General features: G+C 40.3%; 1 protein-coding gene, 1 long non-coding RNA gene and 1 pseudogene across 33 annotated transcripts; all 3 read left to right on the forward strand.

The window, feature by feature from the left end:
* Positions 1–8,971: 8,971 nt before the first annotated feature.
* Positions 8,972–17,731, forward strand: LOC133708665 (phragmoplastin DRP1A-like). 32 transcript variants are annotated; one of them, XR_009845960.1, is made up of 12 exons: positions 8,973–9,877; positions 10,044–10,070; positions 10,293–10,365; positions 10,611–10,820; positions 10,926–11,049; positions 11,735–11,785; positions 11,900–14,087; positions 14,181–14,292; positions 14,704–14,799; positions 15,404–15,529; positions 15,682–15,792; positions 15,908–16,774. XR_009845960.1 is itself a non-coding variant. In XM_062134140.1 (7 exons), exons 2-6 carry the CDS (start codon positions 10,045–10,047, stop codon positions 12,029–12,031), a joined length of 318 nt encoding a protein of 105 aa, XP_061990124.1. In that variant the 5' UTR covers positions 8,973–9,877; position 10,044; the 3' UTR covers positions 12,032–12,130; positions 17,629–17,731. The 32 variants fall into 32 exon arrangements, 2 of the variants coding, with proteins under 2 accessions (XP_061990124.1, XP_061990123.1); XR_009845962.1 differs by having other exon boundaries at positions 16,066–16,774; XR_009845965.1 differs by having other exon boundaries at positions 16,457–16,774.
* A 7,276-nt stretch (positions 17,732–25,007) lies between these two features.
* LOC133709550 (tropinone reductase homolog At2g29290-like) lies at positions 25,008–26,761 on the forward strand (annotated as a pseudogene).
* Positions 26,762–42,773: 16,012 nt separating this feature from the next.
* On the forward strand, positions 42,774–44,086 carry LOC133707775 (uncharacterized). The gene is made up of 3 exons (XR_009845273.1): positions 42,774–43,016; positions 43,098–43,199; positions 43,874–44,086. It is a non-coding gene; the product is annotated as an uncharacterized LOC133707775 (long non-coding RNA).
* Positions 44,087–60,948: the final 16,862 nt, after the last annotated feature.

Here is a 60,948-nt window from a genome sequence, read left to right on the forward strand (position 1 = left end):
AGCATGAGCGTGGCTCATTGTAGCTAATTATGCTTGCAAATGCTTATGTAAGTACAAGTCCCCCAAGTCCCCAGTCAAGGAGGGCAATCTTGGTTGGGGAGTTGCCTAGCGGTTAGAAGTGTTACTTCCGCCAGACTTGCAAAAGCATAATTAGAGTCAGTGCGTTGTCAACCATGGACTTACTGAACAAACGCTTTATACCCTTTTGAGTGGGCCCTTGCTAGGCCCCCCCAGGGAGTCCCCCCCTCCCCAGCTAAGATAGACCTCCGTTTGATCGGTGTATTGTTTGTTGAGGGGAGCTGCGCTGAGCAGAGGGTGTTGGGTAGTGAACCCAATCTTTGATACCCAAGCGGCGGGGGTCGACATGCCTGATCAGGGCTGTCGAAGACTGTGTTGATGCGTCCCCTTACCTATCCCGGAGGATCATGTTTTGACTACAACGCCACGTGGCGGTCATTGTCAGAGTGAGGCATTACCTCAGGAATCGCCGTTGGCCGAAGTCCCTCCGCTGATAGTAAGTGGCCAGCAGTGTCGCGGGGACTTACCTGGTGGTAGCCCGGTAAATGGCGTTGTGGTCAACGGTGACGGCCTTACTTGCAAGGTGAAGAGGGAGAAGTTCCGCTAGCGGTGTTGCGCTTAGCGGAGACTATCTCACTTGCAAGATGAAAAAGGAGAAGTTCTACTAGTGATGTTGCGCTTAGTGGAGACTATCTCGCTTGCAAGATGAAAAGGGAGAAGTTCCGCTAGCGGTGTTGTGCTAAGCGGAGACTATCTCGCTTGCAAGATGAAAAGGGAGAAGTTTCGCTAGCGGTGTTGCGCTTAGCGGAGACTCCCGACTATTGGTGATCTTTCTTTTCGATGGTTACCTTGGATAGACGCTTCGTGTGACGGCGTTCGACACGTGGCCAACATGTATTGGGTTAGCGTGTGGATTAATGTTCGCGCAGCACGCCCGTCGCTTCGCCATAAATGCGAGTAATTATTAATTTTGTAACCGAGGCGTCGCCTCGGTTAATCCGGAGATTAAGTACGATCGTGGGCCACGTGTTCGGCTATCGTGTGACGTCGTTTTTCAGCGGATGGTCTGGATTGCTTTGATGTTGACATAAAAGAGGGGGAAACCTGGAGGTTTAACACTTTGTATTGTTACCCACTATCGTCGTCCTTAAGCTTTGCTTTGAGATCCCAGAAGAAGATTCTGCAATCTCCACGAAGCTGTCGATCCTTGGAGGACAGAGAACTCGTAAAGCGAAGACAAGCATACTCGATCATACCAGAGTTTCTATCCTTGAGGTTGGTAGCCTAAATCTCTTCCCTGTTGTATTGGGTTTTTGTTTGTTTCTGTCGATTTCTGGGTTTTTGGTTTTGAAGTGGTTTCTGGCGCTCTCCGGTGTCTCTGAGGGTCTAGAATTGTGTTTGGGAGTGGGCCTTAGGTGTTTTATAGGAGGTTGAGGATTCTTGCCCTACTAGATGGTTGAATCTGGGTTTGAGTGTGGATTCGTGTTGTTCTTGTTTTGGCATTTTCTGGGTTTTCTGAGAATGGGTGTGTTCTTGATGTTCTTGTCTATAATCTGACATAGGTATAGCTTAGATCGTTGTTGAACTGACTTACCTAGGTTTTAGGGTTTGTGATGGCTAGCGTAGTAGAGATCTCGAGCAGTGAGGATTCCGGGTCTGACGTGTCGTTTAGCGTGGCGGATAGGATTTTTATTGACTCGTTGCATCCATCTACCCGTGTAGGAACCTCACTGTCCGAACCACTAGATATCGAGCCACTACAGACAATACCTTGGGAGGTAGCAATGGGTCGTGTCGGGCGTCCAGAAAGCTCTAGGGCTAGGGAGGAAGTTGCTGCTCGTAATAGGCGTGAGGAGAGGTTAGCGAGCAACAGCACTGCTAGTGGTTCTGCTAGCAGGGGAGAAGTTAGCGGTGAAGAGATAGAGTCCGCCTGGGTTCTAAGTGACGGTACCGCAGTGGATGAGGCGGGAGAGCAGATGACTGTGGCCGCCGTCACCCGTCTGAAGCGGGTGTTCTGCTTGCCAGGAGTAGTGAAGCTGCGATCGCCGCTGAAGGACGAGAGAGCGTCGATCTTGCCAGCGGGGCACGCCGCCGTGCACGAGGCGATCTTCCTCCACGGAGTTACATTCCCGCTACTGCCAAATCTCCAAATTTTGGTTTGAGAGTTTGGCCTCGCCTTTGGGCAAATTTGCCCTAACATGTGGCAGTTGCTGATGGCACTCAACTCGTTATGGCGCTTGTCCGGTTGTGAGGGCCCAACCGTGGCGGAGGTGTTACATTTCTACGAGTTGGTGTATGTGAAGCGCCAAGGTTGCAGCGGGCAGGTGAACTTGAGCCGCCGATAGGGGGCGTTCAAACTAATCGAGAACTTGAAGGACTCTATGTCTCCCTAGCGGGGAACCTTCTGTGTTGCCACCTGATGCGGCTAAAATAGCCTCACAATTTAACCCTGCAAAATGTAGTTGTCAGTATACGATAAGCAGGGATCGTTCAGTCCAGGGATTGCAGGGTACACCTGTACAAAAAGGTCAATTAACAAATAAAAGAATAAAATGGGGGTTTTGAAATTTGGTTCCTAATCTACTTAAAATAAAAACGAAACAAATAACACTATCTACAATGATCGACTTACCTAACCTAGACCAATACCACTCGGAAATTACTAAGTGTAAAAACAGAAAATCCATTTCAACATGCTACAAAAATATGCCCATCTTAAATGCTTAGATAAGAGCCAAAATGAAAAGCCTTAGCGGATCAATCCATTTATCTAATAAATTTTAATGTGGTCTTGGATCAGAAAAGTCCTTACCAAGCCCAATACTACTAATTTTCAAAAACACTTAGCGTAATTCTTTTAACTAGTAGTATTATCTAACCCTCGAATTAACTCACACGTGCAAATTAACCATTAAACATAGAATTTAACATTTAATTTCCAGAATCGTTTAACCATTGAACATGGGTTTTACCACTTTTTAGAACTAATTGCTACTTGTTTAACTTAGCGCCTTAACAAATAACAATTACTCTTGGCGAATTAAGCAAACACACAAGAACTCTCACCGTTATTCTAGCATGCAAACTTATTAACCTAACTCTAAAAATTACCTAAACACATAAAAGGGCACAAGATTGTAACATGCATCATCAAAGAATGCTCGAAATAAACTCAATAATAAACTGAAAATCTCAAAAATATTAATAAAAATATTCTGAAAATTTCATGTCTCCAATTACACAACTCGCAAATCCAAACACACAAAACCGAAACAAAAATTGTAAGTAGAGTCATAGTTACACTTTGAAGCGTTTTCCTTAGCGGCTTGGCAACAAGGTGATGAACTCGTCTCTACTATGGTGGTGGAGCATCCTTGACTTAGCGCCTAAGAGCTTCGTGGATTGATGGATGGATGGTAGTCACGGTCTTGTAGGTGATGAAACAAAGTCCCTCTTGAGGAGTGAATTGGGTAGAGTCTTGGAATAGTTTTTGGCTAGGAAGTGATAACTAAGGAAAATGAAGAGGAAAATGGTAAGACAAAGAAGATGAAATGGATAAAGGAATGTGTTTAAAGTGAGAGGAGAAAGTGTTTATATAGGGAAGAAAAATAATGAAAGTGGTTTGTAAAATATGGAAAAGATGGAGTAATGATGAAATGAAAGCAAGGCATGAATGTGCAGAAATATGGAAGTGATGATGATCTATTAGAGTAGAAAAATATATCCAAGGAAAAAGAGAAAAGCATCTAGCTTTCTTCATGTGGGTACGAAACATGAACATGTGGTGTTGAGCTGGTTTTAGATCAGTTTCTGCCCTTTTATTCCTTCAATTATTTCTCCAACAAGACTTCAGATTTTGCCAGTGACTTCTTCATATGAAATGATCCACCATGAGTGTAGATCATTCTGTCAAATTTTCAGAATTTATTTCCATGCCGTTGGGCCGGAATCGCTGCTGGACTCCTTACAGGTCCAATTTTCCAGTTTTGCTTCTGCAGAAAATTGGGCTGACTGTTTGAAGGCCTTCCACTTCTATCTAACTTTTGCACTCTTTACAAGAAATGTTTTTAGGATGTCTAGAATGGATCTGGAAGGTTTCAGCTCATTTGGAGTTCATTTGGTCAGGTGGTCGCTTCTTCTTCCTTGCTTGGCTTGGTTTCTCCTAGCCGGAGTAGGAAAATGTGTAAAGTTGACCTTTTTAGTGCATTTCCATTTTTCTCCATCATTTCTAGGTAATTATGGACCTAACACTTATTTCATCATCATCTACTCCAACGTACCTAAAAATAGAAATTGAGTTAAAAATCGATTCGTTAAGGAATTAACTAAGCAACATGTGAGGAATTAACTATTAAAATACCACATTAAAATGCTCATATCACCACCGCCGGATGGGAGTACAAAGCGGGGTCGAATGAGGGGGAGCCGACATTCAGGATTAAGTCGGAGTTCCAACCTATCTGAGGTTGTCGCTGGCCTCAGCTTCTCATAGTTGGCGGTTTTGCTTTCACGATAGCCCCTTTGTTCTAATCGTTATTTCATTTTTTTTTATGTAGCGGGCCTGCGCTATAACCTGACGTGCGAGGAAGAGTGCCGCGTGGCAAGGATTAGAAGATGAAGGAACCAAATAAACAATTGATGAAGGAAGTGTGATTCGTCACCTTCTTTGTTCGCCACCGCATATAGACTTTTAAGAGATAAGGCTAGATCCTTGAGTAGTTAAGAGTCATAAGACTAATGAGAAACTAATTGAGGTAACCAAGAACATCAGTACGTTGCTAAAACAGAGGTGGTTGAATAGGTTCTTAGTAAAATTAATATTTATTATTTAATTAGAAGTGATAGTTAGTTAGTTACCAATGAGATAATGTGAGGATGAGTAAAATGACTTGTTACATATTTATTTATATAATTATGTGTAATAAAAATATAGATAAAATTTATAAAAAAAAAACAAAACCGCTTAGTCCCCGCTTAGGCGCTAGGACCTGGGTTACCGCCCAACTAGCGCCTAGCGTTTTTTAGAACCTTGATATATATATATATATATATATATATATATATATATATATATATATATATAGGGCCCTTCTAGTGAGGGATCCTTTTTTTTTTGTCTTTTCTAGGGATAGGGCATTAGACCAACTTTTCGATAATATTTTCACATCTCAACCGTTCAGTTTTTAGGTCCTAATGTATAGATCACTTCTGTAAATTTTTCAGCCAATTTGATGATCCTTAAGGCATCCAAAACTTCAATTTACCATTATAAACACGAACGGTTCCGGTTCAACAGATTCGGTCCGTTCGTGTAAATTGCAGTTTTGGATGCCTTAACGATCACCGATTTGGCTGAAAATTTGTAGAGGTGATCTACACATTAGGAACTAAAAAATGAACGGTTGAGATGCCGAAATATAATAAAAAAGTTTGTCTAATGTCTATCCCTATAAAAGACCAAAAAAAGGGATCCCTTATTGGAAGGGCCCTGTATGTATGTGTGTGTGTGTGTGTGTGCGTGTGTATATATATATATACACAGCAAAGATCTGAAGAGGACGTCCATAAAAGTGAAGAAGTGCAGACTGACCAACACCAGCCATTGGATGTGTTATGTGAGATCCAACGGTTCCCTTCTATAATGCCCACCTTTTCTTTTGTTTTTTTTTTCTTTGTCGTATTTCTGATATGAGTGTCGATCTCCTCCTCCGCTTGACTCCATCTCAATTCTTCCAAGCATCAGAGATTCAGACTAAGAAAGAAATCGATATGAAGATTAGATTATTTTCCAATGAAATCAGTTATTCCCTCTTAGACACAGATCTATTGCCTAGCTTTGGATTTCCAAATTTCAAATCTAAGGATTTGCTCAGTCGGTATAAGAACAATATGCAATACTTCTCTTGATTTGTTGTTTTCTGTTCTTCAATTCAATGAAAAAGATGAAACTCGCTTCTTCATCATCAATTTTTCTTTGTTAAATCGAAATTTAGATATCAGTGTTTATTTTCTGCCATGAGTGCATGAAAAAGGGTACAATCCTCTTTGATGCGACCCTTTTGGTGTTGAAAGATTCATTTCGAAGTGAAAAACAAAAATCAATGTTAATTTGACCACTAATTTTTCTGGTCTTGATCGAAGCTCATTTGAATCATTATTGATATCAGTTTTGTGAAAGTGCAGACATGTGGATTGTTTGGTTTTTTGTGCACTTTAGCAAAGGAGGAGGGCTTTATAGAAGGGAACCATTGGATCTCATCAGAACACATCTAATGGCTGGCGTTGGTCAGTCCACACTTCTTCACTTTTACGGACGACCTCTTCAGATCTTTGCTGGCTGTATATATATATATATATACAGGGAGGTTCTTAAGAGGACGTCCACAACCCAGAAAACAGTGAGGACGTCCCTCTTTCGGCGTCGAGAAGGCGGCGATTGCTGCTCAGCGGCCGTCGGACGAACCCTCTGGACATCCCGGACCAGTTTGCAGTTGGGTGGACTCACCGGCTACCACTTTTCAGTCGACCTTGATCGGACTACCACTTTGCAGTCGACCACTGCCCAGACCTCCGATCTCGATCTCTTTGGCCTTCATCTTCACTCCAAATTGGTCTGGGATGCCGTTGGCCTCCGTCCGGCAAGAGGCGCACCGCCATCGGAGCTTGATGGTGGAGAAATGTTGGACGTCCGCACTTTTTCTGGGTTGCGGATGTCCTCTTTAGAACCTCTCTCTCTCTCTCTCTCTCTCTCTCTCTATATATATATATATATATATATATATATATATAGGGCCCTTCTAGTGAGGGATCCCTTTTTTGATATTTTCTAGGGATAGGGCATTTGACAAACTTTTTGATCATATTTTTGCATCTCAATCATTCAGTTTTTAGATCCTAATGTATAGATCATTTCTGCAAATTTTCAACCAAATTGATTATATTTAAGGCATTCAAAATGAAGATTTAAGATTATAAGTATGAACGGTTCAAGTTTGTCAGATTTGGTTCGTCCATTGATTTAATCTAGTTTGATACCTTAGTGATCACCGATTTGACTGAAAATTTGTAGAAATGATATACACATTATGACCTAAAAACTGAACGGTTGAGATGACGAAATGTGATCGAAAAGTTAGTCTAATGCCCTATCCCTATAAAAGACCAAAAAAAGAGATCCCTTAGTGGAAGGGCCCTATATATATGTGTGTGTGTGTGTGTGTGCGCGCGCGCGCGTGCGTGTGTGTGCGAGAGGGATTTTGTTTTCTGTGTTTGGCAAGTTTTTCCGTATATTACAAATAAGTATTAGTGGTCCAAATCATACTATCGCATCGTCAAAATAAGTATTAGTGGTCCAAATCATACTATCGCATCGTCAAAACAGATTAGATTGAATGTTTTAATTAGCATAAATTTAAGGACAAAATGATCCTTTCTCTATTTATTCAACAATACCCCTTTATTTTACTTCAGTAGATATATATAATAATCGCATCAGAGAGATTGTTTTTTTTTTTCTGCGTTTGGCAAGTTTTTCCGTATATTACAAGTATTAGTGGTCTAAGTCATACTAGTCACATCGTCAAAACAGATTTCCAAATACCAATATATTACTCTATCTTTGAGAACACCAAATTTGACCTGCAAAAGAAGGGCTTGACTTCCTAAAGTTGATGAGAAAGTCTATATATATCCTTTTCGTATCTGCATGTATCTTCAAATTTTGGCCATCAAGATAGAAAAGAAAGAAACAGAGAGGGCTAGGCAGATGGCTCAAGCAAATAATCCTATTAGCAATGACAGCTTAGATAGAAGATGGTCTCTTGAGGGAATGACCGCTCTTGTCACGGGTGGAACCAAAGGCATTGGGTTAGCCTTCTCCTTCAATTTCACTTGGTTTTTATTTGTATTGTTCTGTTATTATCACTAAGCTAGAGAAGGGTGCCAAGGAGCTTTCTAGTTGGAATAGAAATGTAATTGGACACGTGCCCCGTAACATTGTAGAGCTAAAAGCTTCTCTGCAACATTTTCCGATTGATGTTCAGAGAGAGGAAGATAGGAACCAACGTAAGTGGAAAAATTGATACGCTAAAAGTAAGCATATAATTTAACCCTGAAAAATATCATCGTTAGTATGTGGTAAATAGGGATCGTTCTAATCCGGGATTGAGGGTACACCTATCATTGTAAAATAAATAAAGAATTAAAATAAATACAAAGTATAATATTTACAAAAATAAAATAAAGGATATATACAAAATACAAAATAAGGAGGGTTTTAACAATTAGGGTTTTGAAAATTAAAATAAATAATATACAAAAACTCATATACAAGAAGGAAACGTAAGAAACAAAGATAAAAACCAATTCCATGCACTATGGGAAAATCCTTATCAGACGACGCTTTTCACACAACGAAAAAAAAAATTCCGTTGTGTGTTGATGAAAATGGCTTCAGACAACACGTTTAAAAAACTTACGTCGTATAAGGCTGTTGATATTCAAAAGTTTTTAGCTAGAAGGTCATTGCACAACACTTACAAGAATGGTCTGTTGTGTGAATGAAAAAAAAAATGAGAGGCAGATTTCCCTCCTAGCGTGCTCAAATTTGGCTTCAAATTTATACTACATTGTACAACAGAATAACTATATCTGTTGTCTGAGTGTAGCTTATAAAATGTCATACAACAGGTTTTTACTTTTGTGTTGTGTGATCAGGGAAGATAATTTGGGAAAGTTTGGATTTGCCCCCAAATATCACTTATTCCTCCAAAGCCTACAAATTTTGATCGACATATGTGTGATGACTGTAAGCTCATACAACACAAATACGTAATTTGTGTTGTCTGAATGAGAAATGTTTGTCCCTAGCGCACCCTTCTTTACCACCTCCAGAATCCAGGTATTATCTCTTCTCTCTCTCACCGTCAAATTAAATATTTCACTAACTCTGTTTAAAGCTTTAGCTCACTAGGGCAAAAAAATAACAAAAAACTCAAAGCTCCTCACTCACTCTCTCTCTCTCTCTCTCTCTTTATCTCTCTCGACACAGACCGAAAACCAAAACCCAAAGCTCCTCAGTCTCTCGACAGCGTCTCCCCAGAACCAAAACCTACGGCCAAAGCCTCACTCTTTACCTCAGCTTTCCAGGGTTTCAATTTTCAAATCCCCACCATACTACGTCTGGATCCCCAAATTTCAAATCTTTCCCTCAGCTTTCTAGGGTTTCAATTTTCAAATCTCCACCACACTCCGTCTGGATCCCCAAATTTCAAATCCTCGATTTTTCAATTTTCAAATCCCCGAGATCTCGCTCAAGGTTTCGGTCTGGGCTCGGAGAAAAGAAGTGCAGTAACATAAACACGGAGGACATCCAAGACTTCTTTGAGCAGTCAACCAAAGATGCTTTCTCCGGCGGCAATCTCTCTCCGATCCATTACCACCTTCAGCGATTCGATTAGGATTTTAGGTTTCGCTTTTTTCTCACTAATCGATCCAATTTCCGACGCGTCTGCCGCCTTACGATTGCGAGAAGTGAGTTCGCGAACTCGAAATCGAAAACAAAGCCTATATGGTCACTATTTCGATCTTTCGAGTTTCGAAAACCAAATACAAAATAAGCTAAAATGGCATTTCTGAGGTCTGTGGCTAGTGCCATAGCTGCCTCTCTATTATCGGCTGCCCATGCCTTTTCTTCCTCTTCTTCCTCTCAATCTTTCCGATTCCCTAAACTCCAAAGCTTTCCTTTCTCTCCTCCTCCTCTCCAAACCCAAATCTTCTATTCCTCGCTACAAGCCTTACCCACTCTCCCTCAGCTCTCCACATGAACGCTCCCACATCGAAATGGAAGCCCTCCTTTCAGGTCTCACTGCAATTCTCACACCATTCTTTGTTTTCTATTCATTCTTTGATGGGTTTAATCTGATTCGTCGATTTACTTAAATTTCATTGATGGTTTCTATTGTAAATCTTCAAGTACTTAACTTTTCTTTATTGATTCTGCAAATTTTATTGTTTTTCAACTGTAGAATGATGCTGTATTGCCAGAGCTACTGGTAACTTCCAACCTTCAAGAATTTACTTTGTTTTGGTTTAACTATATCGAATTGCATCTGTTTCTATTGAGAAATTTTGATTAGGATATGAGTTTCCTGGGCTGAAGTAGATTTTATGTTTTCAGAGGAAACAGTTATCTATGCTGGCGTTTTTGAGTTATGAAAATTTAGGGTCTACTGATCTTGCTGAAAATCTGAACTGTTGGTTTTGGTTGGTAACAGACAGAGTACATGGTAGATATGAAATGTGAAGGTTGTGTTAAGGCTTTCAAGAAAATGCTACAAGGTGTTGATGGTGAGAACTTTTGAGCTACTAGATTATACTAGAATTTTATGTTGTTTTGCCTCTCATCAGTAGCAATTATCTTATGCTTAATGGGGTTTTCCTTTAGGGGTTTTGGAAGGTTTCTATTATTCAATAAACTAGATTACATTCCAAACCAAATCTAAATAGCAATGCCTAAGTACTTGCAGTGTAGCAGTTTGCGTGGTTTATGGTTGAATTGAATGATGAATTGAGTTGATGAATATTTGATTCAGGTGTATGATTGCTTGTTGGGAGCTGATGCTTTATGTGATTCTGGTGATTTGCGTGATTGCAAAGAATATGCTCTCGTTTGATGATTGTATTAGCTGTGCTTTTATCTCCACTTCCTATGTTCATCTGCACCTTTTAAGATGCAGGTCAGTACTATCTCACCCCTCGCCAGACTCAAAGCCATCTACAGTGAAGCCCCACTTCCCCAATCGGTACTCTCTCAGTGCTTTGCTCTCTTTCGCATTTGGGTTTAGGGATTTAGGGATCAGGGTCCGATTGGTTTTTGTTATTTGATTTGTTTCAATGCATTTTTGCAGCAGTGAAAGAGGATTCCAAATCTGCCGAAGCTAAATTTATGGTCTGAGGGTTGCTTGCATTTTTGTTTTGCCCACCAGGAGTTTGTGAAAATGCCTCAAATCTTCTTCTCTGTGTTTCTGCTCTGTGCGTCCTCTCCTCTGCTGTGTTTTTTTTTTCTTCCTCCGTTGGGAGATGGGCACGCAGCATTATATTTCTTTGCACCAAAACCAACTTGCAAAAACAATTAATATTGCTGGACATTGCTTTTGTTGTTGTCTTCCACTTCAAAAGATCAATTAATTATCATGCCATATTTATATTGCTTTGATTGCCACCACCAAAGAAAGCACACATCCGCCACTGAGTGCTTTGATTAACAGCATTTTCCACCATTCTTTGTGTTTGCATACTTGAATAATTAAACATGGTCCTTTGTCTTCTTGTTCACTACATCACTTTTGACCACTGTTTCAAGCTGTGATTCAATTGCATTTTTTGTCGCTTTTCAGAATAAAGGTGCGGCATGAAGGCTTTGATTCATTCTTAGAATCATGCCTTAATTACAAAGATTCTCGAGTCTTTATTTTTCGCATATGAAGGAAATTTACAGCAGCCATATATGTAGCACCAATTTTTTTTATCTCAACAGCTGCCCCCTCATTGAATTGGATTTGTGAATTTTTTTTGGTTTCAACAGCAGCCATATATGTTTATGTGTATCATTGTCTCAGACTCTCAGGGTTACTGCTGCTCCTAGAATAAGGTCATAAAATGCACTATGTGTCTGCTTCAAATCATTTTGCTTGATATTCTTTCCTTGTGATTTCAGGTTCATGCCGTATTGAAGGAGCTGGCTCAGAAGTCTTTCAATGCGACCTCGGTATGTTCTTGAATATACTGAATTTACCTAAGAGGATAGCTATTAGTTATTCATTATATCCTAAATTTGTTTAATCTATTATTTTTAATGGGATGTTTTCCCTGTGGTGTGTAGGAATTAAAGCAGTATCCCACTTTAAGAGTGGAAGTTGGGAATGCAAGATTTGAATCGCTGGATAGGATGAAAGAAGAGAGCAAGGAAGCAACTATGCAGCTAGTTGATATGGAGTGTGGTTACCACCGTTGAATTTTTCCGCAAGCTTCCTCAGGGTATTGAAAAGGGGGGAAATCCGACACACTCACTTTTCAACAGATCGATATAACGATTCCTACCTTCGGTGGGTTGGTAAGTAGCTATAACTTGAAGTACATGTTAAACCACCTCAATCATCTCCTTAATCTCATCACTCTAACAACTCTTTTATACTTGTTTTAAATTCTACTGATATTAGAACCTCCACTTAAAGAGATACAATTTCAAAATGAAATATACTAGTTGCTGCCTCAATCTAGTTCACTTCACAGCAAATTTGAGTACAAATGATATGTATAATAGTATTGTTAAGGAGTTTTATGTCAGCGGCTTCGTTCATTTTCTGTCTTTGTCTCTTGAAACAAACAGGAAGCAATGTGTTAAACTATGTGAACATGGTGTGCTCAAGTTTAAGGATTTCTATTCCAAAGTCTATTGTCGACCGTCACTACACCAATAACTTAAACACACAACACTTTTTGCACAACGAAAAAAAAAAAAGTGTTGTGTGATGAAGAAAAGTGAATCACACAACACGTTTACAAAACTTGCGTTGTATAAGGTGGTTAAAATTCTAAACTTTTTACCTAGTAGATCATTGCACAACAGTTATAAGAATAGTTCGTTGTGTGAATGAAAAAAAAATTAGCGGCAGATTTCCCTCCTAGATCAACCCCAAATTTGGCTCCAAATTGGTACTTCATTGTACAACAGAATAGTTATATCTGTTGTATGAGTGAAGTTTGCAAATTGTCACACAACAGTTTTTGTTTTTGTGTTGTATGATCAAGGAAAATATATTAGAGGTTTCGATGCATCTCCATATGCCACTCATTCCTTCACTCCCAAACTGAACTTTACTTACAAGTAGCGGGAACTTTCCTTTCTTGCTGCCACAACTCAAATTTAATGTGTGCAAAATCAGACAACATGTATATGGAAAACGTGGTCTGATGCCTTATACATGCATATATGCATCAACTAATGGCTTGTCTAGCCTGACTCTCTCTTTTCACAACTCCACAGCTATCTGACCCCCGACTCTCTCCCCGACTCACTCCACAGCTACGCCCACTTTGAAGCCCTAAACTCTAAATCCACCACCTCCGAAGCCTTGGCTTTCTGGTACCAATCCCTGACTCTGAAGCCCTAAATCTGAGATATGTACGCAAGACAGAAACAAGTCCTTCCAGCCATTTCCCCCCCCTCCCCAGCCATTTCCCCCCAACCAGTTTAAGAGGGGAGGCAAACTCAAAATTTAAAATTTGACATTCAGACAACAAAAATTAGAAAACCATTGTGTGAGGGCTTCTCCAAAGACTTAATATTGTCCAAGTGAGAGCCCCATAGCTTTAAACCACCGAAAAAAAAAATACACTTTGACAATTTCAGAGGCCGAAGAGCCTGCAGCCTGCCACTCTCTTCCCACGGTTCTCTTCAACAAACCCGACCCCGACAAACCAAAACAAAAACCAACTCTACCTCAGATCCCTTCCCATCCTCTCTCTCTCAATCGCATTCACTTTCCTTCAACAATAATGAGACTAGGGTTTCATTGTTAGGCCTCCGATGTCCCTTCCAGATCCCCATTCACTCTGCTGAATTCGAAATCTCCAATTTTCTAGGGTTTAAATTTTCAATCTCCAGTACCATTCACTCTCGAGCATGGCTTCCACGATTGGCTCTCCAAGCAGTTCGTCCTCGTTGAGGCCGCCATCGTCATCGTCACCAATGGATGCTGCTATTGGCGGCATCATGGGTACTTTCATACTTAATCCCAATTTACCCAAATCGAAGATAGGGTTCAATCCTGGGCGGGTCGGCGACTAGGCGTTTCAGTCCCTTTTTTTTTTTTTTTTTTTTTAACTCTTCATACTTAATCCCAATTTACCCAAATCGAAGATAGGGTTCTGGGTGTGATGAAGGCCATTTCTCCTCTCTCTCTCTATGCGACATGGCCGCACGGGCCATCTATTATCAGCCTTTCTCCGACTCCGAGTCGCCGGTGACGCCGTGACAACGGTGACATTGCTGATTTGCTGCCTTGCTGGTAAGTCGAACTTCTGGGTTTATCGAATTTCTGGCATTCATGAATCATGATTCTCACAATCTCACAAACTCTTTCTGGGTTTTCACTTTCCAGTCAAAGGCGCCGGCTCTTCACTCTTGGTTTGCTCGCTTTCACTCCTCTTCAAGCTGTCAAGCAACAAAACAGAAGACTTTGGTTCAATTTCTGGGTTCTTCCTTCAAGCTCAGTGAGTCTCTGAATCTCTTGTTAAGTTGCTGGGCTTTGGTGTTTCTGATTCTTGGAGCTATTTGGCTGTTTTGACTAGTATATAGAACCGTTGATTCTTCCACCATCTTATTTACATGCTTCGTTGATTACCATATTTCAGGTATTCAGTTCTCAAAGTAATTGTTGGCAAATAGCTTTTCTTCTGTAACTTAAATTGACTTTGTTTAGTTAATTCTGTAGCTTTTCTTCTGTTTTTGGAATTCTGTTAAGTTGCTTATAAACATTTAGTGCATGCCTTTGTTTAAAAGCTACTTCATTCGTAATTTTTCTCTCTATCGGTGGCTCTTGCACGAAAAGATAGTTTCTATTTTTTGTTGTTGTTTGCACTCTCCCCTCTTTGAGTAGTGGTGGCGTGCTTGTTTGTGTGTAGTCTGGAGTGGAAATTGGGATGCTACTGAGGAAGAGAAGCTGGATTTCGAAGTAGTCCGGAAGAGGGGAGGTCTTAGGCATTTGCATTATCAGTGAGGTGAGTTTCGTTGATCTCCATGAGATGTGTTTGTTTCCAGATTTATTATAGTTGAGTTTCGAAGTGATCATTCTCGCAAGGATTATTTAGTGTAGCAGTTGAAGACAAAAGTTGAAAGTTGGTGTAGTAGTGGTCATGTTTGGAAGCATGATACTGAGTTTAGAGGAACTGAAAATGCAAAATATCAGTTTGGAAGCATATTAAAATATCAGTTTGGAAGCATGTTGTGAATATGCGCATTATTTGTCTAAGATGCTTATATGGGGTTTAATATCAGTGTACTGATGATTATGTGTATACGTTTAGTTTAGGTTTGTGGATAGTATCATAGTAGTTTGATTATGGTTCATGACCAAACCTAGGCTCCACTATGAAAACCAAAAACTGGAATTTCTAGAATAAGAAATGATTAAAAGATTCCATCCCTCTCTATTTCATACCATGCATCTGAATGGTTGCTCCAAGAGGCATATAGGGATTCATTGAACATATTGTTTATAATTTATATGTATGGGAAGAGAGTATGGTGCCTATTTTTCTGCAGTAATTTTTCTATATTTCCTCTGCTAGTTAATAACCTCTGTATGTTTCTTCTTTTTTGTAGATGAGTATAAACGATGAGTCCCAATTTATATCTACGGAGGAAAGAGAAGATGCAACAGGAAATGTACAAAGAGATGATTTGGCTTCTAGAAGAAATCGGACGAAAGAAAAGAAATTATATACATAGGTCTAAACTGGTTCCAGTTGCTTTCAAAAAAGTTATAAAAAAAAAAAAAATGCTTATGAGCTTACGGGTCTGCGGGTTTCAATGGGTTTGAAAGGGGGAAAAAAAATTATATTCATGGGTCTTAATGGGTTTCAATGGGTATGTGGATGCAGCTCAGCAACTATAGCACGAAATTCAAAGAGAACTTGTCTTTGCATCATTCCTTAAAGCTTTGTGCAGAATTCCTTAAAGCTTTTCTATAACCAGTTACAAGCATGAAGCATGTAAGTATTACCAGTTCATTTTACTTGAGTGTTAAGTATTATCGTCACCTTAAGCTATTTCTGCTAGCTTTTTAGGCCTTTGCTTGTTAGTTAATCTCATCTGTTCTGTTAACAGATGTCTTTGGACTGGGCAATATATGTTTGTCTTTGGACTGGGCAATATAAGGACTAATCTGCTGTCACTTTTGTACAATGAAAATTAGAATTTCATTGCAGTTCTTAATTCTTTTCAGATAATTCAAGTAATTCATTCTGTGAGCTGTTTACTTGCAGGAACTTAAAATGGGAAAGTCTGCATATTTGGAGATGAGTTTTTGTAGTTTCACTTTTAAGAAACTTTTAGTTGTGCCTTTGGGAAAAAAATTGAAATCGGCAGACTTCTATTATCTCTCTGCCACTTTTTTTGGCCTGATATCACCTGGCCATTATGAGAATGTATTTATGGTAGGAATTGTCTGTTTGAATTTAACTAATTACCCAGCTTTCTCGCTGCTGCTTATATGACTAGTGCTTCTGTTAGAGGTAGAAAGCATGACATAGAGACTGATGTTTTACAATTTGTTTTTGCTTTTCTGTTACATTGGAGACTATGATGCTTTACAATTTTTATCTTTTCTATCTACATAATTTTTTTGTTTTTCTTTTTTTCATATGTGGTGGCAAGGTATGGAACACTTACCCAGATGAGCAAAACCGCCTCAAAGCTCAAGTCTTTAACATCTCAAGTCCTCCATTTTCAAAAAGCAAGCTTCTTTACTGCAACATTTGCAGATTGTGAAGAAGAACCACAATACCCAAACAGACCCAAGTAGATGGTACATTTCCATGCACCATATATGTGCCATGTTTTGGAACAATATAAATGTGTATCAACTTTTGATGTCCCAAGCACAAGAATGCTTTTCTTGTTTAAATGTTGGCTTGGATGATTGGGAAATGCACCATTTTTGCTTTTGAAGTTTAGTATTGGTTAGATTACTCATTTTGATGGTTTGCAATGTTTACATTTGATGAACTACAGTTAATTTGGTAGATGGACCAATTTAATGCACAATTTAATTCAAGAATGGATGTTTAAATGATCAAGAATGGATGTTTAAATGATCAGACAATATAATAGATATAATGACGACTCAATGTTGTCTAATTGGCCAAAAATGTGACAACCACACACTGCAATCATTGACATCACACATCGGTTTATAACAAATCACTGTCTTCTAATTTATACTCACACAACAGAAGCAATTGAACTCTGTTGTCCCAAAAGTTAATCATACAACAGATATAGTCCAAGAACTGATGTTTGAAGATCAATCAGACAACAGATGAAATCAAAATATGTTGTCTGACAAGTGTAACATACAACAGCTTGAAAACTGACACTGTTGTCTGAAGACAGCGCCTTAACTGCTGCGCAGCTACGCTTGGCATCTGCCGAGCCATCTGCCGAGCTATCACACAACAGTTATAACACATACCTGTTGTCTGTATGTTTATCACACAACTGTGTTCCACCGTTGTCTGATTTTTCATCAGACAACGGCTCACTCTACAACGGTGGGACTCCAAATCCCACATCGGTTTTCTACCGTTGTCTGATGCGATTTTTGGTGTAGTGTGTCAAGTACGAGAAGCTAAATGCAGCTTACTCGATCATTTTTTTGCTGAGCTAGGTTCAAAAGGATTTATTGTGATTTTTTTTTCTTGAAAACCCTTTATTTTGAATTGGTGTAGTGCTATGCGCATGTGTAGTGCTATGCGCATGTATAATGCTGAAAAGAATAGGCTGTAAGTTTCACCATGTAACTTATTGATTCATTTGCTTGTGTTTAGGCCATTCCTCCTCAAGGAGTGCGGGTACTTTATCATGTGCTACATGAGAGATATCATTGAGAATAAAGACATGTCATTGTTTCCTTCCAAGGCATCAACATAGCTATAAATATAGTCACTTGACTCAATTTCTCATAACTTTGTTATTATATCCATGCATGCCTCATTCACCAAAACGATTAAGTAATTCCTTTGATATAATAAATCAATTTCAGTGGGAGAGGAGAGGCAGCAGCCAATACACCCAAGCGGATATTGATCAAGTGCGAAATGAATGGGGGAAGTTTGTTGTCAACACATATGTGCATATATGAGCCATGAAGTAGCGGCTTGTTGTTGGTCCATTTTTGCTAAGGAAAGCATCTTTTTTTGTGCTTTGCTGTTGGCCCATTGTCATGCACCATGTGTGGCATGTTTTGTTTCGCATGTTTTGAAACAATAGACAATAGATACATACGTATCAGCTTAAAATGGGCATGCACTAAATGTTTTTCTTGTTTAAAATGTTGGGTTCAATGATTAGTGGTTTGCAATGTTTATATTTGATGGTTTGTAATGTTTATATTTAGTATGTAAATGGATCACATGCACAATCTAATTCAGGAATGAGATATAATGAGACAACAGAATAGATATAATGATAACTGCCCGTTGTCTGAATGGCCAAAAATGCAGACAAATTACACTGCAATCATTCATTTCACGCATCGGTTTTTAACAAATCACTGACTTCTAATCTACACTCATACAACAGAAGTAATTGAATTCTGTTGTCTCAAAGTTAATCAGACAACAAAAGCAATTGAACTCAGTTGTCCCAAAGTTAATCAGACAACAGATATAGTCCAAAAACTGAAATTTGAATATCAGTCAGACAACACACAAAATAAAAGTCTGTTGTCTGAGAAGGTCAACATACAACAGCTTGAAAACTAGCACTGTTGTCTGAAGGTAGCGCCGTAACTGCCGCGCAGCTGCGCCTGGCATCTGCCGAGCCACCTGCCGAGCCATCTGCCGAGTATCACACAACACGTTTAACACATACCCGTTGTCTGTATGTTTCTCAGACAACTGTGTTCCACCGTTGTCTGAATTTTCATCAGACAACGGCTCGCTCTACAACGGTGGCACTCCAAATCACACAACAGTTTTCTTCTGTCGTCTGATAAGGTTTTTGGCATAGTGATGTTATCGAATTCGATTCAAACCCTATAATTGATCATCTAAGTCATGAGAAAGAAGTTGATCATTTGAAACATTCGAAGCAAATGATTTCCCATATTTTACTTTCCTTAATTAATTAATCTAAATGAAAGCACCTAGATCAATTCTATTAAACATGCAATCAAAGTCTAGAAAGCTAGCTAATCAACACATGTTCAACGCAAGAAGCATAGAGAAAGGTTATCAACTTAAGTGCACAACCTAGTATGAATAAGTTCACCTATTTGCAATCCTCTTCAATTGAATTCGACCTTTGTCCAAAGCCTTTACTACTTTTGATTTAGGTTCACAAAACTATTAGGTGAATCGTTTACCTAAATCTAGCACCAATTACATGCAAATCCTATAAGTGTCAACCCAAATAAGATAAACATATAAAAGTTTTCTGTCAAGCAAATTCAATCGAACAAACTCACATAAGCAACTTAGAATCACAATTATGGAATTCGAAATCTTTATTCAAACATAAGAATTGGGCTTAAACTTTGCCCTAAAAGTTATTGTTAACTAGAAACAACTTCCTACGAATTCAAACAAGGAAAAACCAAAAGGTTACAAGGAGAAAGAACGAATTACACCGTGAGGGGAGATGGAGATCGATGGAGAGCTTGAATGTTGGACTCTTGAATCTTGGAAGCAAGTCTTCAAGGTGGATGATGGAGGATAGGATCTTCACGGCTCCATCTTCTTCTTCCTCTTCCTTGCTTGAAACCGCGGAACTTGCAACTAGAGAATGGAGAGGGAGAGAGAGTTTTCTGACGTTATGAGAGAATTTTCTGAATGGGAGGAGGTGTCAAACGTCTAGCACTAGGGGGTATATATAGGGAACGGCTGAACTTCATGAATCTTCTTTTATTTTTAAATTAATTATCTGGTTGCTCCACACAGCTTCAACCAATCGCGTAGCGCCACGTCAGCTCTGTTGTGTTATCCAACCAATCACAAAGCTCCAAATTAGGTCCATAATCCTTTAATATATATATTTGCTAAATTTCCAGGGATTATTTCTGATTTTATTCATCATTTCCAAAAATCTATGGATGTACCTAGACAACGTATCTGGACACATTTTGAAGCTTTTCTCCCTTAAAACTCTCCATGGCCTTATCTTGAACGTCCCCCCTTGATTTCCTCTTGATTTTCACATTAAAATCAGATTTTATTCTTGAATTTTCGTCCAAAATAGCTTGAGGGGATTTAGGAACAAATCTGGACTTGTTTTGAGCTTTTTCTTGTTGCACAATCCCTTGAAACTCTCCCTAGAATATCTCCAACGTTTTTCCTTGATTTCTTCTTGATTTTTCACATTATCTTCATGATTTTTCAAGGAAAAATCAGATTTAGTTCCCAAAAATATCTTCCTTACGTCCAACAACCCAAATTAATTGGGCTTTTCTCCTTTTTGCTGAAATACATAATTAATCTAGAAAATTCTTGGGCCTCCATGTGTCATCTTCAAGCCATGATGTCTCCTAGTGCCTCCAGGACTCTTCAAATCCCACCATTTCTCTTCATTTTTTCGATCATTCTTCCTGGTTGGCTCAGGAGTCTTGCTTGACAAAGTTTCCTCTTCTGAACAAGGTTTTCTGGTTGAAACAGGATTTCCTGGTTGGACCAGGAAAACTTCATTTCTTCGTTTCAGCTCATTTATGCAGTCCTTGAGCTCTCTCCAATGTTCTCCAGCTTTTCTTTCCCTTTTTGAGCTCATTTCAGCTTGTTTGCTCCATAGGACCTGAAAATAGAAACTTTGATTACTAGAAATGGAAACTTTCCAAAAATAGAAACTTTCTAGAAATAGAAACTAAAAATGAAAACTTTCCTGAAAAATAAGGATTCATTTAAGGAAATAACTAAGTAAATATGAGGAAATAACACTTAAAACGTCGCATTAAAATGCTCATGTCAATTAGAACAGAGCTGGAAAAGTTTGCAGCTATGGAAGAGACTATGTGGAAGCAAAAATCCAGAATAGATTGGCTGCAGGAGGGAGATAAAAATACTAAGTTCTTCCACGCACATGCAAAAGGTCGTGGGAAGAAAAATAAAGTGGAAGCGATTTTCGATGAATCTGGTAAGTGTTGTGAAGAGTTGCATGAGGTGCAAAATGCTTTTATTTCTTATTTCATGAAGCTCTACTCTACTGAGGGTTGTACAAATATGGAATTGTTTCTGGACAAAATCCAACGAAGGGTATCGGATTAGGTGAATGCTAAGCTACTGAGACGTTTTGAAAAATGGGAGACTGAAGTCGCTTTAAGGCATATGGCAGCACAAAAGTCTCCGGGATTTGACGGAATGCCCGCTTTATTTTTCAAAACCTACTGGCCTATAGTGGGAGACTCAGTTTGCGAGTTTTGCTTAGACGTATTAAATGATGGGAAGGAATTTAGTGAGTTCAATCATACCTTGATTTCTCTTATTCCAAAGTGCTCAAGCCCCACGCAAGTGTCAGAGTTCAGACCGATCAGCCTATGCACCATTGTCTACAAGTTGATATCGAAGACACTTGCTAATAGGCTTAAAAAGTTTTTACCTGAGATTATTTCTTGTACTCAGAGTGCGTTTGTTCCAGGAAGAAATATCCAAGACAATGTAATTGCTGCCTTTGAAACGGTTCATACTATCCGAGTACAGAAGAATACGGTGACTCCCAAAATGGTTCTTAAATTGGACATTAGTAAAGCATACGATTGTGTGGAATGGAGTTTTCTGAAGGGCGTTATGTTGAAGCTAGGGTTTGCCGAAGAGTGGGTGAATCTGATAATCAAATGTGTTCAGTCTGTTTCCTTTTCGGTATTGTGGAAAGGACAACCGGTTGGGTGTTTCAAACCGACCCGAGGGATACGACAAGGTGATCCAATTTCCCCATATCTATTCCTTTTTGTCTCCGAAGGGTTGTCTGGGCTTCTTCATCATGCTGATTCTATGGGACTCATTAATGGAGTTAAAGTGGCCCCTACGGCACCCTCAGTCTCACACTTATTGTTTGCGGATGATAGCCTTCTATTTGTTAATGCAATGGTACAAGATTGTGTTACGCTGAAACAATGTCTTCTCCTCTATGAGTGTGCAGCAGGGCAGCGTATAAACTTCCAAAAATCTGCATTGTCGTATGGGCCTAATGTATCTGATGAGGTGAAAAATGATGTGAAGGGGATTCTTGATGTACCAGTAGTTGATTTTCACGAGAAGTATCTCGTGTTACCAACAACGATTGGAAGAAATAAAACGGATGCCTTCAAAAAGTTGAATGAAAGATTAGATGTTCATCTCCAAGGTTGGCAAGGAAAGTTCCTCTCAAAGGCGGGTAAACTTGTGTTAATTAAAGCTATGGCGCAAGCTATTCCCACCTATTCAATGAGTGTTTTCCGGTTGCTGGTTGGAGTGTGCAAAAAATTTCAGTCTAAGGTGAGTAAGTTCTGGTGGGGAAAGGGTGGGGACACAAGAGGCATCCATTGGTGCAGCTGGGATAAGTTGTGTAGAAAGAAGGATGAGGGTGGTCTTGGCTTTAGGGATTTGAGAGCATTTAATCAAGCTATGTTGGCAAAGACGATCTGGAGGATATTTTGGGGAAAGCATTCGTTGGTTAGTTCCTTTCTTCAAGCGAAATATTTTTCAGAAAATTGTTTTCTCAATGCAACGCTGGGTCGCACGCCATCGGCTATTTGGCGGGGTCTGATGTGGGGAAAGCAGATTATTGATAGAGGGACAAGGTGGAGGATAGGTGATGGGAGGAGAGTGAGTATACGATCAGACAGGTGGCTGCCTTATCCAGTCACTTTCAAAGTAATTAGCCCGGTACACATTTAGGTTATGTTTGTTTCACCGGACTGTCATACCTCTCCTTAATTTCTATAAGAGTCCTGGACTCCTCAAGCCTGGATTATGCTATGTTATTCCCTAACCCATGTTTGGTCAGTTAGGACTAAAACTAGAGCCAACACCATTGACATGAAGACCCGAGAGGCTCCAAACGGCAGCTGATTGGAACTCTGCCATCAGGCCACCTCCGGCAGGCGCAGCAGCTGGGTTTGATCCATCTCGTCATCGCCGACGTTTCTCTTTCCTCGGCTGGTCTGGTTGCTGGTTGTGGAGAGAGAATCGGACCTCGAAAATCTTGGGTTCTCCTGCAGTTTCTGTACAAATTCCGGCTGCTCCGGCAATGTTTTGAGGTGCATAAGATATGAAAGTTGATCTGCTCTTCGTGTTCTACATGCTAGTATACATGGTTTTTGAATTTGATAAAATTTTGGAAGACTTGATTTCTGGGTATTCGGCCACCGTTGCTATAACCTTCTGTGGCAGTGATTCTGGGTTCAATTGGGGATAGAAAATGAGGTTGGGGACCTCGGCAGAGACCTCCTGGACAAACCCAGGTGGGCCGACGAAGTCGAGGAGGTAGAGGTCGCTGATGTCAGAAAGAGGGAGGCTTTGGGTCGCGACGGGGCAGTAGAAGGTGAGAAGGAGAGCTTCCATAATCCCATGGTTTTTGGGGGGTTTATGGTAGAAGGTGTTTATGAGAATTTGGGACTCTAGAGTCTCATTTAAAACAGTCCTTGAAGTTGCCAAACATGGGATTAGTGTAACACAAGCTAATAAGGATATCCAATCCAATCCAATCCCATGAAACAAACATAGCCTTAGGAGCAACAGAAGGTGGAATCATTGTTTACCAACTCTGGTGCTTGGAACGTGCCTGTGATTAAAGGTTTGTTTTTACCACATAAAGCTGACAGGATCCTAAGCCTACCGCTAGGGTTAAGAAGTGTTCCTGACAAGCTGGTGTGGCACTATACCAAAAATGGAGTTTATAGTGTAAAGTCGGGTTATTGGGTTGCAAGAGATATGCAAGGTCAAAAGGGAGGTGCCATGGCAGGTTGTAGTGTCAATAAAAGTAAGGAAGTCTGGGAAAGAATTTGGAGTATTAATGCACCCCATAAGGTTCCGGCTTTTATATGGAGAGCAGTTCAAGGCTTTATACCATGTGCAACAAATTTGCATAAGAGGAAAATCTTGCATAATTCTGACTGCTGGCAGTGTGGAGATTCTACAGAATCCGAGGTGCATGTCCTAGGGAATTGTCCAAAAGCAAAGCAAGTGTGGAAGAAGACTTTCTTGAATGGTGTCTACAGAGAGTGGCAGGAGCCATCTTTCCTTGACCTAGTGCATCACATTTCTTCCACTGCTACTGGGAGTGAGTTTGATTTGTTTTGCTCTGTGGCTTGGTGGATCTGGAAGAATAGGAATCTCCATCGACATGGAGAGAAAACTGTGGACCCTAATGAATTGATTTGCTTGGCTGGGGATTGGCAGTTGCAATATTTGACCACAAGACACCCAACTCAGAATGCGAAAGGTGTACAAAGTCAAAACAAAGTTAATTGGGCACCACCTCCAGTGGGAACACTTAAGCTTAACTTGGATGGGGCCTGTGATGTGAAAAGAGGAGTATGTGGTCTGGGAATAGTCTTCAGAGACCACCAGGGACATTTGAAAGGTGCTCTTACAGTCCCACAAGTAGGCAATCTCCCCCTAGATCTGTGGAGGCCCTAGCTCTTCTACATGGTCTTAGATTTGCAGCACATGTCGGGTTCACCAATATAGATATTGAAGGTGATGCTCTCTCAGTTATCAACACTCTACATGAAAGTTCAGAGGATCTAAGTTATGAAGGTCATTTAATTGAGGAAATTAAGTTTTTAATTAAGTCTTTTCCTAGTTGTAGTAGCCATTTTGTGAGGCGGGAAGGTAATAAGATTGCCAACCGTTTAGCAAAAGAGGCTTTGAAAGTTAGTCAACCGTTACTTTGTTTAGAGTCGGGGCCAGTTTGGCTTCACCAGTCTGTCAGTAGGGATTTCCCGTGTGAAGTCTAGTTGGGTTTGATTTGTAAAAGTCCACGTTTCGGTGTACTTTTATAGACTCTTGACCGACAAATCATTGTATTCAGTTCATTATTAATGAAGTATCTTTCTGAGAAAAAAAAAAGTCATACTAGTCACATAGTCAAAACAGATTTCTAAATACCAATATATTACTCTATCTTTGAGAACACCAAATTTGACCTGCAAAAGAAGGGCTTGACTTCCTAAAGTTGATGAGAAAGTCTATATATATCCTTTTCGTATCTGCATGTATCTTCAAATTTTGGCCATCAAGATAGAAAAGAAAGAAACAGAGAGGGCTAGGCAGATGGCTCAAGCAAATAATCCTATTAGCAATGACAGCTTAGATAGAAGATGGTCTCTTGAGGGAATGACCGCTCTTGTCACGGGTGGAACCAAAGGCATTGGGTTAGCCTTCTCCTTCAATTTCACTTGGGTTTTATTTGTATTGTTCTGTTATTAACTTATTATAGAAATTAACCAAAGTCATCGATATTCAAACGGTCATTTTGATGAGTTAAAAATTTCATTGTGCATCAAACAACATCGTCTTTCAATTATCTGAAATGTAGTTATGTTTTAATTTACTACCTCATCTCATTGTTAGATATGCTGTTGTGGAGGAATTGGCGAGGCTAGGTGCAAAGGTCCATACTTGTGCTCGGAATGAAGTCCAACTCAATGAGCGGTTGAGTCAATGGAAGACCAAGGGTTTTCATCAAGTCACTGGTTCTGTATGTGATTTGATCTCAAAGCCCCAACGAGAAGAGCTCATAAACAAGGTCTCATCACTGTTCAATGGAAAACTAAACATCCTTGTAAGTATTTCATTATATCATTTGCATTTATATCAATTACCAACCGATATTGTACTTATCTAACCGTGTGTGGTTAATTCTAACGCAATTAAGTTGAGTCTAACAGAAGCATCAGGTTTTATCTCATAGGCGTCCTTACATGTAATTAATTTATCCAATTCCCAATGTTTGGCTGCACAGATAAACAACGTGGGAACCAATATAGCAAAGCCCACAACTGATTACACAGCTGAAGATTATTCATTTCTTATGGGAACCAATCTTGAATCTTATTACAATATGTGCCAACTTGCACATCCCCTCCTCAAAGCTTCAGGAGCTGGTAATATTGTTCTTATATCTTCTATTGCTGGTGTGGTATCAGTTGGGGGGAGTGGAAGTGTCTATATATGCTGCCACTAAAGGTCTTTTTCCTAACCTAGTTTTTGACTCTTCAATCTTAAATTTTTTGTTATAAGAAATTGAAGGTTATTGGCTCTTCTCATTATATATTTCAGGAGCAATTAACCAATTGGCAAGATACTTGGCTTGCGAGTGGGCAAAAGACAAGATTAGGATCAACAGTATTGCACCTGGTGCCATACGAACTCCCTTGTCTGAAGATGTAATATCAATGCTTGATTTCTTTCACGCACTTCTTAATTTTGCAGAGAATTCATTTCACATTATCTTCCAGTTATATATCTGGATCCTCTGCTTGTCATGTATTTAATCTATTTATCTTCTTGCTTTTCATTTTTTTAACATACGCAGTTTCTCAATAACCAAACGATGCTTGAGGCTCTTAACTCTCGAACACCTTTAGGACGCCCTGGCGAGCCGGAAGAGATTTCTTCCTTGGTGGCGTTTCTGTGCTTGCCTGCTGCCTCATACATAACTGGGCAGACTATTTGCATTGACGGAGGGATGTCTATTAATGTCAGCTTTCAAGGCTAGGACCTTGAATTCGAAACAGCACAAATTTCCCTGATATATCAATGTATAGCATAATAAAGCTCAACTTCCTAAACTGCATCTACATTTAATGGCGGAGCTAGCCCAAATTTTTTTTGGGGAGAGTGGATATATTTTCTCTTAATTTTTCAATAATTATAATGTGTAATCTATGAAAATGTAAGGGTTAATTACAATTTACCCCCCTGAGGTTTGGGTGTGTCATCATTTCACCCCCTCTACTTTCAATTTTAACTTGTTACCCCCTAAACTTTCCAATTTCAATCAGTCGTGTCCAATTTCTCCTATTCCGTCCAAATTGGACGTTAAGTCTGACCCTTGAGGGCTAAAATGGTCATTTCAACATTAAAAAATAATTAAATTTTTTTTTTTTTCTGTTTTTTAGTTTTTTTTTTTTTAAAAGAGTTTTTTTTTTTTTGGTCTTCAACCTATACACCACAAGTTATAATAGGTTTATAAAAACAAAAAAAATACTCTAGGTGGTTGAAAGTTGCTCGCTGGTCTACGATATTTGTGATATATCTCCGATAAAGTGAAGAATTTTAGGATATATTCCCAATAAAGTGAAGAAATATTTGTAAAAAATAATTTTACACTTTATCTGTAAATAAATATCTGTATATCCCCAATAAAGTGAAGAAATATCTGTGTAAAATCATTTTTGGTCTACATATTTGTGATATATCTCCAATAAATTGAAGAATTTTAGGATATATCCCCAATAAAGTGAAGAAATATTTGTACATCCCCAATAAAGTGAAGAAATATCTATGTAAAATCATTTTTTTACAGATATTTATTTACAGATAAAGTGCAAAATTATTTTTTACAGATATTTATTCACTTTATTAGGGATATATCCTAAATTCTTCACTTTATCGGAGATATATCACAAATATCGTAGACCAGGGAGCGGCTTTCAACCACCTAGAGTATTTTTTTTGTTTTTATAAACCTATTATAACTTGTGGTGTATAGGTTGAAGACAAAAAAAAAAAAAAAAAACGAAGAAACAGAAAAAAAAAAAAAAAAAAAAAAACGAAGAAACAAAAAAAACAAAAAAAATTTATTTTTTAATTATTTTTTTATGTTGAAATGATCATTTTAGCCCTCAAGGGTCAGACTTAACGTCTAATTTGGACGGAATAGGAGAAATTGGACACGGCTGATTGAAATTGGAAAGTTTAGGGGGTAAAACGTCAAAATTGAAAGTAGAGGGGGTGAAATGATGACACCCCCAAACCTTAGGAGGGTAAACTGTAATTAACCCAAAATGTAATGATCATTTCCTTTCCCGGATATTTCCATATGGTATCTCTTATCTTGTGAGCAGTACGTCTTTGTCATTTTGAGGACTCCACTTTTAATTCTTTTTTTTTTTTAGAATTATTATTTTGCTTTTAATGTTGTGTTTATTACTATTTTGCCATTCTTGCTGTTTTGTCTCTCTCCAACCGCTTCGGTTTTGGGTTTTGAGTTTTGGTTTGTTCCTGACATATATTAAAGCTCTAACTCAATGAATAGTAACACTCATATTGATTTACTATTTTGCTCCTAATGTTGTGTTTATTACTATTCTGCCTCTCATGCCTGTTTTGTCTCTCTCTCATTGCTTCGGTTTTGGGTTTTGGAGTTGTTCCTGACGAGAGAGAGAGAGGTGGGTGGAGAAAAAAAGAGGGAAAAGAGTCATCGCCCATATGCTCTCTTCATTTTTGTGGGATTAAATTTGGGATTACTTTGCTTGATTACCGACAAAAAAGAGACTCCCGACAAGAGAAAAAAGAGAGAGAAGGGAGTCATCGCCACAAAAACCTCAAAACCTCATTACCCGCGGCATTGCCTGGGCGAGTTTCTTAGTTCTCACTAATGATTGAAGGCGCAACCCGTTGGGTTCCTTTCACGGGCCATCAGGTCGAGAGAAACTCAGTATGCGCGACCTTTTTCTAAACCCGACGACCGGCGAACGCAACCCAATCTGAACTTCTCCGTCCGGCGAAGACACCGCGGCGCACCAGTGTCATTTAGTTTTTCTTCTCGCCGCGGTTCCATTTCTAGCATCGGTTGGTCCATTCGCTGGGTGTAGAGAGAGAATGGAAGACGACAAGTTTTGTGTTTCCCGACGATTTTGCAGAGTTTTCCGGCGACTCCGGTCACCGTCAACGATGCGTGAGGTATGAAACTTCTTCTACTCTTCGAGCTGTACACGTTGATATACATGGTTTTTGATTTCGATCAAGTTTGGAAGAGTTGCCATTTTAGGTGATTTCGGCCCTCCGTCGAAATCAACTGTGCGCGGTGGCGGTTTGGCTTTTCTGGGTTCATTTCTCACTTTAACGCGTGTCTGTGAATAACTATTGATGCTAGATTATGTTTGAATTGAAGAAATTGTGAAATTGGAAGTGAATTTAATCCAGAAGTGGGTCACTTGAGTTCGTGAGAACTTAAGGACAGTACAGCTGCTGTTTGAAGTTGAGATTGAATTGGAACTCTATTGTGGAATTGAAATCTTGTAATCAAGGTGAATTCTGAATTTCAAATTTGTAGTATCTGGTAATATTGCTTTAGAGGTTACTGTTACTGCTGAGGATTGATTTCTGGGAATTTAAGAAAGATGTTGGTCAGATTACGTCTTTACAAAGTTGTCTTATTGACAATGCAGATTAAGTCGTGGTGATACTGAACTCAGTTGCATAATTACAAGTTAGTTGGTGTTGGGATTCTTTGGTTAATTGTGTGATGCATGTGCTGTTGAATGGAATTACAGGGTTGAGTTTGATTAATGACAATTGGTCGTTTGAAAGTACGATGAATGTTGGGAAAAATTGTGCCAGGGCTTGTTGATTAACTGATTAAGAAACTATTTGGCCAACTAGTTGATATATGGGGTTTACGCATTTTCTATAGTTGTTGGTTTGGTTTGTTATTTTGTATTGAGAATGAATACCGAGTACATTGAAAAATGTCAAGGACTGAAAAATCGATAATATCCTCGAAATTTTTATTTTTTTAGGGTCTCGATATATTTTTGACTTCCCAAGATAATATCGGGAGAAATTTTCAAAATTTTGCAATATTTCCGGAAATATTCAAAATTTTCGTGATATTTTCGGAAATATTAAACATTTTCGCGAAATTCCGAGATTATCGCCACCTCTCGCGATATGTGGCTCGTGAAAACTAGCCCTTGTCCTTATCCAATCTGACTAAACTGATAACATTTAAAGAGGAAAACTTTAAAAATTTATAGGGTCATGTATTGCTCTGTGTCTTTTCCCTCCATATGCTTATAAATCTTCTAATTATCTAATTTGGTAACTAGTAAACATTTGGCTCTATTAAAAAAAAAACTTTTCTATGTATTTTTTTTTTTTTTTATCAAGAAGAAACTTCATTAATAATGAACTGGATACAATGAGTTTTGGCATCATCTCATACACAGAAATGGCCACTGGACTTCACACTGGAACGCCAAAATGACAGACTCACGGAGCCAACAAACCCCGACTCAACTACAGACTTAACTTGCACTACAATTAAAAAGCAAAAAAAATATGCGCAGGAGCAGTGAATCCTTGAAACACAACTTTGTCAACACAAACTCGCCACTTAGAGTCCTTCTGACTTGCCTTTGAGCGACCAAGTCTACACTTGTTGTGACTTCGAACCCGACCAAATTGAAATGCTGGACAGTCAGACCTGAGACTAAATGCTGGACCCTAATGTCAACAATGTCAATCCACAAATGCTCCAAATCGCCATCACCTCCGACCCGAAATCAGACAGGAACAACCCACTAGAAGGCCAAGGATGATTGTCTATGCTAGTATGCCACTGCTAGACATTTTCGCCACCACTGCTGACCCAACTCCATAACAGGAACGCCCTTAGACCGCCGAAGAGAAGATTGTCTATGCCAAAATTGCAGTGCACCCGACCCAACAGCTAATACTTAAAACAAAACCTTGAAAGTGACTTATTGCTGAAAAACAAAACAAAAACCCAACCCTAAAAACAAGTAAAAACAGCCCACCAACACAGGCCCAACATTAAATCCAGCCCACCCCCTTCGTCCCAGCAAGGGACACCATCTCACCAACAAACCCACCTCGCCGCCACCTCCTTCAGACCCCAACCGCTGTCAACCAACATTGCCGGCCAATCCCCAACATGCCCTACTGACCGCCGCCGTCGACAGGATGCCATCCTCCTGTCCGCACCATGGATCCACACCAGACCAGCCAAATAAATCCATACCCAGGTCAGATCGAAGAGATCCAAACCAGATCGGATCGATCTGGACAGAAGCAGATCCTCACCGCTATGGAAAAGCACATCCCCAACATCATCCTTCCATCCTTGCCTTGCCATGGAAAAGCACGACCAACGAGCCACGCCACCATGGACACAGCACGAGCCAGCATGCTCCGACCACGTCCCACCGATCTGGACCCTCCCAATCCGGCGAAGCACTCTAGAGAAACTAAGAAAGCAAAGACTAAGAAAGAAAAGACCCCTCCCGGACCGAGACGCAGCGGCAGATTCGCCGGCTACGGCCGGCCGGGAGAGCTAACTACGAGATCCGGTTTTCTTTTTCTTTGGCGCGTGAGGCGCGTTCTTTTTCACAATGTGTGGAGATAAGTTACTTTTCTATGTATTTTAATGGACCATTTTCTACTTCTTTTTCTGTTTATTTAAAGACTGATTTTTTTTTTTAACATATGTATTTAATTGTAACATATTATTATAATTAATAAATAACTCTCCTAATCTCCTATTTAATCATTTTTGAGAATTCTCATGTAGAATTTCATATCTTTGTCATGTTAGTGTATCTTATTACACTCCAAATTACTACAATCATTATACAATTAAGTTCATCAAACTCTTTTTTTGAAATATTGTAGGTAGTCTGATCATGTAAATATTTCATAAAAATTCATTAATGATTTCCATGTTACTTTCTAAATCTCCATCATTTTTTTCGAAAATTTACGTAGATTGAAATTTTCTCAATATTTCCATTGAAATTTATATTTTTTGGACTATCGATATTTCCTCGATATTCGATATTTTAGTCTTTGGCCAAGACTAGCTAAAACCTAAACAAAAAATTATTGAAAATGACTTTATGAATCACAAATCTTCCTCCAAATCTTCTATTTCCGAATTGTCTTCATTGTTTTGGACATCATCTTCTTCACTGTTGGGTACTACGATGTTCATATCAATGTTTTCTGTATCAGTAAAGCAGCCTTGGTTATTCATCAGAAACTTCTTCAACATTGTCATTAATCGTGCATTTTGTGACCGCATTGTGTCCACATTTGATTCAAGCTTCTTCACTTTATCTTACATTACATTCATCTCAGAACTCACAGCTGTTGAAAATGTAGCAGTTGGAAGCTCCATGTGAGGAAACGAGCCTATACCATGAACTCTTTTTCCCTTCCTTCTACACTCTTCGGCCATGATTGGAATCTCATCACGCGCAGTAACTTGTACAGATTCTGGTGGAGTACCTTCCGGTGTCTCCAAGGTTAGTTTCTCCTTATGCTCTTCTCTCTTATTTTTCAACCGATCCTACAAAAATAAAATTTAAAGACAAAAATAAATATGCTATTTATTTATATATTTAAATAGTAATTATTTTCCAAGAACTAATACCACCTTTACAAATTGATAACAATAATTACTGTTGTAAATATTAATGTGGCTATTCATGTAATAGCAATTAGTGTTGCGTGATATACGCCAATTAAGATTGATTGGTGATTAACAGAATATAATTAGCGATTGATTGATTGTAATCAGACGAGTGATTGATGTAATCGTTAAATAGTTACCTTTTGTAAACCTGAGGTACTCCTATATAAACCTCATTGTGAGATGGTTAGAATCACTCCATTTCTCATACTTCATTCTTTGTGTCTAAACTCTCCCTCTCTCAAATTCTTTTACTATCGTTTTACAACACGTTATCAGCACGACAAGCTCTAGGATTCAGATTGCGAGTTGCGGAGAAGAGGTGGTTCATCATTCAATCAAGAGAAGAGGCGAATAACTCCTGAGTTATTGGATTGGCTGAGAAGACAACCTTCTCAGTTCTGCACATATAAATTGAAGATTCTTCTGTTCTTCATCAAGTATTTTTCTTTCCAAAATCTAATTTCATATTCATGCTTATTCAGCCTAATGATTGAATATGAACAATCACCATGATGCATGAACCCCCAAATTTACTTTATTAATTTATTTGGTTGATACATATATATATGTCGTATATATTTGTTCATGTTTTTGGATTTGATTGAAATATATCATGACACATTGACATGTATGATTCCTATTTAATATTACTACAATGCCAGAAGCATTTACCCAATTTATTACCTATACGAAATGCCAGAAGCATTAATGGGCTGTATTAATTTATTTACGTTATGATTTAATAACATATATTGAATTTAATTATGTTATAATTGTGAATATTAAATGAGGCTGAGTCAGAAGCTCAAATCAAGCCCAAAGTGACAACAACAAATCCGAGCCAGAAGCTCAAGCCCAAGTTGCAAGACCAGAACAGAAGCTCACCACCTATTGCCATGACAAAAGTTATGAATCTTCTCAAACTAGGCTCATCCAATTGGATGCGATGTCTAGGCAAGGTTCAGATGAGGCCGTGTACTTAAGTGAGCCTCGCTCCACCTAAACCTCATCCTTCCTTACCTAGTCGTATTCAATTGGAGTTACCGAAAGGGTTGAGTAATAACTTTTCATTCCTTGGCAGACCAGTTTGAGCCCAGCAGGCCCACTCTCCCTCAGCAGGACCTAGCAGCCCAGCAGGTCTCACACACCATTTGACTTACGCATGAAAGCCCGGGTCACAAGCCCGATAGGCTTCACTATCAAGCCCACTCCTTATTTGGTCCAGCAGAATCAAAAATAAAAGAAAAAATGATTTCATATTGTAAATAGATTCACCATATCTAATGTGTAATTAATTGCCAGAAGCATTTATTCACATAATTGTGTGATAATGAATCTGTTATATTACTAGCATGCAATTAATATCTCAATTGATTTGTGATTTTTATTTATCCAAATTTGTGAGATTATTTCAATTTGCTCAATTCAATATTATTGTATTACTTGTCTAAATTTTCGCACTAGAATATATGTGTAGAAAATGCAGGTACCTAATGAACTAGAAGTTCTAAATGAACCAGTAGTTCATACATAATGCCAGTAGTTCATAAATGAACCAGTAGTTCTAATGCAGGTACCTAATGTAAAAATTCATCTGACTGCAAAGAAGATGAGATCAACAATCGATACTGACAATGTCGTCACTGAGGTTTTTAAGGCAAGTGCCATAATGTTCATAAAGAAACATATGGAGAAAGCACTCCAAGTTGAGTATCCGATGAAGAGGATCCACAGACTCGTAGGGTCGCTCTGGAAGAGTACTTTAACCACCAAATGACCATTTTCTTGCCTGAAGCAAGACATGATTAGCAAGATATTGAACAACCCCATCTGCCCAAAAGAATACAAGGAGAGGCACTTTACTAATTCTTAGAATTGATCACTATCTTGTTGCTCACTGAAATGAACAACAACCTCCTATTGAGGAATGATCATGCGAAGCCCATCGGTACCTAAGCAACACTTTTGCTTGAAGCAAATGATGTTACTCATCGCAAACCTAATCGCGAAAGGAGAAATTGTGGCCGTGGAAGGAAAAAAAAAGTCCTATCTTTCGAGACAAGGAAAGAGAGGTGGGCCCATAAATGGCCCATATAACCGCCCCAAAACATGGCCCCATGTTATATTGCCCCTGCCCAACAAGCCAAAGTGGAAAAGAACACTGGTTCGGCCCGCTGCCACCAAAATCAACATGATCTTTGTTATCAATGTGGAGGAATTGACTGCTGGTCCCGCACCTGTTGTGCGATAGCCGAAGTAGTAAATGAGTATTACGCCAGTCGCGGAACTCGAAATACCAACTTTATTGAAGGGTCATTTTCTATCGATTCCACACTAGAGATCATGGATTTTCAGCCAGTTACTGAACATACCAAGGATTAGAACTCGAAGACATGGGTATAACTGGCCCCTTGTGCCATATCTATTTCATCTTAATGAATGAAACATCTTCGGATTTTGGTGATTTATGTTTTCAATTATTTTGGATTATAGAAATGTGGTTATGTTCGAATATATTTAATTCAATAAACTCATTTATACATGTGATCCATTGAATTAAATTTATGAATAGGCATGTCTTGTGGGGAAGTTTGTTGTCTGGTTAAAAGTGCTATTACGCACACCATACTCCCAGATCGGAGATATTTTTCAAACTTATGTCTATTCATACCTCTGTGACAACCGTATCAGGCCAATCCAACCTGATAGAGGGTTATGGCAAAACCCACTGTATGTTGTCCAATGGTACTGAACCTACCATTAATGAGGCCTTATAATCTCCACGTTCCAGAAGAATGTTATTGAGTATTAAGGATATTCGAACCAACAGTTACCACGTTGAAACCACTGAGAAAAATGAGTGTAATATCTTTGCATAACCTCCAAGTGTGTGGCCAGAAGCGTACATTGGAGAAAATTGAAATCTGTTAGCTAGAAGCTAACTAATTCAAGCAACTACTTGCTATGGCATGACCGTTTGGGACACCCAGATCAAAGTATGATGCACCGTATCCTCAACTCATCGTAGGTGCATCCCCTTCTGAATAAGGGTCTTGTATATAATGACACACTATGCCATACTCGTTAAGAATATTTAATATTAAACCATCATATGTAAAGACTAGTACATACACCACCATTTTCTGCACAGAATGCAAGCGAAATTTGTGGACATATATATCCAACCACCATGTGGACCAGTTAAATATTAATGGTTTTGGTTGATGTATCGACAAAGTGATCACATGTTACACTATTGTCCACAAGAAAACGCTGCTTTTGCTAAACTCTCACCCAGATCATGAAATTGAGGGTTCACCACTCCGATTATCCCATAAAGTCTATAAGACTTGATAATACCAGAGAATTTACATCGAAGTCTTTTGATGATTATTGCATATCCTTTAGGGTTGATGCTGAACATATAGTTCCCTATGTTCACACCCAAGATGGTCTCGCAAATAGAATCTTGGTAATGCGCACCAAGCTTCTAAGTTCTGCATGGGGCTATGCTGGTCCTGTTGAGGCCCACTGCTACCAACCTTACTCCGCGTTACAGCTGGTGACTGGGTACGAACCTGATGTTTCGCACTTAAGCGCATTTGGGTATGCAGTCCTCGTGCCAATTGTGCCGTCACAACGTACAAAATTGGGTCCTCAACAAAGGATGGGTATACATGTCGATTATGAGTCCCATCCATTATGTGCTCTTTAGAGCCCTTGACAGGCGATCTTTTTACCGCTTAATTTGCAGATTGTCACTTTGATGAGACAGTCTTCCCGCCGTTAGAGGGAGATAAGAACGTCACCGTTCCTGATGAACGACGTGAATTAACATGAAATGTCCCCACAATGTCTCATCTTGATCCCCAAACCGCACGAAAATATTGAAGTGCGGACAATTCTAGATCTATATAGTATAAGAATACAATATGCCAGACACTTTCTCTGATCTAGCAAAAGTGACGAGATCATATATACCTGCTGCAAATGTGCTTGCAAGGATAGAAGTCCCTATAGGATGTGTAGTCCCAGATGGACAAGGTACGATCATGGCGGCTAACCAGTCATATGTCCCTGCCCAGAAGCGAGGTAGACCATTAGGTTCGAAGGATTCTTATCTCCAGAAGAGGGTAAACTTGGCACAAACGAATCCTCTTGACATCGCTATCTCAAACCGATTCATCTCATGAGATAAATCCGGATTATGGGTACGTCCTAAAAGAGACCATGTTGGGGGACGCTCCAACATTTGAACCCATTCCCGAGAATAGAGAAATCTCGGTAAATTTAGTGAGATTTGGAATCGGATTGAGATTATCATCGATGATATATTAGTATTAGCGGTGGCCACCGACATTATAATAAGCGATGACCGCGAACCTTGCTTTGTTGATCAATATCAACGAAGAGACGACTGGCCAAAAAGAAAATAAGAAATCCAGGTCAAATTAGATTCCTTGACAAAGAGAAAGGTGTTTTAGACCTGTTGTTCCTACACCTCCCCATGTTAAACCTGTAGGATTTAAATGAGTATTTGTAAGGAAGCGTAATGAGAAAAACAAGATTGTGATACACAAGGCTCGTCTAGTGGCGCAAGAATTTTCTCAACGCCCTATGATTGATTACGAGGAGGCGTATTCTCCCGTAATGGACATCATAACGTTCCGCTACCTTATCAGTTTGGTAGTTTCCGAAAAACTGAATATGCAGCTTATGAATGTGGTCACAGCTTATCTCTATGGGGATCACGATACAGAGATATACATAAAAATTCCTGAAGGACTTAATATACCCGATGCAAATAGTTCTAGACCACGGAACACGCTCTTCATTAGTTTTGAGGCGTTCACTTTATGGATTGAAACAATCCAGACGGAGGTGGTATAACTGTCTAAGTGAATATTTAATTGGGATGGGATATGTGAATAATAAACTATGCCCATGCGTGTTTATTAAGGAAACAAGTTCCTAGTTTGGAATTGTGGCGGTCTATGTCAATGACATGAATTTGATTGATACTCCTGAAAAGATCAAGGAAACCGCAAAGCACCTGAAGTTGGAATTTGAGATGAAAGGCCTTGGGAGAACAAATTATTGTCTCGACCTGGAGCCCGAGCACAGTGCAGATGAAATTTTGGTCCATAAACCAAATTACATCCAGAAGATGTTAAGATGCTTTAATGAGGATAAAAGCAAGCACACCCATGGTCGTCTGAAGTCTAGAGAGAACCGTATAATCCTGCAGATGATAACGAAGAGATATTGGTGCCAGAAGTCCCATATCTAAGTGCAATAGGCGCATTATTGTACTTGGCTCAATGCCCTAGATAAGACATCTCATTCGATGTGAACTTGTTAGCTAGATATAGCTCTGCGCCAACACGCCGCCACTGGAATGGCATAAAAGACATTTTTCGCTACCTTAGAGGTACAGCGGATATGGCCTTATTCTATCCCTACGCATCAAGGAATGGATCAAACCCCCTTGATCCTCAGAATGATGCTCGCCTTGTTGGATATGCTGATATAGACTATCGATCTGACCCGCACAAGGCATGTTCCCAAACTGGTTATGTCTTTACCATTAGGAATACTGCAATTTCTTGGAGGTCTACGAAATAGACACTTGTTGCTACCTCTTCGAATCATGCTGAGATACTAGCTTTTCACGAAGCAGTATGTGAATGTACATGGCTAAAAGCCGTTACAAAGCATGTTCGAAGCACATGTGGACTGCATTCCACCACTGATGAACCAACCATTATCTACGTACGAGGATAATGATGCTTACATAGAGCAGATAAAAATGAGTTTCATCAAAGGAGACAACACCAAACATATTGTACCGAAGTTCTCCTTCAATTAGCAACAACAGGAGCATCAGAAGATTGAAGTTAAGCAGATTTGATTTGAAGACAATCGTGTAGACCTCTTCACTAAGTCACTACCAAAGTCTACATTCCAGAAGCATGTCCAAGGTATTGGTCTACGTAAACTATCTGAATTACCTAACATGTAATTTTCAGGGGGAGTCAAAATCAGGGGGAGTATCCTGAAGCATACTCATTTGACCATCGTGTACTCTTTTTGTCCTTCGTCCAGGGTTATTTTGTCCCACTGGGTTTTGTTACCTGGCAAGGTTTTGACGAGGCACATCTTTAGCATGGTCAGCCCACTTACTGCATCCAGAAGATGCTTTGATTTGACATATATGCATTTGCTCATCTTTTCCCTTCGACCACGGGTTTCTCCCACTGGGTTTACCGGGCAAGGTTTTGGTGTAGCAATTCTAATGCATCACTCTCATAGACATACTACCTACTTATGGTGCTGATAAAAAGACTCCACCTATCTCTAAAGCTGTGATACTACTAATCCACACTCAAGCGCGTTGTGCTCTTTTTCTCCTTCGACCAAGGTTGTTTTTTCCCACAGGGTTTTTGACGAGGCAACTTAGAAGCGCATAGCAGGGGCAACACTATTGACATGGAATATCCAAGGGGGAGTGTTGTAAATATTAATGTGGCTATTCATGTAATAGCAATTAGTGTTGCGTGATATACGCCAATTAAGATTGATTGGTGATTAACATAATATAATTAGCGATTGATTGATTGTAATCAGACGAGTGATTGATGTAATCGTTAAATAGTTACCTTTTGTAAACCTGAGGTACTCCTATATAAACCTCATTGTGAGATGAATAGAATCACTCCATTTCTCATACTTCATTCTTTGTGTCTAAAGTCTCCCTCTCTCAAATTCTTTTACTATCGTTTTACAACATTTACATATTTATCATGTGCAACATCACTAACCCAATTGCTATTTGAATCTTGATACATAGCTGCTTAATTGTCTATGAAAGACAAAGGATTGCCCTCCTGCAATTGAAAAAAAAATCCCAAATAAACAGTTATTCAAGAGAACATTTTAATTAACTCACTTGAAACTCATTAAATTTACCTTGGCTGTCCTTAAAGCATGTTGAATGAAAGGCATAGCTCTGCCATGATACGTACTCCTTTGTCTCTTTCGGCTACCTGAATTCTTCTCGCATTTATCCTTTATAAATATTGTGAGGTTAACTATGTACTCTAAGATTTTTAATCAAAGCATAAACTGTAATATTATTTCTTAAAAAAAAAAACATACGACAATAAAAACATTTTGAAAAAAAAAAAAAAAAGACGAGTAAAGAATACATACAATATATTTTGGAAAGGTGTAGAGTTTATCACATAGCCAATGTGACTCCTCTGTCGATATCGCACACCATAGATCCGGTGGAGGAAGCGTGGCTCTTCCCCGAGCAAGTGTGCCACATTTTTGGTAGTGATTGTGCAACTTCTACTTGAATTGAGTATACGCCGAGTGCATTTTATCATCCACAAAATAGATAATTTTTGGATGTTCTATTTCCACATTAAAGTGTACCTAATTATGAATAAAAATAATCTAGTATGTTCGGAACAAAAAATATTAACTTTCCATTAAACCACTTTGATTTAAACTTACCGTCAATCCCTCTCGTAGTGTCCTCTTAATATTTGTTGGAATCTTATTCCATCCGCGGTAACATACCGGAACTCGACTTCGAACCTCAATCCCTATAGGGGTAGTGAACTTCTTATTACTGTATTCAGTATTTGGGACCCAATGCTCTTGGTCAAATATTATCTCCACCTTCTTGTTGCCATTGCTAGCAATCATCTCAATCATACATTTCCTAGTTGTTTTGCAACGTGTTTTTGTTTCAATTCAGCAAGGGTAGAGGAAGTCTCTGCATGATAAGATAAAAAGTATAAGAAGACAGAAACTAAAACTAATATCTTATAAACTTATGTTTAGTTATATATCAAATCATCGTTAAGGATAACAAATGACTTATGTATTCACATCTTTACCTGAGTTGTGAGCTGAAGGATGTTGATCGACTTGTGGCTCTTCAAATGGCAGTTGAGTTGTCAGTGGTGGAGCCAGAATTTGAGTTGAAGTGGGGCACTTACAAAATATAATAATACTTATTTTTGTTAGTAAGAATAATGAATTATGGAAACGCTATGTTTGCAACAAGAACATGAATTTAGTTCAGTTCTCAACATGAATTAAAACAAAATTTTAGGTTCTGCAGAGCATAGAGGGCAAGTTGTAGCCTAAATGAAGAATCCCCATGCACTTAATTTGAAGAGCCATGAAATTAGGCGGCATCAATTGCTCATTCTCCTGTACCAACGATATTGTTCTTAGCTAGCTTTGCTTTTCCTCAGCTGTTCCTAATACTTCATAAAAAATAAAAATAAATCAGTTAATAACTATATTAAGTTTTTAAAAAATAATTCAAAAGTAGAATAAAAGTAGTGTTAATATCCAAAAGATAATATATTATATGTGAAAACAAATATTCAAATCAAGAGGGGAAAAAAAAAACCACCACCACAACAACCAATACAACTCGAACTCAGCATCTAAATGTTTTGGACTAAGCCAACTTCCATTACGCTAGAGCAGCTACATGCTAACATAATCAAGCCAAATTGTATATATAACGTAACTGCATAGTTCAGAATAAAAATAAAAAATAAAAACTCTAGTGGGTCACGGGACCCACTAGGCCCCAGTGTGGCTCCGCCCCTGTGAATTATTGTGGATGCTGCATTAGAAGTTGCTCTCAGTGCTGGTTGTGACGGTCGTTGAGAAGCTGATTTGGATGGTCTTGTTGTTGCAGTAGAAGACTTCCTTATCATTTTTCCTTGGCCAAGTTGCAGAGATTGAGAGGACATTTGTAACACATAACAAAAAAGGTTGAAATGCAAAAACGAGTGCAAACAAAAAAAAATAAAATAAACATCCACACATATTTTTTGTATGTTCCCAGCAACCTGCAAAAAAAAAAAATGTTAGTTACGAATACAAACTAGGAAAAAGAATACACACACACACACATATGAATAAGTTCAAAAACAAAAAAAGTTAGTCTACGAATGCAATTAAACTAAAAATGTTAGTTTCGAATGCAAATATATATATGTATGTATGTATATATATGGCCCTTCCAACGAGGGATCCCTTTTTTTTGTCAACTTGAGGGACACACTCGCAGCCGTTGGATTTGTTTTAATGAGCTTGGATGGCTGAGATCAAGTTAAATGATTTACCCCATTCTAACCTATATCACCCCGAGTTCCAAAGTACCCAATTCTTTCTACCCCCCCCCCCCCCCCCTTCTCTCTCTCTCTCTCTCTCTCTCTCTCTCTCTCTCGCGAGTATCAACACTCAGAGAATTCACCGATTCGCATGCCAAGCACATCTCTGGCTTCAAATTCTCTAGAAATCAAGTGGGTTTTCTATTTGTAGTGAGTATATGATTTCTTGAGGAAATAGTTCACTCTTACCTCAGATTTCAATTCAATAGCAACAATTTACATTGAAATAGCCCATCAGTCCAGAGCAATCCCATTGCCATTAATTGGAAGAGATGTTCTCGGAGCTACAAGGATAGGGTCCTGGAAGATTCTTGCTTTTCTAGTACCAGCTATTGAGTTGTCATATAAACATAGCCTATGTTTGTCCCCTAGCCTCTGTTTGTTCCTAAAGTATATACCTGTTTGAACCTAAATTTGGCAAAGCCCACGTGGCAGATAATTAAGCTAAGGCCCACATGAGGCAGGACTGGGCCATGGTGGGCCGTGACAGAAAAAATGTTTAGCTTCCGGCTAACTTTATTTGAGGTCTGGCTCGCCTTAGCTGAGGTTCGACTCACTTTATTTGAGGCCCGGCTCACCTCACCGTAACTGAGGTCCGGCCCACCTCACCGTAGCCGAGGTCCGACCCACCTCACCGTAGCCGAGGTCCGGCTCACCTTAGCCATGGTTCTACTGGAGGTTTGGCTAGCTCTAGCTAGCCACAGTCCTGGCTAGTTTTAGATAAGACCAATCTTGCCATAGCTAGAGCTGACTCTAGCTAAGGTCCGACTAGCCTTAGCTGCGACCAACTTTAATCAAGACCAACCGTGCCTTAGCTAGCCCTAGCAAGGCTCAGTTCGATTCAGTTGAGGTCGCTGATGAGAAAATAAAAGTCACTAAATATCACATCATACGTTCAGAGCACTAATTGTGACTGTTACCAAAGAAATTTTAGAGAATAAGCATTGAAGAGTCATGATGATCAATTGCCAGTTGTGCGCAGTAAAGGAATTTTATTTTTAGAATTCAATTTGTAATAAACTAGGTCTCAACAATAAAAGCTGAGATTGAATCTGTTTCTTTTTCTTTACTCTGTACTATAAAAAGGGCTGTAGACACTACTAGAATTTTGGCCTTAGACATCACGACAATTACATCGGTGAGGAATTCACGCGATGTAAAAAAATGTCATTAACATCGATTTCTCAAATACCGATTTCTATGTATATTACTGACATCGATATTTACTGTTGACTGATGTCTAAACTTTGATTTAAATTTTTGCGGAAAGGCTGAGCGGCTAAGTTAAATTTTTTTTAAAGAAAACGCGGGGATGAAAAGTTGTTTCCCACACTTAGACATATTTGGACTAAAATTGACTTAAGACTACCCTAACTATTCGACAGCCTCTATTCGACAGACAGCCTCTATTCATCCTCTTTGTTCTACGCCTCCGACCAAAACCTAAATCCTCTTGGTTCTTCGAATCCAACCAGAACTCGACGCCTCGTCCTCCTTCTTTTTCGAGTTAGACCAGCTCCTGTGCTCCAAGACAGTGAACAGGATCGGAGATCGAGGCCGCCGTTTCGGAGAAACTTTGAGCTTCTGAGTCATAGGTAATTCACTAATCTGTGGAATACATGTTTGTGAGTTCTGAATCACCGATCTGAGCTTTTGTTTCTTAATTTGCTTCCAAGGATTTGTGTTTCATCTACCGAGGCATTCTTCATTGAGCTAGGCAAAGTTCGAAGCTTTGCATGACCATGTAACTGGAGCTTTCTGGGCATTCTTTATCTCTGGTTCGCTCTTTCTCAATTCTTGTCATTGTTTGTCATTGATTTGGGAAATTTTGGGGATTTTGTTGAGTTTTAGGTTTCGGTTTTTGCAAATTTTGGGTCTTAAACTAAACCATAAGCTTAAATTTCCAAACTTTGTTGGACCCATTTCACCAAACGTAGCATACATGTCCTTGAGTGGTCCGCCAATGTCAAATTTTGCTTGTTTATCAACTAAAAAGCTTCACATTATCGATGTGATTTGCTTCAAGGAAGGTGCATGCTTTTGTGTTTGTGCTTCAGTGATGGCTTCGATGGTAAAGTTTTAAGCTTTGAGATGAGTACTGATATGGGTATCGATTGTTTTGATTAATCAGTTTCTGGGTTGATTCTGATTTGGTTCTTTACCTATTGATTCTTGAAATCTGGCTTATACTTGCTCTTTTAGGAAAGTTGTTTTAGAATAGTATCTGTTGTGTTTTTTGGGTTTATTTGAGGTAGCTCTGAACTGGGGTTGTCCTACTGGTCTTGGGTTATGTATATTTCTTTTCTAATTGCCAATTGCTTGGGCTTAGTTGTGATTCAGAGATGGAGCGTCTTCTTTCTTTTGCTTTTTGCTTTGATTGCAGCACGTTTTGACAAATTCTCATTCCACCTGCACGATTCTTAACGTACACTCTTTTCTCTGTTTTCTTCAGATCCCATTCCTCACTACTACGTTGTCTGCAAAACCCAATTCCTTCTTACCCTTTTGTCCCTTCTCATGATTTCTCATCAAAAGACTGTAACTCAATCACATTGAGACACAAGCCTCTGTTTCTACAATGATGAAGACTGCGTATTGGGTTTTGGTTGTTTCCATAATCTTGAGCTTTTGCGCATTTGGGACTTCCTCGATTGAGAATTATCACCAAGCGTGAGTTGTTTCGATTGCCTCTGTTTTTGAATCGCAGCATTTGTTTGTCTAGACATCCTTGTTAGAGGTCCACGACCAAAAAACACAACAGCTCAATACAAATTCAATATTCTCAAATTCTCTATCGCATCTCTACACTCTATCAATCTACAGAATCTCTCGTCAATTATTTTACTTACTGGTATTTTTCTTGTCTTTCCTACACTTTACATTCTTGCATATTTATTTTGTCGTTCTTTAATTCCTTGCTCATTATTTTTCCTGCACTTGATTTCTTTGCATCTACTCTCCTGCATTTACTTTTTCACAAATCATATTAAGAAAATCATATAAACAAGTTTTTAGGGTTCATGCGTTTCTTCGTCCGTACTCATATTGAATAAAGGCATCAGGATAACACCTTATACTTTGATTTTGTTTTTACTGTGACTTGTGAGTATCTGCATACTATAGATTTATCAATTATCACTCGCACTTTCACATTTACTCACCAAGTTGCATAGCACGAACACTCCGGCTAGCAAAGCCGAATCGTGTAAAGTCCTTGCATCCAATGCAGAGAGAACCCCGCGGCCGAGATCGATCCTTCCTCGGCCCACAGTCAACTGATTAGAAGTCAGATCAGCGCAAACTCAGTAACCTAGATCAAAACCTTGCTTGGCCTCTCGGCCGTGAGTTGGCACGCCCGCACACACGTCACCAAGCCAGAAGGATGCGTGTAAGCCAAGAAGACTTCGGCCGAGTGACACGTGGCCGAGACAATTTTTGAGCGAACAATACCTTTTCCCTTTTTTTTGCTGATATGATGTTAGGCTATGCAAATTGAAGTTCAAAAACAATAGCTATAATATATTTCTTACTGATTGAATAGAAAATTGAAGTTCACATACGTGCATTTTGGTTTAGTCTAATCTGAGTGTTTGCTTGTAACAGCTTGATCAGAAGAAAGAAAATGCATACATATTGAAACTTTCACGGAAGGGTTTCTGTACTTTGATTGAGAAGCTGCTAAAGTTTCTAGCTCCAATGGTGCCTAACCAAGCAATGTAAGGCTCTTGATTCTTCACCCCTGTCTATTTCCGTCATTGAATTTGTACTTGGTATTTTGTTTCATGGATTTTTAGCTATTGATTTACTGAACTGGAAGTTAGTATTCTTTACTACACATTAGTAAGTTGCAAGAATTGTAGTATTGTTTCGTGGTTGGGGATTTTGTGGTTTTTTTAAACTGCAGGATCATGTAGGGCAGCAGAAATCTTCAAATAAAAGTGATTACTATCAGCCCATAATTTGAGTACTTTGTATTGTAAAGTTTGTGCTTTCTTAGTGCAGTCCAAAATTACCTATTGGAATAATTGGGTACTTTGTATAGAATCCTTAAAGCAAGTGAAACTTTAGCAAATCCTTTTCATTCTTGCCTTATGATCCATTGAGCAATGAGGAGAGCCATGTTGGATGCATGTCGAGAGGATGAAGAAGCCAGCCAAACACCCCTTACCATTGATGTTGTCACTATCAGTTTTCCTATTTGTTGTATCAATACAATTCATGTTTCTTTATTATGCAATTCTAGTCTCTTGTTGGTCTGAAATTGGTTATTAATGCTCATTATCAAATGTTATTCTGTCAATTGGATTGCATTTCTGAAAACTTATGAGAATGTATTTACAAACATTTGCAAGCAGGCAAGCATATATAGCATATGCAGGGATATATAACAGATGTAGGGATTGATAAAATTCAATGACTCGGAAACGTAAATGAAAGAAACTGAAATTGGAACAGAGTTCAAACTTCAAATAATGCCCCAATACCAAAAAATTGAAAAAGAAATACACAATAGACACACATGACGGAACTACTACTCAACAACAGGACTGGAAACAATATAATCAACCAATCCATTGAAAAAGGGCTTTGCAGACAAGTTTTCAATAGTGCTTCTCAGCAAAAGGATAATCTACAGTGATAAACTTCAAGCCTTTCAAAGAGAAGCTTTTTTTCACTAACGTGCTGATAATCTCATCAACCAGGCCACCTTCTTCAAACACTTAATTACACATCTACAGTACTTCACTGTGATATTTTGGATAACAAGCATCCAGGGCTTAACTATATGGTTATTGTTAAGAGCCAAAAACCAAACTACCCTACTATTCCAGACCTAGCTTCAACATTGATGGTGAGAACCAAAAAGAAAACACTAGCAGCAGCTAATCAAGCACAACATGCCTTCTCTGTCTCTTTAAAATTACCACTGAAAAGAAAACTTTGCTTGATCAAGCACCGCAACAGCTAATCTTCCTAAGCACAACATGTACATGGGAAAAAGGAAGGTCTTAATTCTTTGAGAAAAAATTTCAGACTCTATGTATGGTATAGAGAGGTATTAATATTACCTGTGACGAATAACTATCATTATCTATGTCATCTCCACTAAAACTTTCATTTGTATCAACATCAGCAGATCTAAAAGGGCAAAATAACGTCCATGTAAAGATGAAGATTGGATGCACCAGAACTGGCAATGCATATATTTCCTGAGAAGTGTGATGAATGTCAGCAACGTACATATGGCTCCTAGCTCAAAATTTGGATTTGGGATAACTGTGCTTTAATGTGTTATCTAATGTATGCAATATGCAGTACATTGTAGTAATGTACAAATAATGACATCAACAAATGCATTGTAAAGTGAACTTTCGTCTCTGTTTTTTATTTTTTTTGGTCGATAAGAAACTTATAAGGGGTGGATAAAACTTTTGCCTCTTTTACAGAAACTAATACTATTTTAGTCATTCTGACAAAAAACACTGGACTATTTTCCCTTTTCAGAGGCAAGCCAAATACAACAAACTCACAAACAGACTAAATACACACAATTTAGAACCCTCAGAACACCTATAGTCAATAATTCAACAAAATCAAAATAATTGATTCTTTGTACATATCAATAATGACCAAAATTTAACAAAGCTAAGAGTCGTGTTATGATGTTATTGCAAGACGATGATGACATAAAGGGTAATAAAAGTAAATTGCTATCTCGATCTTTTGCTTTATTCAATTTTTCTTATTGATATAATCCATTGCTATGATGTTATTGACTGTTATTTTTTTTCAATTTAGTCAAATTATCTTAATGACCATTCTTCACACGTGTTTCAACAATCCAGAAATTAATAATCTAGAAATGAACAAACAATGAACAATCAAAATCTTCAGAAAACAAGGCCTCTTATATACACAAAATTGGAAAGAACCATTATGAGAGAAGAAGAGTCATACCTTATTTTTCTTAGAAATAAAAAACAAGGAAACTATAGACGATTGTTTCTTTGAGCTATCTCTCTGTGAGCGGGCTCTTAAGCTTTCTCTCACTCCTGTTTCGTGCTCTTTTCTTCTGCGAGCGCCAAATAGGAAGAGATAAAATTGGGAATCTGGAAGCTGAAATGGGTTATAGGTATTACAAAAGGGTAAATCACTTGACTTAATCTCAGCCATCCAAACTCATTAAAACAGATCCAACGGCTGCGAGTGTGTCCCTCAAATTGGCAAAAAATAGGGATCCCTCATTGGAAGGACTCTATATATATATATATATATATATAAGTTCAAAAAAAAAAATGTTAGTTACGAATGCAAATTAGGAAAAAAAATATATATACACACACATGTTACATAAATAAATAAGTTCAAAAACAAAAAACTTTAGTCTACGAATGCAGTTAAACTAAAAAAAAACATATATATAAAAATAAGGGCAAACAAAAATTTTAGTTTACAAATGCAATTAAACTAGGAAATATATATACACACACACAAGTTCAAGAAAAACAAAATGCATTACCTCTTAATTGGATACATCCAATAGTATCCTACTGGGTCAGCAAGTTTAGCCTCTCTAGTTTGCATATTATCAGTACAATCTCCACCTCCCGCCAGTCCAGATCTGCAATTTTGAGTGTCTTTGTGCATATCTGCTGAAAAATGAGATAGTTCTACAAGTGAAGCATAAATCCTTTTCTTCCAATGATTTTGTATTCCGACAGAAGAACTCGCTGCAATAACACATGACGATCGTGACTTTTCAAACCCCTTATCTTCCAATCATCTAAATTCACATTGTGTGATATATTTGCCGCATAACCATCTGGAAATCTAACTGGCTTGAGGAATTTGCATATGAATGTACGTTGAGGCGGTGTAAATACATATTCTGCATGAGAAAAATCAAACTTATTTTTGTCCTGCTGCACCCACAAATCTTTCTTAATATTCATTTTCTGCAAATCCAGCCTTGCCTTGTATGTGTCTTTTGATTTCCCTTCCATATGCAATAATGTTCCAACTACGCTATCACATATATTTTTCTCAATGTGCATGATATCTAGATTATGTCTGATTTTCAATTTAGACCAGTACTCCAGCTCAAACAAAATACTTCGCTTAGTCCAATTTAGCTCATCATCAATTTTCTTCCTCTTCCTATGCTTATTATTATTTGGGTGTTTACCGATTTTCACGGAATAACGTATTCACACTGACAAAGTATGTCATCACGGGAAAATTCTCTAGGGGGAGAGTAGAGAATTTATGTCAAAAGTATTTTTGTTGGTATCTTTGTGCCATGAATGATCCATAGGTAAAAAAAGGCTGGTGTCCAGTATATCCAATCTTACTCGTCAACTTCTTGTATGATGTATCTCCATTACAAACTGGACATGCCAAAAAACCTTTGGTGCTCCAACCAGACAAATTTGAATAAGTTGGAAAATCAATGATGGTCCACAACACAACTGCACGCATGGTAAAATAAGATTCGGTCATCTTATCATAAGTCTTAACACCCTTCTCCCACAGCTCCTTCAGCTCATCAATCAAAGGACGCAAAAATATATCAATATCTTTTCCTGGTGATTGAGGTCCTGAAATCAATAATGTCAACATGGAGAATGGATTTTTCATGCATTTCCATAAGGGCAGGTTATACGAAACCACCATCATAGGCCACATACTATAAGAAGTACCCATGTTTTCAAAAGGATTGAAGCCGTCAGTTGCAAGGCCTAATCTGACGTTTCGTGGATTTTTCGTAAAATCAGGGTACATCTTATTAAACTCTTTCCAAGCTACAGAGTTTGCCGGATGCCTCATCTCACCCTCCATATCAACTCGTTTATCCTTATGCCATCTCATGTCATTCGATGTGTGTCTAGATCTGAACAATCTTTGTAACCTTGGTTTCAATGGAAAATATTGCAATACTTTCTTAGTAACCTTTTTTTCTGTTCACGATCACTGTTCTTATATCGTGTCTCATTACACACCGAACATTTGTCTTTCTCTTCGTTCTCTTTGTAGAACAAGGCACAATCATATTTACAAACATGGATGGTTTCATACCCTAAGCCAATACCTTTTAAGATCTTCTTGTAGACATAATATGATTCGTGAATATTATTTAGCTTCAGACACATCTTCTTCATCATTTGTAACAAGGTATCAACAGACTTATTGGTCCAGAGATTGTCAACTTTGCAGTGAATCAACTCCACAACAAATGTTAGAACTGAATATTCTGTGCAACTAGGGTAGAGTTCTCGTTCAGCTTCTTGCAGTAACTTATCGCAGTTATCCTTATCTTCATTATGAACACCGATAGTATCGTATGCCCCTTGGGTATCCTGATTTCCTAATGTATCTTCTATATCATCGTCTTCATCCTCCCGTATATCATCTCTATCACCTGTTACATGTGCATTACTCATTGGAAAAGGATTGTTCATCATATCAAATATACCTTTATTGTGTTTAGATGTATCAACTGGGCTATTCAGAATAGTTTGACTTTGCACTTGATTATGTTCTCCATGATATATCCATGGGTTATATGTTGTTACCATGCCAGTTTCAATAAATGGATATTGACCACGTACGGTTGATGGGTGTGAATTTGTGTTGTTGCACTTCATGCATGGACATGAGATCTGATTATTCGCATTCACATGATGCTTCGTAACCTCAAAAAAAGAGTTTACCCCCTTCTTTAAATGCATGAGTTGACCAATAATTTAGATCTGAACCCCACTGAGTCCACGTCCTATCCATCTTTGGGTCAAATTATCAATAAGATCTGGCAGCTCCTCACTGAATTTTTGACAGATCGAACAGGTTGATTGAGATATGGGACTGCAACCATGAGAAGAAACAAACAATCAAATTCCAAGCTCAAAGTTTATTGCTTCTTCTTCTTCTTCTTCTTGTTTCTAAATCTCAGACACATTCCTTTTTTTTTTTGGGTGTTCTGAAGGGAATAAACCTATTCCTTTGTAATTGTTATTAAGGGTCAATATGATTGGTTGTTCTGCTAGCTGCTAGCTAGTTCAATAATCAGACTAATTGAGATTGTTGAGCATAGATTTGAATTAAGGTGGACAAGGGGATGATGAACTATTATAGTACGTAACAGAGACGCAAAGCTGTATCTGCCTATATGTATATTTTTGGGGAAGAGGTGGATGAGGAATAGAATTAGCCAACCTGTTTGACTTGCCGTCACACAAGTCTAGAACTTGCATAAATAATTTTTTTTTGAATTAATGCAAAAATAATTTTCTTTTACCCCATATGAAGAATTAAATATCAGTTTATACAGGGATATATTGAAAAATATTTTGAAAATGTTTAAGGAAAACCAAAATTGGGAGAGAATTGAGTCATTCTTTCATTGATAATAAGGGCCTCTTTATATAGAGGATTACAAGACATAGAATCAAAGTTGTACAAGGAAAGATAATCGTACAATTAATCGGATATATATGAATATCTCCTAGAATATCTCTAATTCATAACCATATTACAACTTGGTCAAGTAACCAAGAGTTTGGGCCAGACACATATTCTGGATTTACTTGAACACTCCCTCTTGTGTCGCCCAAACGTGGTGCTCCTCTCGTTGCCTCATTAAAAACCTTGCCAAGTAACAAAAACCCAGTGGGACAAAAATAACCTCGGTCGAAGGGGAAAAAGAGCACAACACACCCTTCACGTTTCGAGACCATACATGTAGACATCTCCCCTTGATGACAACGGTCATGAGAGTTCGGATAACTTCCGCAAACGATGCTACCAACATGTTTCTCGAAAATGGAATTTAGGCAATGACTTAGTGAGCAAGTCTGCTACACTGTCCTCAAATCGAACCTAGTTCACTCTGATCTTGAGGAGAGCTTGTTGTTGCTGATTATGCTTGGTGTTGTCGCTTTTGATGTATCCTTGCTTCATTTGTTCAAAACAAGCAGCATTATCCTAAATGCTCGTAGGCTCATTTGTGGTAGACTTCAAACCACAATTATTCAAACATGCGTAATTATGGATCCAATCCATATACATTCACAAACCACTTCGTGAAGAGCAATAATCTCTGCATTCTTCGAAGATATAGCGACTCAGGTCTGTTCTGTAGACCTCCAAGATATCGCGGTCTTACCTATGGTGAACACTTAACCAGTTTGGGAATGACCTTTATGTGGGTCAGAGAGATACCCAAGATCAGCAAAACCTTTCAAAACACATGTCGTTTTGGGATGGGGATAGAGGACGCAGGCCAGTGTTGGCGGCGTTCCTGGTGTGTGATGGGTCTGAATCCATCGTCTCTCTGTAGGGATAGAACAAACCCATATCAATCATACATCTCAAGTACCGAAAGATATCTTTTACACCAATCTAATGGCGTCGCGTTGGTGCAGACCTATACCTTAGCTAACAAGTTCACTGCAAATGAGATGTTCGGTCTTATGCATTGAGCTAAGTACAATAATGCACCTATTGTACTTATGTAGGGCACTTTTGCCTCTAGCACATCTTCATCATCATCCTTCAAACGAAGAGGATCCTTTTCAGGATCAAGACTACAGACGATCATGGGGTGCTTGAAGGCTTGACCTTGTCAAAATGCCTAAGCATCTATCAACACGATGCTCAAGTTCCAAACTGAGACATAATCGTGTTCTCCCAAAATATTTCATCTCAAACTCGGATTTCAAGTTTTCAGCGGTTTCCCTGAACTCTTTAAGGGCTTCCAATGAAGATCATGTCCAACATGAACCGCGATAGAATATGAAACTTGTTATGGAAACGCGCGGGCATATCCCTTCCCAATCAAGTAGTCACTTTAGTGAGCGTTTCAACCTTATTGTATACGCGCTCCGTGGTCTAGAGCCACTTGACTTAGGTAAATGAAGTTCACCATGAACCTTCATGTACATTCCATATCTAGATCCCTATAGAGATACGTAGTGACCACATTTGTAAGCTGCATGTTCAGTTATTCGGAAACTACCAAACTGACAGGGTAGTGGAGTGCAATGACATCCATTCCGAGAGAATATGTCTCATCGTAGTCGATTCCAGGGCGTTTTGTAAGAAGCCTTGCGCCATAAGTCGAGATTGCCATCTATTTTTCTCAAAACGCTTTCTAACGAAGACTTATTAGTCAATAGGTTTTATGTTAGGAGGTGTTGGCATCTGTACATACTACTAGGTAGTTCACTAGGTTTGGCAGTCAACTGGGGCCCGTAGGAAGACCCAGGTACCAGGCCACGGGCCGGGTTCACATCCCACCATGATGGTTCGCGTCAGGGACGGCACCCTGGGCGCAGGGGGGTCCGGACCTGATCAGCACAGTCCATCTAAATATACACCAGAAAGCTAATATAGCTGCAAGGGGACAACATGCGTCCCACATCGAAGATAAGGGGAAACCCCTTTCCCTTGCTCGAGTATTAAAGCCTCAACACCACCACCTTTTAAGGGTAATAACTCCTTTATGCACTATTTAGATAATTCATCTATATATTGGTATCTTACTTAGGCATCGGAGGGGCATAAACCGTCCGGTATGGTTTATCCCTCTAATGTTGTGTCTCTGGTATAGGATTGAGCAGTTGGATCGGTACCCCAGGTGGTATAGCATTCTGAGTGAGGTACCCGGAGAAAGCCACCAGAAACAGCATCACTGGCTCAAAAACCTTCCTCTTCGTTAGAGAATCCAAATGAACCTGGATCGCATCTTTCCATTTAGGCCAAATTTCTCTATGTTGTCATTCATTCATCAACGGAGCGTGGTTCGATATCATCGGGCTCAAAAAACTCATACGCAACTACATCATCAATTATGATGGAGTTTCTATCCCACGTCTCACGTACACTAGTGTAATTTTCATAGAGCTCTATATTCTCAGGAATATGTTCTGACGTTGAGGCGTCCCCTAACGATAACAATAATCCGGAAGATTCTCATAAGACGGAGTTTGAGTCTTGATGATCCAAGGATTGAGTTGTGCCAAAGTATCCTTCGAACCCACGGGCCTCCCACGCATCCTAGTTGGGGCCATGGCCTGTAACGCTAGAATGCCACTCTGTTTGGCGTTGGCGCCATGCCTACCTCCGTGTGGGGTGGCACTACGTCCTCTCGTAGGGACGTTCTTCCTTGCTGGCATATTTGCAGCAGATGTGTGATCTCGTCACTTTAACAGGGATCGAGATGAGACATAGTGGGGACAGACCACGACAATTTCTGTCGTTCCTGCTGAGCATTCATGTTCTTATCTCCCCCTAATAACGGGGAGACTGTCTCATCAAAGTGACAACCTGCAAATCTAGCGGTAAGGAGATCGCCTTGCAAGGGTATTAAGTGGCGAACGATTGTTGGAGTCTCAAATCCAACTGAGTTGCCTATTTATCTAGAAGGACCTATCATAGTGCGCTGTGGCGGTGCAATTGGCACATAAATGGCTAACTCAAATGTGCGTAAGTACGAAATACTTGTACCCAGTCACTAGCTGTAACCCAGAGATAGATTGAGTGGCGGTGGGTTGTAGACGAATTAGTATAGCTGCATGCGATATTGCATCACTCCAAGCGGATATAAGGAGAATGGTGCGCATTACCAATATCCAGGCTACCATTGTAGTCGTTTCCGTGGGACCATTTGAGTGTGTACATGAGAATATGATGTCCAACATCAGTCCCACTGCAATAACCATCGAAAGTTTTCGATGTAAACTCTTTAGCAATGTCAAATCCACTTGACTGAATAGGATGATCCGGGGAGAAGCTCGTTGTCATATGATATTTGCTAGGAGTGTAGTATAAGCAGCATTTATGGGTAGACAATAGCACAACACGTGACCAGCGTGTTTGCGTGTCAACCAACATCATGAAATATTTAAGCGTCCGCAAATTGGTTGAATCAGTCCACATAATTCCCATGGATTCTATGTAAGAGCAGAATGAGAATTTTTCATATCCTTTGCATAGGACGGTGTCAGTCCTAATATCCCTAAGAAATAGGCTTTGTAAACGAGCGAAAGGCTTTAGAAGCAACTAATGAGGATTTTGGTTGGGCCTGAGCGTCTGAAACGCTATTTGAAACAAAGTCGGTGATTGCAACATCACCAAGGGCGCCATCACCATGATGGGCGCCATCCATGGCGTCATGGATAAGGACTGTGCCAGCCCTAGGTTAGTGGTGGACGGTGGCGGTGCCAGAGGCAGCAGCGGCGGTCACACATAGTCCAGGAATTAATCGTTGATTCATGCTTCGTTTTGCTCGAAAGAAAGGATGACCAGGATGACCTATCCTGTCATGACAAAGCCAGTATGTGTCTAAATCCAAGAGATCTTCTCTCATAACTTCATTGGATTTAATAGCTCGAATAGTGACATAGAGTCCACTAGAGAGACACATAAACTTCTTTAAGATGCGCCTTTGTTACAATCGTTAGAGGTATTGCAAAGGAACTTACGTCCGTTCTCTACATGCGTTTGTGCATGGATTCTGTTGGCTATTCATAGGTGCGATTTGCCATAGGAGCGTAGAGAATTTCTGTGACAGTAATCAAGGTGCCATTTGGCAAGGGGAACTTGGGCTATTCCATGTCCTTTAATTAATACTGATGGCCCAGCCATCGTAGTCACAAAGTAATATGCTCATAATCAAAATGGAGTCATAATTAAAAGAACTCGAAATTTTATTCATAAGCCAATGGAGTACATCATTGTCTCTTAACCATTAGGAGAATTTAATCCAAATGCTAGCTAATGCAAAACAAAGGTAGTCGTTTAACTTCTTTCGGTAACTCCAAAATAAATATGACCAGGTGAGTAGAGAGATGTCGGTGGAGCAAAGCTCGCTTAGCTCGCTTAAGTACTACTTATCTCAAAACCTTCCTTGATATCATACTCATTTTGGATGAGCCTATGTGAAGAAATACTAAACCAATGGCATTTACTACAAAGTATATGACAATTGCCTATTACATCTCCTGGAAAAATAAAGACTTAAACAGAATTGGCGATCTATTGATCCCAGCCAGATTTGTAGTCTTCAACCCTTCACTCTAAATCATCTTCTTAATCTTCTTGTTCCACATAGTGAGCTTCTCTTGCTTCACAATATGCTTTGTAGGCGGTGACAATTTCTTCACGAGCTCTACAAATGTATGCCCAATGATCGGATACTCCACATCGAGAACATACATCTCTTTGCTCAGACTCCATTGATTGAGGCGCTTTGAAAGCGCCATTTAGATGGCTCTTAGTGTTGGGGGTGCCACCAACATGGCTAGAGGCGTTGCCTCCCTCTCTCTTTCCATGTTGACCTCTTCAGTTCCGTGTTAGCCTATTTTGGCGGTTACCTTCCTAAGTAGAGCGATTATATGGACCAGAACATCCAGAAGTATCCCTAAGATTAGGGTTTCGCTCTTGGCGCCCTCTCTTAGGAGCGCGGCTATAATTGGATTCTGGAAGATGCCCTATTTCTACGGATCTTGAATTATAGTTCTTCACAAGGTTGTTGTCATGCTTTTCAGCGACATTCATAGCTCCAATGAGCTCATGAAACCTTGTGATCCGTCCTGCAGTAACATTGATTCGATAGTTCTTAGCAACCATCAATGCAGAGAAGTGGAAGGTAGAGAGAGTCTGCTCAATCAACATCGCATCTGTGATCTCTTTACCACAAAATTCCATTAAGGATTTAATGAGAAGTGCTTCCGAGTTGTAGTCAAGAACCGACTTGAAATCACAGAAGCGGAGGCTATGCCATCTCACTTCTAGGTCAGGAAGAAGGGAGTCACGGACGTTGCCAAATCTTTTTTCGAGTGAGACCCACAGCCTTCTGGGGTCTTCTTTATTCATACACCCGTACTGGAGCGAATCATCTATATGACGAGTCATTAGGATGATGGCTTTCACCTTGTACATACATGTACATTTACAAGCATAATTAGCTATAATGGGCTACGCTCATTGTACCGCCAGAGATACTAATTCCCGCCAAAGGAATAACATACATATACACCACCAGGCGAGCTACAGCCTGAGCCTCGGATCACCCCCAGATCACCGCCGACGCGCCGCCACGCGCCGTGCCAAGATGGCACCAGAAGCTCCTGAAGCTGGGGACTGAAGCACATCAGTCCCACATCAAAAACAAGGAGAAGATCAGCCTTCTCCTCACCTATAAAAGGTTCTCTCCTCTCTCCTCATTAATTACGCATTTAATACTTACCTGCTGTTACTTTGTCAACATAAATACATTGACTAACTTAGGCATCGGAGAGTTGAAGACCGCCCAGCGCGGTCTCCCTCTGACACCCTCTGTATTTTACATGACAGGTAGCGGAAACTTTGAGAACATCACAAGTATCGATCCGCCCATCGGATCAGCGTTAACAAAGGTCTAGCTACCGCTGAACTTTTAGACATTAACATTGGCGCCGTCTGTGGGAATCCTTGAACAAAAGGTCATCCCATCACATTCACCATGACTAACGATAGCGGGGGAAACGCTGAAGAGCAGGCGGACCAGTCCGCCATTCCCCAACCCTCCGACCCAGCGGTAGGCGTTAACTGCGCACTATTCACTACCCCAGCCATCCCCGGCGTTGAGGCAAATCCAAGCAGCAGCCGCACACCGGGCTAAGATCTCATCACTATGTACCAGCTGGCACTGGCGGACCTTCACAAGGCAAACAGAGAGTGTGAAGAGGAGCGCAAGGAGAAGGCTGAGGCCCAAAAACAAGTGGCTACGCTGATGTCACGTGTTGATGAACTAAAAAGGACGCTGGAGGCCACCGCCAATCCAGCGCAGAGCGAGCAGTCACGCAGCACCAGGCATAGTCAGCCCGGCACCGGTACATTGGTACTGGGGCCAGTCATACATATGCAGGTACCGCTGGACCCACCTAAACTATTGGGGATGGGACCACCGCCCATCCCCCAACTAATGCTGGAGCAGGAGGCGGAGCCACTGCCGCACACCAACTGCTCGGAAGCTAGAGCGAGGACTGAAGGCAATCCGCCTGTGCCAAGGCGCAGACAGGTCCAGCGGAATATCCAGGATGGTTCCACCGGCAATGCAACCGCCCAGATATTGGAAAGGATATAACAACTGGAGCAGAGATTAATCCGGGAGGAGTCGGGCACCTCAGCGCCAACTCAGAATCCACTTTTCGCTTCCAGACCTGGGCCCTTCACCACTGCGATTCTGCAGGTTATCAGACCAGCGTATGCTAAAACCCCAAAGATGTCACATTACAGCGGCATGTCTGACCCCTTCGTCCATATGGACACCTTCAAGAAGGTCACCAACAACAAGGGATTTGACGACGCCACCCTGTGCCACTTGTTCAGTGAAACGCTGGATGGTGAGGCTATGAACTGGTTCTTCGAGTGTCCGCCAGGGTCTATTGATTCATTCCATGCACTATCACACGCCTTCCTCTCTCGATTCATTTTATTGTCCGCGGACATCATAACACAAGTCAGCTGTTCAGCGTCAAGCAAGGGGCAGACGAATCACTGAAGGCATTCGTCACGAGATGGCGGGCGGCAGCATCTCAGTGCCGCGATCTAGACAAAACAATGGCATCGGCGGCCTTCAAGCAGGGACTCCTCAAGGGGCCATTCCTCTATCACCTCAACTACAGTCATCCAAATGTGGCATATGACCACGTCATGAGTGAGGCGGTCATTCACGCCCAGGCGGAATTCATCACATATGGAGAAACCCCACTGCCACCAGCAACACCAACAAAGTCAACGCAACCATCCTCCAGTCAGCAGGAAACCGCTAACAAGACTCCTTCAGCGCCGCCAACTGACAGGAAGAGGGAGTGGCAGCAGGGCCACCACCAGAACAAGCGGCAGAGGGACCAACACTACAGCAAGGCCAACCGCCCAACCCAGGGGGATAACCGCAACAAACGGGCGGAGTCCTCTCAGCGGTACGCAGTGTTCACAGTCCTCACAGCTTCGTATAAGGAAATATACAATCAATGCAAGGATCAGATCCCACCGCCACCCCCACCAAGATACCCAAAAACGGGAAAACCAAGAAACACCGGCAAATGGTGCAAGTACCACGAGGACAGCGGTCACAATACCAATAGCTGCAATGCTCTCAAAACGGCCGTTGAGACCTTGTACCGTGACGGCAAGATGGAGCAGTTCAAGGTGCGCCAGCCGCCACCTGTGATCGCCAACGTTGAGACCTTGGGCCGCATCAACACCATCGATGGCGGTGCTCCAATCACTAGCATGTCCCACAGGGCAAGGAAGCGCTATGCACGCGCTAATCACCCAAAGGAAGTCTGCAACATCCGCTACGAAAGATCCGCCAAACTCCGAGCTGAAGGGCGACTGGTCAATGGCCGTTGGGCGCGAAATCCCCGCTAGGCCGCCAAACCCCAGCTGCTCGCAGAGATGGTAGAGGAATTCCCGTTCACCGTCGGTCATGAATTCTGCATAAGCGGCGAACGAGTCCAGGTCACTCGCGACCGCCTCTCTCTCCTCGACCACGGGCGCCTTGAGCGGAGCTTGCCGCGCCCTCTTCTGCTGGCGGGCCCCAATTGTGTCATCCCCCTCTTCCTCATCGGGGGAGTCAATCTGCCGGCGCTTTCTCTGGAGCGCCCTTGTGTTCCCAGCAGCGGGCCTCGACCCCTTCGCGGGCGGCTCCTCCCTTGCAGTAGTGGCGGTCTCCGCTGGCTACACCGTTCTCTCCTTATGAGAGCCGCGCCTGTTGGCAGGTGCCCTCTCCTTCTGCGGCGCGACAGTAGCAGATCCCTTCCTCCCGCCATCCGCATTGGCCCCCGCCTGAACGACCGGCAGCCCGTCACCACCAAGGTGGGAGTGGTGCGGCATTGGTAGCACCACTGGAACCTCGGACGGGCTCAGCGCTAGTGTGTCGGGGTTCACGACCCCTCTGCTGGGCCGCCAACCCTTCGGCATACATGGTTTCGAGGAAGTTATCGATCTCGGCGCGGTCCATGGCCTTATCGAAAGCGTCGCGGCTCGCTTTGTTACCTGGCGGAGTTTCTAAAAAACAAAAAAAAAAACTAGTTAGCCTGATACAGTATGGCGGAGATTTCTTACCAACGGCGCGAGTCAGTCGTTGATCGACCAACAACTCCCAACCGGTAAGAAGGCGAAAATCCAACAAATTGCGATTCCGCCAGCAGCCTCTGATGCGTGCCACGCGACACTCTTCTTCACGCGACAGGTTATACCGCAATCCCGCTGCACAAACACAATAATCTTTAGTAAAAATACAAGTCTACGCATTGGAGAAACCGCCAGCTATGTGCAGCGGAGACCGGTAAACAACCTCGGATATGTTGAAACTCCGACTTAATCCTAAACGTCGGCTCCCCCTCGTTGGACCCAGCTTGGTACTCCCACCCCTCCGTGGCAACGCAGAAGGTCCCCCGCCAGTAGGACATGGAATCCCTTAGGTTCTCAATCAGCTTGGGCTCTCCCTGGCGGCGGCTCAAATTCACCTGCCCTCTGCAACCTTGGAGCTTCACATACACCAGCTCGTAGAAATGAAGCACCTCCGCCACAGTAGGTCCCTCGTAACCATACAACCGCCATAGTGAGTTCAGCGCCAGCATGAACCGCTACATATTGGGGCAAATTTGCCCAAAAGCAAGGCCAAATTCGCACACCAAGATCTGAAGATTTGGCACCAACGGGAGTGTCACTCCTTGGCGGAATATCGCCTCGTGCACGACGGCAAACCCCTCTGGAAGAATCGATGCCTTCTCGTCCACTGCCGGCGGACGCAGCTTCACCGAACCTGGCAACCGGAACATCCGCTTCACCCGATTGACGGCGGCAACATTCATCCGCCCTCATGCTTCGTCAACAGGGGTGTCGTCCTGGAGGACCCACGCTGACTCAGCATCCTCCCCCGCCATCTCTCCCCTACCATCGGAGCCACTGGCAGCACTGTTACTTGCCAACCGCTCATCACGCCTATTTTTGGCAGCGGCGGCAGGCCCTAGGACTCTCTGGACGCGAGGCACGACCCATAGCTACTTCCCAGGGTATGGTCTGTAGCGGCTCAACCTCTAGCGGTTCTGGCAGTGAGGTTCCTGCATGGGCAGACGGACGCAACGAGTCAATAAATATTCTATCCGCCACGCCGAACGACACGTCAGACCTGGAATCCTCACTGCTCGAAATCTCTACGACGTTAGCCATCCCAAACCCTAAAACCCAAATAAGTTAGCGCAAACAAGATCTAGCCTATGCCTATATCAGTTATAACCAAGAACATCAAGAACAGTTTACCCAGAAAATGCCAAAACAAAAACAAACACACCTAACCCAGATTCGACCATCTAGCAAATCCCTAAACACCAACCCTCTGCCACACACCATAACCCACCCCCAAATCTCACTTCACACCTCGGAGCACACCAAAGAAGACAAGATAACACCCCAAAAACAGAAACAAACAAAAAACCCAGCAACCAACAGATCCAATGAAACAGGGAAAGGAATCAA

Source organism: Rosa rugosa, chromosome 5 (genome assembly GCF_958449725.1).
Source record: "Rosa rugosa chromosome 5, drRosRugo1.1, whole genome shotgun sequence".
Taxonomy (NCBI): Eukaryota; Viridiplantae; Streptophyta; class Magnoliopsida; order Rosales; family Rosaceae; genus Rosa; species Rosa rugosa.

Excerpts from the sequence above, each read along its gene's own strand:
- LOC133708665 (XM_062134140.1), top strand. The coding sequence starts at position 10,045 with ATGATGCTGTATTGCCAGAGCTACTG. Across the intron at positions 10,071-10,610 it reads CTGTATTGCCAGAGCTACTG|GTGTATGATTGCTTGTTGGG; the intron begins GTAACTTCCAAC and ends TATTTGATTCAG. Across the intron at positions 10,654-10,754 it reads TGATGCTTTATGTGATTCTG|GTCAGTACTATCTCACCCCT; the intron begins GTGATTTGCGTG and ends TTTAAGATGCAG.